This window comes from Perognathus longimembris, chromosome 11, assembly GCF_023159225.1.
Source record: "Perognathus longimembris pacificus isolate PPM17 chromosome 11, ASM2315922v1, whole genome shotgun sequence".
Lineage (NCBI taxonomy): Eukaryota > Metazoa > Chordata > Mammalia > Rodentia > Heteromyidae > Perognathus > Perognathus longimembris.
In genome coordinates, this window is record NC_063171.1 from 10,305,989 (window position 1) to 10,377,359 (window position 71,371).

Consider the following 71,371-nt stretch of genomic DNA (forward strand, 5'->3'; position numbering starts at 1 on the left):
ACACTGTGCACATAGGTTTTACAGCATGCAAAAATGAATTTCAGCAGTAGACTCTTTTGGAATTCCAATAATAAATGACTTTTTTTTTGCCCAATATTTTAGAACCACGTGGTCGGTTAGAAAAACAATTTTGCTAGCAAACAACAATTTTCAGATTATCAAATGAAGAAACCATATTTTGATAAACGCCAGTGGGATGCCATGTTGAGGGGGGTGGCAGGACACAAACACACTAACAGAGAACACGTGGCATGGCATAATGGCGTCTGAGCTGATGCCTGTTAAACCCAACATTCACCACGTGGTCAATGCTAGAGAAAAGAACTTAGATATCTTTGCTGACAAAGCACATTGGTGGTCAAGCCTCAGTTTTAGAGGTCTGTGAAAAGAGGCAGCTTTGTGAGCAAGGCACACAATGATGGTACGGCTTGGGAATTTTATAAAGTAAGCAAGTAAGCAGGAAGATGATAGAGAGAGGGAGAAAAAGGAAGAGAAAGAGAGGAAAAGAGAAAGAGAGAGCCTGAATATAAGTGACTTCTAACCATTTACCATTGCAGTGGCAAAAACTGTATCTGAGCGAGTATTTCGAGCAGGCCTCATTGCACTGTCAAGAGGCGTGCTAGCAGAGTCTTCATTGCAGTGGCAAAAACTGTATCTGAGTGAGTATTTCGAGCAGGCCTCATTGTCAAGAGGCGTGCTAGCAGTGTCCCGGCTCGGGTGTGACTGTGATGCACAACCCAAAAAGCACGGGAGGGAGGCGCCTGGTGAGTGAATGAGCTTACCGCAGAAGCGGCGGACGGAGCGGCAGAGAACCCGAGCAGCAGCAGTTTCACTTACCAGGGTAGACAAGTGGTGTGGAGGTGGATGTGGAGGCCAGCAATGATATTAGTGAAAAGTGCCGCGTGGTGACTCGCAGCAGTTCGGTTCGCAGAAAAAGGGCCCTCAGGACTGGGGAAACTCCCAGAAAAATAAGAAAAATATGAGGGGAATTCCGCCTGTCCTGACTCTTAAGCCCTTCCCGAGTCGCGGCACCATATATGTTAGGTTTTTAAAGTAGGTAACCGGTAAAGGAGAACGCCACGCGGTATTCAGGCAGGAAAGAAAGTTTATTACCAAACTGCTGGCCTGTGGCCAAGATGATCCATGGCCGGAGAGAAGGGAGAGAGAGAGAGACCCCCACCCAGCCCTGCTTTATTTAGGGCAGGGGCAAGGGGTGTGGCCAGGTGGATTAGGATGTGACCTCAGGGAAAGGGGAGGTAACTGCCTCCAGGTCTGCTGGTTACCCAGGTAACTGGGTGGAGACTTAATGAGGTGGGGGCATCTGCATGTAGCCCTCAGGGAGAGGACCTAACATCTTTAACCTATTGAAGTTTGGAACTATCTCCCACCCTTTCCTTGTCTTCTCCAGGCTGCTACAGATTGAGGTTTCCAAGAGCCATTCAAAAAATACTTTTCTGCCTGACTTTCTAGTCTCAGATGCAAAGACTAGAAAGTTAGGGAGATTCCCCTGGTCCCTCAAACATATTCTTCAAAAGTGGCTTTTTCCCCCAACAATTTTAAGATAATAAATTGCATGACAGATTTGGGCAAATTATGAAAAGACTTTAGGAGCAGCCTGATCTACATAAAAAGATAGTTAAAAATAAAGGAAGCATATTAAACAATAATTTAACAGTAATCTCCTGTCTGTGATTATCTCCGCATGGTCCTCCGTGATGGCCGATACCTATGCTTTCAATCTCCTTGCACTGAATTTAAATTATCCTTCCTGTTGACCTATGAACTTCAAACATACTTCATGATCTGGTCTAAGATTCTGTTCCATTTTCTTCCCCTACAACATTCAAAAGAAAAGAGGACATTGAACAATGTCTGTAATTGTGAAACCATGTTCACTGCCTGCCACTTGAAAGGCCAGTGACTCAGGACAAGTTGGGGAAAGAAAAAGATGCACCATTTCACCAAGGAAGACCATCTTGTCTCAGAGGTGCAAGTACAAGGCTTGTATAGGGACTTGTGGTGAAGGTGTGTCAGATAAGATAGTTACAAATTTCCAGTTATCTGCTTTTTTGACACACACATAACTTGCTACATATATGTGTGTCACTAGATATGGTGGATTCTGTAATTCTGGAGAAAGGCTCAAGGTTTGTGCCTTTAAAGTTACTTTTCCTAGGATTTTTTAATTTTATGGTTAATTTGGGGGAAAGAAAGAAGCATCTTTTCCTCAGAGAACTGGAGCAGTGCTTTTCCCTAGAAGCCCAGGGGATAGATAAAAGCAGTTTTCTTGGGAGGGGTGAAGAGATGAAAGTTGTCTGGAGGACAGTCTTTGAACAATAGATGGCTTCTTCAGTCAGAGGTGTCCTTTATGGCAAAACTAGTTAGAGACTAGCTTTGTATTTCCCAGCTGACTTAAAAAATTAATGATTAAAAAAAAATCAATGAAAAGCAAGTGAAGCTAGAATGATTATTTCGTGTTTTTCCTTAGTAACATTATCAAGGCTTCCCTCCACATCCCCGGTGGCCACTTTAAGTCCGATACTGCACCATAGACTCATTTTATTATTGGTTATTTAAAAATAAAAAGTTCATCAAAGACAGATTTTAATCACAATACTATTTTGTACGGAAGTAACTGGCCATTTCAAAGACAGAATGTAGAAATGTGAGCGGTGAGAAGAACTAAACACTTATTTCAGCGGGGCTCTATGAACAGGTTTAAATCAACAAAAATCATCTCTACAAAATCGCGCAGCAGAGGTCTTTCGAGTGCAACCTCTGAAGTAGAGAACTACAATTCCCAGAAGGCTTAGCGAGAGTGGAAAAAACTCTCAAGTTCCGGTTTTTCCCTTCATTGTTTTTCTGGACGGCGACGTTCAGGCGCGATAAATTTAGCGACAAGGAAGACTCAAGACTGATGAATGGGGAAATGGGATGAGATTAGCGTCACAGCGTGCGCGTTGGCGTCACTTCCGGTGGGTGGAGCGTAGCGATCCCGCGCAAATTGAAAGGACTTGTCGTTTTGGTGTGTAGCTACCGCTGAGTTAACCGGGCTCCACTATTCTGGCCTGGGTTCTCTGGCCCAAGTGAGTGAGGGAAGTCGCGAGCGGTTTTTAGGGGTTCTTCTCCATTGTGTGGAGAAAGGCCTTTCCGTAAAGGAAGGGTGTGGAGTCTAAAGGGGCTTCCCGGTGGTCCCCGCCGGGTTCTGCTCTCCGTCGCTTGTCCCTCTGCGCGGGATCTAGGGTCTTTGGGGGAGGGAGGGCGAGTGTGTGGCGCGATCCTCCCGGCCCTGCGGAAGACTTCAGCCCCTGGGTTCCGAGCGGCACGTGGTTCCGCGGGAACCGGTGCCCTGGCCCGGGCTGCGCTACGGGGGGCGCGCGGCGGTGCGGCCACCTGGGTGCCCGGTTCATCCCGCTTTCCTGCGGAAGCCGGCGGCTGCTACCTGCGGTCTCCTCGCTGGTAGGCCGTGACGACTGTGCGTTTTCGTTCATGCAGGCCAGAGGAAACACGGCGTCTGGAACCCGCGCGCAGCCCTAGCGTCTCGCCCTACGGGAAAGTCGCTGCCGGTGATCCTGAGCTCTTCCGTGCCTTATGGCGCTCACTCATTCTTACTGGGATAAAGAGGAGATCGTTACTCGAGAATATTTACTTGACCTAGAAGAAATTTACCTAAGTTTCACGAAATATACAGTATATCCATTTTCCTCCGCGTGAACAAAAACTCTTGTTAGGCATATTATCGCAAAGGTAGTCCACTCATCGGGTTTCTCAAACTGCCTTGAGGATCACGTGCATCCGAAGTGCCTGCGTGTTTAAAGTCCAGCCACTCGCACACCTCCAGAACTACTGACTCATTGGGAGTTGAAAATCTGGTAACTGCTGGACCCGAGCCGTCAGTGCTTCCTGTTGTGTCCCCAGGGTAAGGCGGCTGGCCTCCTCTGAACCTGTGCTTTCCAAGCGTTTTTCTTCAAACTTTGCACCGCAACGTAGTTTCACAGTTCTATGGGATCTATTTTCGAAATGCCCTTAAGCACTATGGCTGCTTATTAGCAGAATATGCATTACTTGGATGGCAATAAATTTTCAGTCCTCAAACAGTAAAAGTCCATTCCTGTGATTGCTTATTTCATTGTCAGTTGAAATACTTGCTTTTCTACAGGTTTTTGAGGTTATTCCTGCATGACATTGCATGGTGGCATTGTGATGCAATAATTTTATTATTATTAAGGTATTGTCCAGAGGGGCTTCCATTTCATAGGTTAAGGAATGAGTACATTTTTTTTTAATGTCACCCCTTCTTTTACTTTCCGCCGTTTTCCCATGCCCCCATCCCTGCCTATAAGTTACATAGGTGATTTTCCACATAGTGTACTGAACATCATGATTACATTTTACATTTGATCACCTTTCCTCCCTCCCTTTCTGCACTCCCCTCCCCCCCCATAGATGTTGGGTGTTTTTTAAATTTATGCCTTGTGGAGGAAAAGGGACACTAATTTTTGTCTTATCCCCTGTGTGCCTAAGTCTGTGTTAAGAGCTTGGAACATACATTATGATTCTAAGTGAAAGTACTTTGGACCAATGATTACACTTTCAATTTCTGGCACTGAGTCTCTCAAAAGTATAATAAAACCATATTGCTGAAAACATACTTTAAGCAACTATTAGGTGGCATGAGAGGTAATATTAGTGATTAAAATCTAGGCTATGGAAACTGACACTGATATTAGACTAAATAATAATTTCTGTGTAGGAATTTAAACTATTTGCCTTAACGCTTTTCAGTAAATACATTTTGCTTTAAATATTGCTGTTTTTCCTTTCATATGATGTAGTTAGTTTGGCACTATGGGGATACAAGGATTGCTACAGTTCATCAAAGAAGCTTCTGAACCTGTCCATGTGCGGAAGTATAAAGGGCAGGTAGTAGCTGTGGATACCTATTGCTGGCTTCACAAAGGAGCTATTGCATGTGCTGAGAAGCTAGCCAAAGGTGAACCTACTGATAGGTAAGTGTGGATGTGATCGTTCTTTGGGAATTAAGAATGACTTTTTTCCAGAAATGGATTATTCTCATTCAGTTCTAGATGTTACTAAAAAATGAGAGTGTATGCTTAGGATATTGCTACACTTCTTTCTGTGATACAGGACTTTTGTTGTTCATAATAAGCCAGAATATCAGGACACTGATGGAGAAAGGCAAATAATTATCAACTATCTCTCCCTTCTTCCCATCCTCCCTCCTTCCATCCCTCCCTCCCTTTGTTTTTGCACAACTTCTTGAACTTAAGGCCTGAGCATAGTCCCTTAGGTTTTTTGTTTTTTTTTGGCCAGTCCTGGGCCTTGGACTCAGGGCCTGAGCACTGTCCCTGGCTTCTTCCCGCTCAAGGCTAGCACTCTGCCACTTGAGCCACAGCGCTGCTTCTGGCCGTTTTCTGTATATGTGGTGCTGGGGAATCGAACCTAGGGCCTCGTGTATCCGAGGCAGGCACTCTTGCCACTAGGCTATATCCCCAGCCCCCCTTAGTTTTTTACTTAAGGGTGGTACTCTATCATTTGAGCCACAGTTCTACTTCTGGCTTTTTGCTACTTAGTTGGAGATGTGTCTCAAACTTTCCTGTTGTGTAGTTTGAAGCATGATCCTCAGATCATGGCCTCCTGAATAGGTAAGTTTGTAGCCATGAACCTCTGGTTTCCATAATCAACTTTATTCTTCACCTACGATAAAAGCTTTTTAATGATGGTTTGAAAAATCCATGGTGAGTTTTGGGTACAGACAACACACTGCTAAATGTTTACCAAAATGAGGCACAACAATAGTATATTCTGACATCTTTCAACTTATAGCCAAAACTAGGAGGCCATGTTGACATCAATCCTCAACCTTGTGACCTCATTTGAAACAGGTTCACTGGCTTAATGTCCTCCATTGTTAAAGTAGCAATGTTAAGCAAGAATAATTTCTAGACAAATTCAGAGATTTAGCCAACATTATGACTTATTTCCTTTCACAATATGTGATTTATTTCTTGGAGGAATAACTCACAGATCTTACTATTATTTACTAAAACATAAGACCTACTAAATTATGTAAATCCTGCTTGTTTCCAGAAAAAAGTCTAGTCATTGACTTACAAACCTCTGGGGCCTTTGAGGCCTGTCAAGTTAACAAAGCCACAAGTAAACTGTAACAATACTATTTGTAGCATCTTCAACTCTAGCTACTGAAATGTGGGGAACAGGAGATGCTGAGAAAGGATTTCATGCATGCTGAGAAAGGATTTCATGCATACTAAGTATATGCTTGCCTACCTCCCCCCTAAGAAGTCTTTGAAATCTCTTTTGTTTCTACTAGTACTTTGAACAGACTTGCAATTGTAGCAAGACTATAAGTTTTTCATTGTTACTTCTAGTGTTTTTTGAATATTTCTTCCTGAAATTTGTCTTTAGTTTTTTTGTGTGTGTAATTCTGATTTTTGACTGATTAGAAGAGTTGTTAAAAATGCAGGTAATATCCTTCATTATTAGAAAGGTAAGAAATGCAATCCACAGGACTTTCCCTATAGTAGGTGCTTGGTAAATGTTAATTGAACTAAAAAACAAAGAGTTTCTATCACTTGTGCCATACTTCTGGGCCTTTTTTGCATTTGTTCTTTTCAGGGTAGAGTCTTGCTTTATGCCCAAGCTGACCGGGGCTGCCATCCCTCTACTTGTACCACCCTCATCCCTGGAGATGGCAAACACATGCCACTATGGCCAGTTGTTGGTGGAAATGGAGTCTTATAAACTTTGGTGCCTATGCCTCAAACTGAGATTGCCTTCACCTCCACCTCCCAAGTAACTGGGATTATAGGCTTTAACCACCACATCCAGCTAGACATATTCTTTGTGTAGACTATATATTAGACAATGTTAGTGTGCCACTGTTAGATTTCTTGGCTATGATAGGGTATTTTTTGAAAAATCAAGTGTTTATTATTCTTTCAGGTTTCCAGTAGACTTGAAACAATAAGAAATATCAGAATCAGAAAGGTTTTAAATCCTTCTATTTCACAGATGCAGAAGTCAAGGCTTGGAAGATCATGATGGGTGGATTTGAACCCAGGTCTAAGTTAAAATTTCCATTTCCTGTGAAAAAGTTTGTTTTAAAATCCTTTTCTTTCTTTTTTTTTTTTTTTTTTTGCTAGTCCTGGGGCTTGGACTCAGGACCTGAGCACTGTCCCTGGCTTCTTTTTGCTCAAGGCTAGCACTCTACCACTTGAGCCACAGTGCCACAGTGCCACTTCTGGCTTTTTCTATATATGTGGTGCTGAGGAATTGAACCCAGGGCTTCTTGTATGTGAGGCAAGTACTCTACCTCTAGGCTATATTCCCAGCCCTATAAAATCCTTTTCTTTTCCAAATTGTCTCATTTGTTCTTAAAGTATTAAGATACAAAGCCCTTAAATTCATTTTTCTTGTTTCTTTTTCCATATAGGTACGTAGGATTTTGTATGAAATTTGTAAATATGCTACTATGTCATGGGATCAAGCCTATTCTTATATTTGATGGATGTACTTTACCTTCTAAAAAGGAAGTGGAGAGGACTAGAAGAGAGTAAGTTGTTTCGATGCTTAACATCTAACTGCATTGTGCTAAGGTCAGATACTATAGGCCATATGATACCAAGTTTTTAAAGTCTTAACTTTTTGAAGTTTGCTTATAGTCTATTACATGAATGGATTTACTTCTTAAGTGTTTGACTTGTGTTGTGTTATTATATTCTTTAAAATATATTAGTTTCTGCATTTTATTTTGACATTATGTGTTGTGGATAGTAGCATACGCAGGCACACACACATGTGTATGTCATCAGTCACTTGCATTATGTGTTGTTGCGGACAGTAGCATAGGCATGACCACACATGTGTATGTCATCAGTCACTTGTTTTTGTCTAGAATCCCATAGGATCTGGGTTAATATTTCCAAGGATCTGGTATATATTCATTTTCAAACAAATCAAATGTCTTCATTCTAAAAAAAAGTGCACTAACTACAGTTTTGTTCAAAGTTTTTTTTAGTCTGTAATTTCTTAAGATACTAAAGAGAGACATTCTTCCCTTGCAGAAGGCGACAAGCCAATCTTCTCAAGGGAAAGCAGCTTCTTCGTGAGGGGAAAGTGTCAGAAGCCCGGGAATGTTTCACCCGTGCCATCAATATCACACACTCTATGGCCCACAAAGTAATCAAAGTAAGCAAAAGAAAAAGAAAACTGCAAAAAATGGTTAAGTTCACATCGCTGTTTATTAATGGAAGGGCAAGAAAATCAAGAGAGGAAAACTGATCTAGCCCTAACCTTAAATAGAGGTCAGGGAGAAAGGAATGGTGTCATTTAAGAAGAAGAGTCCAACAGTTTCCGGAGCCAAAATTCTTAAAGAATAAGTGAGGCTCTTTTGAAGTGAGGAACATGTATAAATAAACACCTGCATGTTGTTCCTTAGAGAATGAAAAGACAGATTCTCAAAGGTTTTTACTCCTCCTAATCTGTTCCTGCTTCAGTGCTTCTTTCCTCATTATGCTGAATCTTAGTGTCACTTGTCTACTGTCCCAGTCCTGAATTTCCCTGTTCTAAGTGTGTTCATTGTGATTAGTAGAAATGTAGTTATAAAGGGGGTGAGGCTCAGCTTTTTCTAGCATTCAGTCCTGCCATCCAGTTTATGACATAAAATGAGAACTGAGGTGGCTTTTTATTTTGTCAGTTCTGGAGCTTGAACTTGGCCTGGGCACTGTCCTTGAGATTTTTTTTTCCTCAAGGCCAGCACTCTACCACCTTGAGCCACAGCTCCACTTCTGGTTTTTGGATGCTTAATTGGAGATGAGTCTCACAGATTTTCCTGTTCCTGGAGCTGGCTTGGAAACTGTGATCCTCAGAATTCAACCTGAGCAGCTAGGATTACAGGCATGAGTCTCCAGTGTCTGGCTATGAGGACGTTGCTAGGCAAGAAAAGAACAGGAGGAAAACAGCAGATTGTATGTGGTCATGAAAACTATTAGTAGCCTCATCTTCATGCCTATTGCCTTTCCTTAACTTCCTCAAGGAGTTCTTTGGGACTTGGGTGCAGATACCCAGAATTTGGAACAGGAAATTTGTGTTCCAGCTTCCTGATAAGGGACTGACTGTTGTTCCAAAAGTATTTCTCCCACTTTAGAATAGAGATTAAAGTCTATAATATTATGACTTCAGTTAGATATACTTATCGCTCTTACTGGGGAAAATATGTAAAACTCCAAATCAGTGTCTTATATACCAGAACCATCCTTAAAATGGCATTTTTTAATGATTTGAACTACTTATATTTGTAGCTCATAGGCATTTTCCCATTTTGGAGTATGTAGCAATTTATCTTCCTTACATTTATTGATTGATTTTTTTTTTTAAATAAGATTTTACTTAGTAGCATTGTGGTTAGTGTGAACTATACCACAACCAAAAATAGGAAACCTCTGCTTCAGAGGATAGCATGTACATATTAAGGCTAGTTGTAAAATGAGTCTGCTGCAGATCTTGTTTAGTGCTATGAATTCACTGTGGTCTCTCTCACAGGCTGCCCGGTCTCAGGGAGTTGACTGCCTGGTGGCTCCCTATGAAGCAGATGCTCAGTTGGCCTATCTTAACAAAGCTGGAATTGTACAAGCTGTCATTACAGAAGACTCTGATCTTTTAGCATTTGGCTGTAAGAAGGTATTTAACTGCAACTACTACATCCTAATTTTTTTTTTTCTTTCAGTATTGAAGTTTGGACTCAGGAACTTGTACTTGCCAGGCAGGTGCTCTACTACTGTGCCACACCTGTACCTTTACATACTACTTTTCTATGTGGATAGAAGTTATGTTAAATTATATGGACATGCTCCATGCCTACAATCTCAGCACTTGGCAGAAGGATAGTGAGTTCCAGGCTAGCCTGGGCTACATGGCAAAACTGTCTTAACCAAAATTTGAGCAAGTGACATTGTCCAAAAAGAATATGTACTCCTGGCTTACATAACTGTAATAACCCTTCTGCATATCACATTTATAATAACAATTTTTAAAAATTTTAAAAGCAAAACTTTTAAGTAGTAAAGCAAGAAGCTGAAATTTTTCCTGTAGTATATTATTTAGTAGCTTCAATTTGTATCTATTATGGTGTTCATTTGCCCCCATTGCAGTGTTCATTGTTATGTGAAATAGAAAGATTTAGAGCTTCAGTGATCCAGCTACTTTATTAGAGTAAGTTTTTAAGCCCTTTCCCTTTCTTTTCTTCCTTCCTTTCATTTGTTTCTCTCCCTCCCTCCCTCCCTCCCTCCCTTCCTCCTTCCCTTCCATTTCCTGTGAAAAAGTTTGTTTTAAAACTTTTGTTCTTTCATTCTTTCCATTTCCATTAAAAAGTTTATTTTGAAACCCTCACACCCTTCTCTCTTTCTGCTGTGATGCAACCCATGGCCTTACATACACATCTGAGGAAAGAGCTCAACCACTGAGCTATATCCTTAGTCCCTAAATATTTTAGTAGTACACTTACCAATTTCACTTTTTAAAATGATGGTATATACCTTTTACTTTTCAATTAAGTCAGACAAATTAATGGATTTATTTACTAGTGGAATGTTATATCGATATTTAGGTTCTTTGTAAAATTGTAATGGAGCTGAGCCCCAGTAGTTGACACCTTTAACCCTAGCCACTTTTCTTTCTCTCTCTTTTTTTTTTTTAAATGTTTTTAAACCAGCTCTGGCAAATTTTATTAAAGAAAAATTATTCACTTTTGTCCAGTTTGTTCTGGCATGCTTCTTATGATATCAAAATCATCTGGTTTAGTGATAGCCAGTGTGCATACTCTGTAGTATTTCCTTCATGCTGTGCCCAGTTCAATATTATTACCACTGTAGTGATGGACACCAGTTTTGGCCAGCATAGCATAGGTTTCTATTTCAGATTTCCTCAAGGCTGGGCAGTTGTTAGTGAGGATAGCCCATTTCCCTTTGCCCAGTCTGATCATCTTCAGGGTCTGCTGGTAACCTAGCATATAGTTTCCACTTTTTATAACAAGCTGGAATCTAGAGTTGATCAACTCTAGAGACTTTTTTATCTTCTTGGTAGACACCATCTTCCTGTCGTAGGTGCAAGAAGTCTTCTAACAGAAAGCATCTGACAAGATGGCCAGATAGAAAGAAAGAATCCTAGCTGCTAAGAGGCTGAGATCCAGAGGGTTAAGGTTCAAAGCCAGTCTGGGCAGAAAAGTTTCTACTTTCTATCTCCAAAACAATCAACAACAAGTAGGACTGGGTGTGTGATTTAGATGATAGTGCACCATTGAAGCAAACAAGCTAAGCATATATAAAATTATAGTATGAACTTTGATTAATAGCTATAATATTCATAGTATCCATATCTTCATAGCTGACTACAAGGATCCATATCAAGAGGTTAATATGGAGGCTAGGAATGTGGCTTAGTGGTAGAGTGCTTGCCTAGCATGCATGAAGCCCTGGGTTTGATTCCTCAGTACATAAACAGAAAAAAACTGCAAGTGGCACTATAGCTAAATGGTAGAATGCTAGCAAAAGAAGCTCAGAGATAGTGCCTAGGCCCTGAGTTCAAGCCCCAGGACTGGCAAACAAAAGAGAGAAAGATAGGTTTAATATGTAGTAATTGATTTGATAAGTGACATGACAGTCTCTGCTTTTTTCTTGATTTTCTATGTATGTTGATGTTTATGCCATAAACATATATTAATTTATTAATGAGGAAAGGTTAATCACCTTAAAATGTCCAAGAAGATATGGAAAAGTGCTTTTTGTATGTGTTACTATTTATCATCATGACAACTCTGCAATAAAGGTAGAAAGGTGGATGAAAGTCTTTTTTTTCCTACTCAGGACACTCAGATCCTGGCTGTATCCTTGTAAGTCTACCTCTATGCTTCAGTTTATTTACTTGTAGTTTTCACAGTCATCAAGCTGCCTGTCTACACCTCCTATATCTCAGTGCTAGGTGTAGAATGAGAAAATTTTCTTAGGATTATTGAAGTTGATTAGATAATGATGCAGCAAAGCGATCTTTCTAAACATTGCCCTATTTCTCCTCCTTTTGAAGGTGATTTTGAAAATGGACCAGTTTGGAAATGGCCTAGAGATTGATCAGGCTCGGCTAGGAATGTGCAGACAACTTGGAGATATATTCACTGAAGAGAAATTCCGTTACATGTGTATTCTTTCAGGCTGTGACTACCTCTCATCTCTGCGTGGAATTGGATTGACAAAGGCATGCAAAGTACTAAGACTGGCTAATAATCCAGATATTGTAAAGGTAAGAGTGACTTACCAGGGCTACAGATTTCTGAAGCATTCAATTGTTTAGAAGATAAAGCTTAATATTCTGTTATGTCAACAGCTTGTGTTATGCTATTGATAGGAAAACAGTGCCTCAAATGCTAGAACTTTGCTTTTAACAACCAACAAATGTTGGAAAGACAAATTTTTTCAGCAACTGACAAATTCATAGTAATTTTTAAAATGAAGACTAGACTTAAAAGACCTGGGGTAAGATAAATGCTAAGCTCAGAAGAATCTTGTGATTTTGTCCTATTGTTGGGTAGTAGTAGTTCTCAAAATTTTTGGTCTAGGAATCCTTATGACCTTAAAAGCTTGTTGTAAAAATTTTTTTATGGGGGCTGGGGATATGGCCCTGAGTTTGATTCCCCAGCACCACATATACAGAAAATGGCCAGAAGTGGCGCTGTGGCTCAAGTGGCAGAGTGCTAGCCTTGAGCAAATAAAAAAAAGAAGCCAGGGACAGTGCTCAGGCCCTGAGTCCAAGGCCCAGGACTGGCCAAAAAAAAAAAAATTTTTTTTTATGTATGTTACAGGTATTGATATTCACTGACTTAGAAATTAAAGTTTAATTTATTTAAACATAAGGATAAATACATTATATATTAACATAAATTATATGCCTGCATGAAAAGTAACCATCTTTTTCAAAACTTAAAATTTACCAGAGGAAAGAGTTGTACATTTACTGCACATCTAACATAGATTGATAAAAGACTGCAGGATTCTCCTATGTATTTCCATTCAATCTCATTTGATATCAGGTAGGACAGATCCACTAGGGGACTCAAACATTGCTATGCAGTTTCTCCAATACCTTTACCTTACAAAAAAAAAAGATAGTAAGGCTTATTCTCTATCTCCCTTGATAGTTCTCTTACAGTCTTTCAAGTTACAGAGGAGAAGCTTCATATTATATTTTCAAGAGTACAGGGTACTCAGCATGAGTTTTCAGTCATAACTATAGTGAATAACAGAACTGTAGGTGGTAGACAAAGGCCCAGGAGGAAGTAAAGAAACATGGCTCACTAGCCTGTGGTCTCCAGCACTTCCCTTTGTCTGTGAATTTGATACAGTTATGTGTTGCTTAATAATGGGGATACATTCAAGAAATGTGTCAGGCAGTTCTGTCACTGTAGGAACATTATTGGTGTGTTTACATGGATTATGATGGCTATCACTGTGCAGTACAGGCGCTGGGCCCTGTTTGTAGAGGCACTGTGTTGCTGATCAAAACATGGTTGTGCATTCAATGACTGCATAACGTTCCAAGTGGTAGAGTGCTAGCCCTGAGCAAAAAGAAGCTGAGTCCTTGAGTTCAAGCCCCAGGACTGGCAAAAAAAAAAAAAAAAAAAAAAAAAGGATGCATGAGTAACAGAAATTAGAATTAGAATGTTGACTTTTCAAAACAAGGTCTAAGCCAAATGTAGTGGCTCATGCCTATGCTACTCAGAAAGCAGAGATTGGGAAGAGAGTAGTTTGAGGGATGTCAGGGTAAAAAGTTAGTGAGATCCCCTCAAAGCCAGTAAAGCTGGGTGTGATAGTTGGAATTTGTAATCCCAGCTGTGTGGAAAGCATAAGTGGGAGGATATAGACTAGGTTAGGCCATGTCAAAATATGAGATACTGTTTAAAAAAGAAAGCAAAAATGGATGAGGTTTAATTCAGGTTTAGTTCAAGTTGTAGAGCATTTGCCTAGCAAGTGCTAAGTCCTGAATTAAAAATCCAGTACTACCAAAAAACAAAAACCAAGGGTTTTTTTTGTATTTGTTTTGAAATATCATATTTATTTTTTATTTTCTGGATTAGTAAACCTTGAGGATGAATTATATGTTTTCCTATTATAGTTAGAAACAAACGTGTGATTGAATTTGGGGTCTTTTGGGTTAACAGAAAAACCAAAAATATGAGAATTTAAAGTGCTTGCTATTATATGGTTGGTTGTTTGCTGATAGCGGTTTTTTGGTTGTGTCTTCATGTATGTGTATGTATATGTATATGTATGCCTGTGAAGGTCCTGGGACTTAAACACAGGACCTGGACACTGTCCCCAAGTTGTTTCTTCGTTTTTGTTTCTTTTGCTTATTTTGCTCAAGGCTAGCACTCTACCACTTGAGTTGCATCTCCATTTCTGGAGGTGAGAGGTAAGAGTCTCATGAACTTTCCTAGCAAACTGGCCTCAAACACTGATCCCCAGATCTCAGTTTCCTGAGACGCTAAGATTACAAACATCAGCCACCAGGGCCTAGCTGATGAAAAGAATTTTTTTATGTTGATAAAAGCAATTGATTTTTATGGTCTCTGCTCATTCTACTTTAATGTGAGACTGTCAGTCTTGGGGTTGATACATCCTTATTCTTTAATTGCTGATGAAATATTTTATATCAATTATTAGGTTATCAAGAAAATTGGCCACTATCTCAAGATGAATATAACAGTACCAGAGGACTACATTGAAGGATTTATTCGAGCCAACAATACTTTCCTTTATCAGCTAGTTTTTGATCCTGTCCAAAGGAAACTTGTCCCTCTGAATGCCTATGAAGATGACATTGATCCCAAAACACTAACTTATGCTGGGAAGTATCCTTTGTGAACCACCATGGTTGAATTTCATGCTTCTTTGTTCATTAGTAGTAGTAGTAGCAGCAGTAGTAGCAGCAGCAGCAGCAGTGGTAACAGAGTCATTATAGTTCTAGGGAGACTTTTAATAAAACTTGCAAATTATTTTTTGCTTTCTCTATAATAATAAAGATCCTATAATTGCTCATTTAAATTACCTTGCTAGTGCAAATTTAGATTAGGATTTATGTAAACCTGTAGCTCACTTGCGGAGTTTGTAATGACTTAGATTAACTTGACAAGCACAAGCACTAGGTCATTTGCTTATGGCACACATTCCAGAGGTGGCATGGAAGCTGAATTCATCAAGGAGGAGTGTTCTGGGTAGTTGAGTGCACTGGGGAAGAGGGCCTTCCCAAGGCCACTGGCCACCATCACAAAGATGGAACCATTAGTTACTTAGGTTGTTGCCAGGAATTACTTCCTGTCTCCCTTTGAAAAGAAGAAAGTGGTGATTTGGGGCTTAATGTCAGAAGTTGGCCATCTGCAAGGTCACAGAGACAGCAAACTATGCCTGTCATTTACAGTAATGCTTATGTAAGTAAGATTTATTTTAAGTCCTCAACTTCTTAAGGTTTCTCTGACAATAGAAAATATTTCCTATTATAGTACAGTATCATTTGGTTGTCAACAAAGACATTTTTCCTTAATCTTAACCAACCTAGGTATGTGGATGATTGTATAGCTCTTCAAATAGCACTTGGAAATAAAGATGTAAATACTTTTGAACAGATTGATGACTACAATCCAGACATTACTACGGTAACATTTTCAGGACTGCTATATACAAGCATTTTTCAGTTATATCTTGTGAACGGTGGTTTAAAGCAAATCTTTGTTTACTAAGTATTTTTTGAGCTTTCCATGTCTATGTTCTGTGCAAGCATACAGTGAAAACAGCCTGATCTTAGAGAAATTATATCTCTGAGGATATTGATACACCAATTACTATCAACCCTTTAGATTTCAGCATTTTATATGGCTATACCAAGCATCTGATGCTGTTTTTCTTTTCTTTTTCTTTTTTTCTTTTTTTGCCAGTCTTGGGCTTGGACTCAGGGCCTGAGCACTGTCCCTGGCTTCTTTTTGCTCAAGGCTAGCACTCTGCCACTTGAGCCACAGCGCCACTTCTGGCCATTTTCTATATATGTGGTGCTGGGGAATCGAACCCAGGGCTTCATGTATATGAGGCAAGCACTCTTGCCACTAGGCCATATTCCCAGCCCCTGATGCTGTTTTTCTTTATCTCACTTCATTTAGGCTTGGTGACATTGGACATTGTTGAAAGTCCAAACCTCAAAGAACTACTCTGGAATAAAAACTTACAAACTTCTTTACTGATTCCTAACAGGAAATATTTAGTGAGCATTCTGGACATGTATCTTTGAACCCTTTTCTGTTTTCTAAATGTTTTATAGTTATATGTGTTCCTTAAGATTCTGTCTCTTATTGGTCTCTTGCATATTTCTGTTCATCTTTTCTGTTCACATTTCTTTTTTTAAATTAAATTTTATTGACAAGGTGTTGTGCAAAGGGGGTACAGTTACATAATAAGGCAGTGAATACATTTCTTTTGATATCTTACACTCTCATTTTTCTTTCCCTAGATCAGGTAGGCATATATACAATATACAGTGTAACAAAATCATTTACAGTACACGTAGGGTAGGGTACGCCACAGGAAATTCACCTAGAACTTTAAGATAACGTTAACAGTAGAATCCTCCTGTGTCCTTCTATTGGAGTTGTTTTTGCTTATCCTCGTCTTATATGATCATGTGTACATAGCTGTTTAGCTATTGTGATCCACTGATAGGTTTATTATAGACCTTTTCATGTTTAGTTGTTTGGTTTTAGATCCATAATGTTAAGTTGCTGACCCAAACAAGTGGAAATACCATTTGCAAAGAAGTTTGTTGTTTTGCAGACCTGGTCTTTACTGTCCTCCTCCCTCCTTAACAGTCATATAGCAAGGAAACCATGCCCCTTTGTTCTCTGTGTTCTAGGCTTGTCTCACTCAACAATATTTGTTCAAGTTCTGACCATTTCTCTGCGAATACCAATATTTTATCATTTCTAATCGCTATGTAGTATTCCATGGTGTATAGGTATCACTGTTCACATTTCTTTCTCCTATGAGTTTTTAGGACCTTAATTATCCCATTAAGCAGAGATCTTGTATGCCTCTCTCGCTGTCTTTACCCTGTGGGGTCTCCTGCCTGTGGAACAGCCTTGTAGTTCTCGATTTTCTTGGGTTTCCACATCAGTAGTTCCTTTAACATGAAATCTACATATACATGAAGCCAAATATGTCAGATGTCTGTCATTTTTCTTTTTGTACAATAATTACACATAACATTGTATCTTTTTTTTTGTAATTGTTAATTTTTTTATTCTCCCCAGTAGAATACTGTCTTTATTAAGGTGAGATCGCTGATCTTCACTGTTGTGTTGTATTTGTCACATTAATTTATTGAATCAGTGTCAGATGTATCTCTTATTTTCTCAGACTAGGAAACTTGGATATGAAATTCTTATTTCACTTTGATTGCTAAGGCTTGTTGCTCTTTTTACTTGTCTTTTTGGTTGATATTTTGTTTTCTCATAACTTACAGTTTAGTCTAAGTCTTTGCTCACTAGTTCATGCCTTTACTAAGCATTTATTCTGCATTATAGGTCACAGTCAACTCACCTAACACCTGTAAAGTACTCATTTCTTGGAGGAAAATGATGTGGTTATGTAGAGAGAAATGTGTTAGATGATGTAATAGAGAAGTAGTGCAGGATCTATGGTCACAAAAGGCATACAGCTAACTCTAGCCAAGAAGAGAATGCTTCAGGATTATTAAGGAAAATCATTTTTGAGCATGTAGTACATCTCAAGTGGTTAGCAACTTAAACATAGCAACTCATTTATACTTAAACAAGGCCCTGTTGTCAGTACTGTTCTAATTTTACAAATGAAGGTCAGGTAACTGGTTCTGGTCACACAGTTCATAAATAGGGGGGTTTGGTTCTAAGTCAAGCTCTCTACTATTCATTCAAAGAGAAACCAGTGTGTCTAGGATTAATAGGAATTTTCAAGCTTAGTGATTTCAGGCTGGAGAAAACAGCAAATGCTAATATGCTAAGGAATTTTTTTTTTTAATGTTCATTGTAGCTGGGCAGAGAATGTCATAAGTTCATAAAGGAACCAAAGCTCTTGAGCCTGAAGAAGATACCCACTGATAAACATAACCAGTTGAGTATTAAAAAATCATTATTGTCAAGTGAAATCAGCCTGCTCAGAAATGCTCAAATTTTAGAGGTTCATTTTTCTGGGCCACATATCTTCTAATGTTTCTCTTAGAAGATTTATTTTATTAGACATGAACCAAGAAGCCAAGTGCCAGTGACTCATGCCTATAATCTTAGCTACTCAAGAGGCTAAGATTTGAGGATCACAGTCCAAAGCCAGCTAGGTCAGGAAAGTCCATAAGAGTCATATCCAGACTTAACTACCAAAAAAAGCTGAAATTGGAGCTCTGCCTCAAATGGTAGAAGGCCTTGAGCAAAAGAGTTCAGGAGCTCAGGGACAAAACCCAAGCCCTGAGTTTAAGCACGAGACTGGCATCAAAAGGAAGGAAGGAAGAAACCCAACAAGGTGGCTTGACTTTTATTACATGACAAACAAATACAGGAACATGACAGGTTTCATAGGAAACTAGGTTTAGTAAAGTCAAAAATCACCATACAGATACTTCAAGAATTTTTTGGAGTAACTTAAATAAACTTGTGTAACTTTTGTTGATATAAAGGAAAATTAGTTGATTATTCTTCAAGTAACCTTTTTCTTTATTTTTTTTAGGCTTCCCATTGCAGAAGTAATAGTTGGGATGAGAAAGCATGTCCAAAGTTACCTGCTGGCAATAGCATTTGGCATAGGAATTATTGCCCTAGACTTGAGCCAAGTAATACTTCAGATGCTACGCAGTTGAAAGAAAAGCCAAGTACCTTGGGAATTAAACAAGTGATTAGTACCAAAGGATTAAATCTACCAAGGAAGTCATCTATAGTGAAAAGACCACGAAGTGGTAGGTATTACATTATTGGTCATATTTAAATCATTGACAAGCCCAAAGTCACTGAGACATTCCACCAGAAGTTTTAGCTCTTAGATGTAGCTCTTTGAAATTTTTGTTTATTTCATTTGTTTTGGGCAAGGCTTTGTGCTTAAAGGCAGGCATACTACCACTTGAGTTATGCCTCCAGCTTTTTTTCTCTTTTGAGACAGGGTCTCTTTAGCTGAGGCTGGCCTCAAACTTGTCTCTGCCTCCTGAGTAGCTATGATTATAGGAGGATGTCACTGTGCTTAACTGCTAATATCCAATTTGTATTACTTTTTTTTTCTCCTCTTGTCAGTGGTGGGGCTTGATCTCTAGGCCTGGGTGCTGTTCTTGAGCTCTTTTGCTCAAGGCTAGTGCTTTACTACTTTGACCAACAGCTCTACTTCCTGTTTTTTTAGTGGTTAATTGGAGATAGTCTCATGGGGATTTTTCTGCCCAGGTTATCTTCCAACCACAATGCTCAGATCTCAGCCTCTTGAATAAGTAGGTAGTACAAGTGTGAGCCAGCGGTGCTAGGCCTTTGCATTGATTTAAAAAAAAATTTTTTTTGTATTAGCATGCATAATTTGTACAAGGAACATTTCATTATGACCTTTCAATCATACTCACTTAATTTACCCTTAATTCTCCTTACCCTTAAATTAAACTCAATTTATTTGTATATGTGGTAAGGGAAGGAATCATGGCCTCTTCCCATGTACTTGTTCCAGTACTGTTAGTTAAAATGTGATTACTTTAGCATAGTTGTGGGAACTCAGTTGACCACATAAATGTGGGTCTTTTTGAACTCTATTATTCTGTCCTTCCTTCCTTCCTTCCTTCCTTCCTTCCTTCCTTCCTTCCTTCCTTCCTTCCTTCCTTCCTTCCTTCCTTTCTTCCTTCCTTCCCTCCCTCCTTCCCTCCCTCCCTCTCTCTTTCTCTCTTTCTTTCTTTCTTTCTTTCTTTCTTTCTTTCTTTCTTTCTTTCTTTTTCTTGTTTATACTTTACATCAAACACACTCTTGATAACTATAGCTTTATAGTCCTTGAAATCAGGTAGTTTAAGTCCTCTGAGATTATTTTGGCTATCCCCTGAAATTATTTTGGCTATTCGTGATTCCATGTAAGTTTTAAAATTAGCTTCCTAGTTCCTCTCTCTCTCTCTCTCTCTCTCTCTCTCTCTCTCTCTCTCTCTCTCTCTCTCTCTCCCCCTCCCTCCCTCCCTCCCTTCCCCCTCTCCCCCCTCTCTCTTCCTCTCTCTTCCTCTCTCTCCCTCCCTCCCTCCCTACATCCCTCCCTCTCTCCCTCCCTTCCTCCCCCTCTTCCTCTCTCCCTTCTTCCCTCTCTCCCTCCCTCTCTCTCTCCCTCTCCCTTTTTTTCTGTTGGTTGTAGGGCTTTAACTCTGGGCCTGGGCACTGTTCCTGAGCTCTTCAGTTCAAGGCTAGTGCTCTACCACTTGAGCCACAGTGCCACTTCCTGGATTTTTCTGAGCAATTTATTGGAGATAAGAGCCTCATGGACTTTCTTGCCCAGGCTGGCTTTGAAGTGCGATCCTCAGATCTCAGCCTCCTGAGTAGCTAGGATTACAGGCATGAGCCACCAGTGCCCAGCTTCTTAGTTTCTTTAAAAAGGAAAGAGTGTGATGGGGTGATGGAGAGACAGTAGAGACCAGGTCTGTGAAACCAAAAACTGCTTGTCAAATGGTATTTCCCACAGGATTGGGTCAGCGACCCAACATTATGTAACTAAAACCAAACAACTACTCAACATATAAAGGTCAAAAATTGACCTCTAGGGCTGGGGATATAGCCTAGTGGCAAGAGTGCCTGCCTCGGATACACGAGGCCCTAGGTTCGATTCCCCAGCACCACATATGCAGAAAACGGCCAGAAGCGGCGCTGTGACTCAAGTGGCAGAGTGCTAGCCTTGAGCGGGAAGAAGCCAGGGACAGTGCTCAGGCCCTGAGTCCAAGGCCCAGGACTGGCCAAAAAAAAAAAAAAAAAAAAAAAAAAAAAATTGACCTCTCCGTGGAATACAGTAGCTCAAAAACTATGTATGTATGTTCATATAAGACTACTGTCGACATATTGTCTAATTCGACATTACATTTAAAGCCCTAGGCGAATTTTCTTTGGTGTAGGCCATGTGGCTACTGTATATTTTCTTGGTACATTGTGTATTGTATATATGTCTACCTGACCTAGGGAAGGGAAAGAAAACAGGGTGTAAGATATCACAAGAAATGTACACACTGCCCTACTATGTAACTGTACCCTTTTTGCACAACACCTTGTAAAAAAAAAATGTGTTTAATTAATAAATTACAAAAAAAAGGGGAAAGGGTGTGGGGTTCTAGCTGGATCTATAGATCTATTTGTAGAAAGCTGGCATCTTAGCAATACTGAGCATTTTTATCTGTTTCACTCTTCAGTGCTGTTATTCTCAGTTTACAGATCTTATACATCTGTTGTCAAACTTACTCTTTAAAAAAGTTATTACTATAAAGGTGATGTACTGAGGGGTTACAGTTACATAAATTAAGTAGAGTACATTTGCTTTTGGACAATGTCACCCTCCCCTTACACTCTCCCATTTTTTCTCTCTCATCCTCACCCATAGTTATATAGTTCATTTTCAACATAATGCCCAGTGAGTTCCACTGCTGCATTTGATCACCCTTTGTCCCTCCATTTCTGTGCCTCCCCTGGCAATCCCAAAGACATATAAATGAACAATAGAACTCAACAAAAAAGAAAACAAAAAGAAAAACAATCCTCGTTTCCATTTCCTGTAATTCATTTCAGTAAATATTATTTTGTATGGTCAGATGCACATAAGCATTACATGTTCATATGTATCCAATTTTCATGCCTTCTAAAGTATTTTTATTTTGATTTCCAACTTTGTATTTGTATTATACTGAAGTATAGTTGATTTTTATATGTAAATCTTAACATTTTGCTACCTTGCTGAAATTTACGTCAGTTCTGGTATTTCTTATATAGTCTGTGGGAATTTCCAGTAGATGGTCATGTCACCTATGAATAATTCTCCTTTTCCAGTTAAGATTGTTTATTGCATTTTCTTCAGTACAACTTCCAATAAAATGTTGAATAGAATGCTGACAGTGGAGCACTAGGGACTAAGAAGATTACTGTCTCTTTTATTCTCTTGTTTCTTTCCCTCAGCTCTCTATGTTGAATGAAACTAACAAAAACAAAACAAAGGCCTTTGCAACATTTTAGTATTTACTTTAAAAAAAATTGAACTAGTATACAAAGGAGTAACAATTCAACATGTCAGATTATGAGTACAGTGCATTGTGATCAATGTCATCCCTTCTGTTTGTCTTCCCCATCTTTCCCAACAAAACTTAAATTTTTAAACTGGGTATAGGCTGCACATATTTGCTCCAAATGTTTTGTTTTATTATGAATGTAAATATTTTTTGTGACGGTATTTCTAAACCTTTCTATTGGTTTACATGAAACAGAAGGGTACTTCCTGTTTTACAAAGTATGTAATTTTATATAACAGAACATACAAAAATTCTTGGTATACCAGATACCCTCTAATTCCTTCATTTTCTTCATCTACCATTAAGACAGGTTATTTGTTTTATGTAGCAGGCTCATCAGTAAGTTCCGTCAAACTAAGTTGTCTTTCTTATAACTACCATTTAGCAATGGACATGCATGCTTACACAGTGCACACTCACAAAACCTCAAAGTACTGGCGTAATTTCAGTATTTTTAGATATCACAGATATTTAGAAATAGCAATTATGACCCTACTAAATTTCTCTTCCAAGCTCAATGATGTTCTTTATCTGTTGAGTCTGTGCATTATGGATTAATACAGTTTTTTAATGATTGTATAACTGTTACAGTGAGTGTTGTTGTTTGCTATAGAATACAGTAAATATTCCCAGGTATAATGTTCTTTCTGTCCATCATCTGGACATTGTTTTATCTCTGCAAACTAAGAGTGCATTAGCATTAGTTTGTAATTGAATTCTTCAGTTTGATATTAATGTAGTAGGTATGGTTATATTTTAAACTTAGCAGTGGTTGGTCATCCCTATTGTGGTAATCTTTATTTTAGTCTTTTGTTTGGCCTGTTTATTTTTTTAAATCTTTGTGTTCTTTTTTTGTATACAGGTCATTTGAAAGTTAGAAAAATTTGTCTCCCAGTGTCTTTTAATGTTTTGTTTCCTTGGGTTGCTTGTATAATGTTTAACTAATTAGGAAAAAGAAAAGGAATCTAGAGCTGACTTCTCTTCATGCTAACAGCAGTAGTGTGGTAGGCTGTCCAACTTGCTGCAGATCCAGGTAGCTAATGTGCGATTAGTACAGCTTTATGTTATATAAATCTACTAGGATGGTATGAGAGACACTGAGGTATTTGCTGAATTCAAATTATACCCAAAAAAATTCTCTAGACAGCTCACTAACAACCTTACTATAACAATGTGAGATTAGTCTTGTATGGCTACTTCTTGGCAAACTTTGCTGGGGATCCTAGAATATGTGGTGTTCTGGGGGTTTTCTTCCGAAGGATTCTGAGCTTCCTGCATAATAAGTAGATTAAGCTTTTGCTAGGGATGAAAATGTTTATCTATTTATAACTTTTTGGTTATCTAACTTTTCAGTGCTGGGGGCATGGCTGAAGAGGTGCAGTGCCTACCTAGCAAGTGCAAGGTCCTGAATTAAAGGAAGATAAGGATGGTAGGAAGGAGAGGGAGGGACGGGGTGGGGGGAGGGAGGGAAGAAGGAAGGAAGGAAGGATTTTTTAAAAGTTGAAGAAGCTGGGTATTGGTGGCTCATGCTTGTAATGCTAGCTACTTATGAGGCTGCGATCTGAGAATGGTGGTTCAAAGCCAGCCCATGCAGGAAAGACTCTTATTTTCAATTAACCACTAGAAAACCGTAAGTGGTACTGTTTCTCAAGTGGTAGAGGGCTAGCCTTGAGTTGAAGAGCTCAGGGACAGTGCTCAGGCCCAGAGTTCAAGCCCCACAACCGACAACGCCCATCCCCACCCCCACCCCCCAAAAAAGAAATTGTAACATCCATGAAATGAGTACATAGCTGCTGGTTTTCTGGATCATTTTTAAAAAATCAGTCATATTTATAATGTAAATTGCTCCTCAATATTTGCATCTAGTATTTGAAATAGTATATAGCTAAGCAATTGTTTATGCCCTGAAATTTCAGTTGAGGTGATTTTATGTAAAATTATAGGTATTTGAATAAGTGTTAACTAATGCATAAAATTATAGAAAATAGCCAAGGGATTTGCTTTTAAATCTTCATGTCCCTATCTATGAAGCATTGGGGTTTTTTGGTTTGGGATTTAGGTTGTTTGTTTTTGCCAGTCCTGGGACTTGAACTCAAGGCGTGGGCACTGTCCCTGAACCTCTCTGTACTCAAGATTAGCACTCTACCACTTGAGCCACGGCACCTCTTCTGGCCTTTTCCGTTTATGTGGTACTAAAGAATCGAACCCAGGGCTTCATGCATGCTAGGCAAGCACTCTATTCCCAGCCTGTTTGGTTTTTAAAGTATTGTCTTAGGGTATTGTTGAGGTAGAAGAGCAACTGTCTAGCATGCTCTAGATTTTATACCTAGCACTACAGAAAAATAAAACTGCTCATATGACAGCCAAATAGAGACTGTGATGTTGAAACCTAATTTCCCACTGCAGGTGAAATAAAGATTTACAAGTAATTTTGTTTTTATTTAGAAGAGCTGTCAGAAGATGATCTGTTGAACCAGTATTCTCTTTCATTTATAAAGAAGAAGAAAAGTAGTTGTGGAAATAATAAATTATTGAACTCTTCTAAAATGCTTGTGCCTGAACTGGGAGATGGAACCACTCTAATGGAAAGCTTAAGCACACCACCTAAGACAAGGAACAAATTTGCAACATTTTTACAAAGAAAAAATGAAGAAAGTGGTGCAGTTGTAGTTCCAGGGACTAGAAGCAGGTATCGTTATATCTTCAGCATGTTCTTTCTCTGTTGTATTATATACTTTATTACTGTTTATTTTCTTCTGAATTAACATTGACTCGAAGTATAAAGGTGATAGGATCTATCAGAACAGACAGTTCCTGACATGTTGGTTTGACTTAGCATTTTTCCGTTTTGTGATGGGGTGAAAGTGGTGATGCACTTAGTGACAGTTTTACCTCCAGTTCTGAAGTTTGGTCTTCTCTCAGGTCTGTGATAGATGAATGTGATTCTCTCTCATGCTGGGCATCAGCAGCAAGCCACAGTTCTCAGCCACGCAATCATGAGGGGAAACAACTGATTCTGTTCAGTAGGCTAGATGTACTAAATGTACTTTCAGCTTCACAGCATTTTCGATTTATGCTGGGTTTATGAAACTTAGGCCCATTATAAGTTGGGAGATTTCTATATTGTCTTAATTCTGACCTAAATATATTGCTGTTCCTTTCCAATTAGTTCTTCAGTGTCTCCATATTGAATCACAATAGGACCAGAATCCATTTGGTTACACTTCACACATTACAGAAATTTGTTATTTGGGGAATCTCCCCCCCCCCTTTTTTTTTTTTTTTTTTTGGCTGTTTCTACTTTGGTAGTTTCTTGGGGACCTGTATGCCATTTTGTTCTTGAGAAGCTTATAGTCCAGTTGGGGGGGGAGATATATATAGATATAGATATGATTTCACACACATACAGTGTGGTAAGTACAGTGATTAAGGCATGTAAGCTTTAAAATATTGTTATTAAAAAGGTGTTATGTACAGGGGTTATAGTTAAGTGAGATAAAGGCTACATTTCTTTTTGGACAATGTCACCCCTTCCCTCACATCCTTCCAGTTTTTCACTCCCATTCCCATTTTTTATGGCATCGAGGCAGTGGATGGATAGAACAAGGGAGAGGAATGAATATTGGTAGTTCCTGTTTAGGTTTAAATGAATTATCAGTGAAGTAAAGACTGGAACCACATGCCTTCACAGTAGACTCAAACAGTTTGAGAAAAGCTATAGCTTGTTTCTCTTACTAGTATAATGCAGGCTGGAGTAAGATAGAATGAGTGAGGAGAAATAGACAGGACAGTTGCCTGCCATGCTAAAGTAACAGCCTTCTAGTGTTGGTGGGAAATATTTAGAGGGTTTTAATCAGAGGGTATAACCCAATGCCACCTTTAGGTAAACTTCTCAGTACCTGATGAAGACAGAATTTGAGAGAATCAAAGATCAGATTGTATTCACTATCTTATTATATAACTACCCCCCTTTGTATATCACCTTGACAATAAAATTTAATTTTTAAAAAAAGATCAGATTGGTTGAGCTGTTGTCATAGTTTCTGTGAAGAATGATGAGATTTTAAAGTCAGTATAGCTTGGGGACTAGGAATGTAGCTAAGCCCTAGATCCAGGCAGTCTGTATTTCAGTTCTGTTTTCTTTGTTCATGAGATGTTTGACATGAATAAATCGGTTTCTGGGAGGCTTATTTTCTACTTTTAAAAAAGGAGGGCTCGGGCTGGGAATATGGCCTAGTGGTAAAGTCCTCGCCTCATATACATGAAACCCTGGGTTCGATTCCCCAATCACCATATATATATAGAAAAAGTCAGAAGTGGCGCTGTGGCTCAAGAGGCAGATTGCTAGCCTGAACAAAAAGAAGCCAGGGACAGTGCTCAGGCCCTGAGTTCAAGCTCCAGGACTGGCAACAAAAAAACAAAAAGCAAAAAACAAACAAACAAAAAAAGGAGGGCTCTCACAAAGTATGATGGTCCACACACTTAGGAAACTAAGAATTAGGGGCTGGGGATATGGCCTAGTGGCAAGAGAGCTTGCCTCGTATACATGAGGCCCTGGGTTCGATTCCCCAGCACCACATATACAGAAAACGGCCAGAAGTGGCGCTGTGGCTCAAGTGGCAGAGTGCTAGCCTTGAGCAAAAGGAAGCTAGGGACAGTGCTCAGGCCCTGAGTCCAAGGCCCAGGACTGGCCAAAAAAAAAAAAAAAGGAAACTAAGAATTAATGATCAAAGCCAGCCTGACCTAAGTAGTGGGACTCTGTCTCAAAATAGAAAAAACAAAAGAAAAAACAAAAGAAAAAGTGTTCAATACAGGCAGTTTCTCTATTTTTTAATTAAACTTTGGGACATTGGAATGGGCTGGGGGAGATTATTAGATAGAAAATATTACTATTCATTAATTATGAAACCTACAAAAATGAAAACAGGTCATGGTGGTAGACTCCTGCAATCTTAGTCACATCAGAAGTGAAAATTGGTGGTTAATTGGAGATAAGATTTTTATGGGCTTTCCTGCCCAGGCTGGCTCTGATCCTTGATCCTCAGACCTCAGGCTTCATCAGGATTATAGTCATGAGCCATCAATGCCCAGCAACTTCAAATTTGAGAGAATTAAATTAGTTATTGTAAGTACGTTGCCCAAGACAGCTGATCAACAATACCATGAATACTCTTATTGGTAGTACTGGCTCAGTCCTTGTTCAGTCTTATCTCCAGTTAACCAGCAAGAAGCTGCAAGTAGAAGTGTGGCTTGGGTGGTAGAATATGTTGCATCAAATAGCTCAGGGATAGCACCCAGGCTCTAAGTTCAAGGCCCAGTACCAACACAAAAACAAATTCAAACTTTGATTAAAATTCAAGATCTACATTGCCTTTACTTATAAAATTAGTTTTCTGTGAGATGTTTTTTAAAGGAACTGGCTGTCATTCTACTTTGAATCATTGTGAGGTCCTTTTAAACCTTAAAATACTTGTAATAATCCATTCTTCCCATTTCTTGTTAGGTTTTTCTGCAATTCTATGGATTCTGCTGCTTTTGCATCAAAGACAGTCAACACTCAGTCTATAAATGACACCGCTGTCACCAATAATGCTGCTAATCTTGGTGATTCAGACTGTCCAGACCTAGAAGACGAGAAGTTGGTTGACACAAATGTCACGCATAATTTAAGTGACCAGATTTCTGATGATGTGACTATGTTTGTCCATGAAGAGTCTCAGTCTACCCAAACCAGCAAATTCATGAGGACCATTTCACCACCCACTCTGGGAAGACTAAGAAGTTGTTTTAGTTGGTCTGGAAGTCTTGGAGAGTTTTCAAGATCTCCAGGCCCCTCTGCAGGCACAGCATTGCAGCAATCTCAAAGGAAGAGTGATTCCCCTCCGTGCCTGCCTGAGAACAGTGCCACGTCTGTTCTATCTCAGCCAAAGAGTAATGAGTCAGGTGATGAGCCTCAGCCTTCCCAGGAAACAGCCTGGTCTTCACAGTCCCAGGAAAGCACAATGTCATCCCTACATAGTGTAAATGCATCAAATCTTTCTCAGCCTTCTAGTAAGGATTCTGATTCAGAGGTTAGTCATATCATAAACCTTTGTTTTTAATCCCATATGGAAAAGAAAATAACATGTTAATCAGACAACTGAAAAAAAGAATTACCTACAACTTTGCATTTTAAATCTCATTTGATAGAAAGTTCATATTTCATTCCTTGAAGTTCTTTGTATCTGTCATGCCTTCTACATCTAGACATTGAAACACAGTTCTATGCTTCCTTTGACCTCTTGAGTAAATAGCATAGTTAACACCTAAGCAGAATGATAAACTATGAGTGAAGAGTTATTTTAAATTTATTCTTTAGACTGTTACTTTTTTTGTATGTGCCAAGAACAAGAGCATGCTCTCTGGGCTCTTTTGCACATGGCTGGTGCTCTACCACTTGAACTACTTACTTCCAGCTTTTTCCTGGCTATTTAAAGACAAGACTTACAAAGAAATGGCCCTCTTGAGGTGTTGGTATATCTATGTTATATTTTAGTACTTCAGGAAAAATGTATTTTTTTATTTCTGCTAAATTTCTTCAGATGACCGTTTGTTTTTACTTTGTTTTCATTTACTAAAAGCACCATAATTCCTTGTTCTGTATAAAATATGTTTTATTCTAGGTTCAATGTTTATTTCTTAGACTAAAATTTTAGAAGTCTAAATCTGTATTGTTCTTAAGACCCAATGAAATTTTTTTAATGACATAATGACATTACAGCCTAGAATCTTAGTTTGAGAACTAGGCTTATCAGTATACTCTGGTATACTCTGTTTTATCCTCACCAAGTATAATTACTAAGTTGTGAGAACAATTAGATCCATGATAATACATAACATTTTGACATCTGATAATCCAAAAATTGGAAAGCATGCAATAAATCAATATCCCTTGAAAGTGCATACTTAAGTTCTCAAATGAAATGAATTTACTAGATTCAAACTGAAGAAAAAGCCCAGGCTGAAATCTTGTGACCTGTTTTTGTGTTTGTAGGAGGCCAGGCCAAACTTTGGCTGCCTGGAGCTTTTGGCTTTCTTTTCCTTTTCTTCACTATGGCTTAAGTTGTTTCATAGTGCACCACTAGTGGAGGATTCTCACAAGTCTGCTGAGCTTCTTTGGTGTATTCTTTCCCTTTTTTCCAACACACTTCTTCCTGTTGTGCCTATTTCCTAAGCTTTCAGCCAGGTTATACCAAGCCTTGTCAGTTCATGTTCTGTGTAGATAGAACACTATACATTTTGTCTTCTGAGCTAAATAATCCTCTTCTATCTTACTATGAGGCAAAAACATTTATTGAATCACTTCCTGCCACCTACAGTAAATTCCTCTTTGGATGGCTGCTAATCTCAAAGAATTCAAGCAACTCTTACTGTTAATATAAAATCAGTATGATCTTTCTTTGATCCTTCTTTGATTCTCAGAATGTTTCTAATAGCCACAGTGCCATTGGGATTTTGTTCTTTGTTTTGTTTTACTGTGTTTAATGAGGCTTTATTTTGAAAGCTAATTTTCATCATATGCTTCCAAAGAAAATGCTTTAATATTGGAGCCTTCAGTTGGTAGTTCACTGAAAGATACCAAACATAGATTCTAGTGGGAGGTGTAAGTAATCTTACTCATAACCTTATTGTAAGAAATAGTTTAGCAAATGTGACTTAGTGTTAGAGCTCTTGCCTAGCATGCATAAAGCCCTGGGTTCATTTCCTCAGTACCATATAAACAGAAAAGGTAGAGCTGTAACTCAAGTGGTAGAATGCTAGCCTTGAGCAAAAGAAGCTCAGGGACAGTGCCCAGACCCTGAGTTCAAGCCCCAGGACTGGCCAAAAAAAAAAGAGAGAGAGAGAGAAAGAAAAGAAAAATAGTTTAGCATAGCTGTCATGGTAGTGCATGCCTACAATCCCAGCACTTGTATAGGATGAAACAGAATGAGTGTAAATTCATAAATTTGAAGCAAAATTAGGCTATACAGTAAAGACCCTGTTTCAAAAAAGGAAAATTTATCCCAGAGTAACCACTACTTTTAGCAATAAACATGACAATATTAGTGTCTGTACAAGTTAGTGGGATCTTATGTTGAGTCCTTAAGTATTAAAATGGATAGAATCCCAAGGAAAATACTTGTTCCTCTTTAAAACATGCTGAAATACTTTCATTCATTGATCTTTTGAGAGAACCTTCCGTCTATAGGAAAGTCATGAAATTATGGGTGGGGAGCAAGTTATCCCTGTAGGTAAGTGTTCATTGCCATAATGCTTGAGAAAAGACACCCTTTTTCTCTTTAATATAGACCATGTCACATAATGAAAGGAGATGTGGAGCTGTACTGGTTCAGTTTTGTGCTTAGGAATCTATGAGAATATCCTCTTTTCCATATTAGATTCATATCCATTTAATTAGTTCTATCCCTTGTCTGTTATATTGTGTATTGTTTATTTATTTAATGTATTTTCTCACTTCACTTATTTTCCATTTTGTTAAGTATTAGTTGTTAAAAATATATTGTAAAATTTTATTTTTGTGTTTGATCTGGGAATCTAGGAATCTGATTATAATATTCAGTCACTGGATAGTCAAGGTAACCAGACCTTCAAGCAACATTTATCTCATTTTTCAAAGAAGGATATACCTCTAAGGAAGAAGGTAAAACTTACTATTTCTTAATTTCAGATGGAAAAATATGAGCATGCCTGTATTCAGAATTTTTTAAAGAAGTCTACCTTCAAACTTTCTAGGACAATATTGTGTTTCTACTGTAGATGTTGTATCCTATTTTCTTATACTATATAAAAGATATCTTTCAATATATTTATATAGTTACTACAATAAGTATATACTATATCATTGTATGGGTTATATAATTGTATGGGTTATATAATCCCCTTTATTATCACTTATCTTTTGATCCTGGGGATTGAACTCAGGTACTGGACACTGTACATGAGCTTTTATGCTTGTCCACTCTAACACTTGACAAATCTACTTCCAGCATTTTGGTGATTAATTGGAGATAAGAATCTCACAGACTTTCCTGTTCAAGCTGGCTTTGAACCATGGTGCTCAGCTCTTAGCCTCCTGAGTAGCTAGGTTTACAGGTGTGAGCCACCAGAACCTAAATAATTTCTTCTAAAAACATTTTTGTTATGATAAACAGAATTGCAACCAAGATGTTGTAGGTATGTATTTAAATGCTGTTTTGAAAATTAATTTGTAAAGTTGAATGTCCCAAGGTATTTGTGATTGAAAGCTTTGACAAGAATTGTCAAAAGACCTTTTAGGAACTGTGAACTAATTGGGCACTGGTGGCTTGTGTTTATAATGCTATTTAGGAGGCTGAAATCTGATAATCATGATTTGAAGCCAGCTCCAACAGTAAAGTCCAATTAACCACCAAAACCAAAACAAAGGCACAAGTAGAGCTATGGCTCACGTGGTAGAGAGCTAGCCTTAGGCAAGGAAGCTCAGCCTCTGGACTGGTACCAAAAAAAATAATAACTGTGAACCTATGATCGGTTTTTGCTGGTTTAACTTTTTCATTCTCAGCCATAGTAATCAGTTGGAAAAATTTGTTTTATATACCTCTTTGTCTCACTATCCTAAAAAACAGCAACAAAGCTTCAATGTCTCCATACTGTTCACATGACAGAAATGAACTTTTGAGTGGGAAAATGCCACTAGGGGTTGAAGTAAATTATGCCATACTTATACAGTGGTCGAACAGACAACTACTAATTCAGAATAAATTCAATTGTACGTTGCAATGAAAAAATTCTCCAACAAGTACCATTTAAGTAGAATGAAGGAAAACAAACTAATAAATGTGTTTTGCTTCAGGTTTCTGTAGAAATGCCTAATGCAGGCACTGGAAGTGATAACAGTAGCTGTTTTTCTCTGGGAAGACAGGCAAAAAGAAAGTGAATAAGGCTCACCTTTCTTCTTTCACTTCTAAACTTTATGTTAAGCCATGTACATTGTTTGCTGTTAGATTATTTCTTTTTTTTTCATTTGAGATATTTCTTTAGTGATCATTTCTTTAATAGACATAAGTATTTTTATACATTGCTTATGGGGTACTTTTTGTTTCTATTGTATAGAGAATGCTTTGAAATTAATTAAAGGTAATGTTAAAATGGGAATGTAGGGTTAGATGTAACTCATACCTGTAATTCTAGCACTCAGAAGGCTCAGGCATATAGATCATGAGCCTCAACCAGCCTGGCTTATGTAGCAAGAAAACAACAAAAATGGGCCTTTAATCCTCAGGTTCCTTGGCTACATAAGTCCAGTTCTGTGGACTGTCTTTCTGCAACCAAGATCAAGCCTCTAGTACCAGCCCGAGTCAGTGGACTGAGCAAGAAGCCAGCAAGCATCCAGAAGAGAAACCATCATAACTCCGAGAACAAGCCAGGATTGCAGATAAAAATCAGCGAACTCTGGAAAAATTTTGGATTTAAAAAGTAAGTTTTCTTTTTCCTTATTCTGATTCGAATATACTTCTGTATAATTATTTCCAACCTATATTTCACAGTTCTTTGTGATTTCATAGACTTTAGAGTCTGTTAAGCAATTGCTTTTCTAGATCTAGAGTGTTTCAACTCCTTTCGTCTTATATCTCAGAACTGTAATGGGAATAAAGTTTTATCCAGAGATTCAGAGGGAAATCAGTGAATTTATATGATGAATTTACCAGATTTGCTATTTTAGGCAGGCATTTTTACCACATGAATCAGTACCTCTCAAGCCCTTACCATTTTAAAAAGTAGATACTTTACATAATACATTTTTTAACCACAGGAACTCCTTATACTAGATTTCAATTTATAGATTTTTTTAGCTTTTAAAAATTATATATTATCTTTAAATATAGTTCCACATCAGCTTATGAGTATAATACATCTTAGTATCACTATTTGTAGCTTTTTAAATATTGAAATAGTTCATAATATGTAAGAGAATATATGCAATTTGTAAAGCACACAATAATAACATGCACATCTGTAAACATTGCACCTGATGTAAGAAACAATCCATTCTTGTACTCAATAGAGCAAATCTGGTAAAGCTTACATAGAACATTTTTTGCGGGGGGAGGGAGCCCATCCTGGGGCTTGAACTCAGGGTCTGCGCACTGTCCCTAGCTATTTTTGCTCAAGGCTAGCACTCTACAATTTGAGTCACAATGCCACTTCCAGCCTTTTCTGTTTATGTGTTGCTGAGGAATCGAACCCAGGGCTTCATGCATGCAAGGTAAGCACTGTACCGCTAAGCCACATTCCCAGCCCTTACATAGAACTTAAAATTAAAGTTTACTCATCAGAAATAGTGTCATAGCCAGGTGCTGATGGCTCACACCTGTAATCCTAGCTATTCGGAGGCTGAGATCTGAGGATCACAGTTCAAAGCCAGCCAGAAAGTCTATGAGACTCTTATCTCCAATTAACCACCAGAAAACCAGAAGTGACACTGTGGCTCAAAGTGGTAGAGCACTTGCCTTGAGCACAAAGAGTCTCACAGACAGCATCCAGGTCCTGAGTTCAAGCCTCATAAAGGGAAAAAAAAAATAGTCCATGTTGCATTACAATCCACTGATGTATTTCATGCATCTTCCTTTCGTGGAGGATTTTATAACATAAATAGGTCATTTGAAAAATACTGGGGCACCAGGATACTTGTCTTCTAGACAACTTAGTTTATTTTTTGTAATACAAGGAGGAAATCACAATCAGTCATTGTTAAGTATTGGAGAGCTACCTATAACAAGTTTTCTAAACTTTTCTATCTAAACTTTTTTCTAAAGTTTTCTAAAAATTCAGTTTTTACTTGAAAGGTTAGACATGCTCATTGGCAATAAGTGCTCTTTTCAGTTGCAATAACAGGCTCTGGTTTCTTTTTGACCTGCATGTCAAACATACTTAATTAGTGATAACCTCCTATTTAGAACTGCAACAATGCTTTATATATGCTTCCTTCGCTTTTTTGTCACAAAATATAAAGACTTGGGCTAAATGACTGAGATTTTGTTTAGTTACCAGTTTTTACTGGTTCATCAATTTTTTTTTTTTTGTTTCATTTTCCTCACAAGACTTTCACTGTTGCCCACACTGGGTCTAAACTCCCAGGTTCAAGCAGTTTTCTTTCCTTTCATTTTTTTGGTTGTCTTAAATATTAGAGGGGAAAATCTACTTGGAGATGGTAAAAGTCTAAACACACTCTCTAATGTTATCCAGTATAAGAAAAATTGCTCTATAATCTTTTTATCCTCAAGGAAATTACTCATCACTATATAATATTAACATACTGAGGTTTGAACTCAGGGCCTTGCTTTTGGATACTCTACCACTTGAGCCATGGCCCCCGACCTTTTTTTACTTTTGTTATGTTTCAGATACGTCTTATAAGACAAGAGACAGATTCAGATCTTGATGCTCCTACCTAAACCTTGTTTTTGTTATCAGTGGATGGAGGTAGTGGCAAAAATAAGCTGTACTGCGGTATTTATAGTTTAGTGGCCCCAGCTTTTTATTCTCCCTGGTGGTTCTGGGCTTTAGAACAGAATCTCACTTTTTCTGGACAGGTATTCTACCTGTGGAGCCATATTCCCAACTGTCCTGATTCACAGTAGGTTATTGGCTTCATTTACAGTAGGTTACTGGCAGGTTTTACTTAATATTTATTGCTTTACCATCATCAGTAGTACCAATGTCAGCAGAGTAGATGCGGCAGATAAAGTCTATTACAAACTCACTCTTTATTTATATCTGTGCTTAGCCCTAGTTGAGAAGGGCTCTAGGGAGTTACTCTCCTGGACTGTGTCCTAGCTAGTACTTACTTAGATGTAATATTATTTCACCTGTTAGTATTCAATACTCAAAAAGTTATTATTTTATATTTTGCAGAGACTCTGAAAAGCTTCCTTCTTCTAAGAAGCCCCTGTCTCCAGTCAGGGATAACATACAACTCACTCCAGAAGCAGAAGAGGATATATTTAACAAACCTGAATGTGCACATGTTCAGAGAGCAATATTCCAATAGTGTGGCTGCTAGGCCTCTGGTGCCTACCTGAAAATCATCTGTTTGAATTCCCTACCTGAAAATGGGGCACTTGCCAGTCTAGAAGATTTACTCTTAGATCAATTTCAATTTTAAAGTATACAGAAAACATGTTGTATATTACTTATGTAATTGTTTCTTTTTCTCAGCATTTTATATTTTCATAAGAAGCTAAATAGAAGAAAGTTCTGGTGTTTTCTTTTTTGGTTGTCTTAACATCAGAGGGAAAAATCCATTTGGAAGTGGCAAAAATGTAAAGATATTCTGTAATGTTATCCAGTATAAGAAACATCACAGTTCTGTAATCTTTTTATTCTCAAGGTAATCCCACCATTTCTCTTGACTTTCATTTTTATTTTGTTTCTGTTTTAGCCTCAAGTGAAAGGAACTACTTTTTACATCACTGATACTCAGACTTACCAATAGCCTATTTTCCTTCCAACTTTTTTGGAGTATTCTTTAGTGTTTATTTAAAATGAGTGCCCTAAGTACTATGTGAGATATGGAAGCTCCACTGTATGTGAATGGACTCTAGGAAGAAATGGTCAGATATCAAAGAAAGAGCCAGCTACACAGGGAAAGTTTGAAATGTCAGGAACTACAAGAATTATGGGTGTGTTTGCAATACAGAGGATAAAGCACAAAGATTTAGGATGGTTAATTAGAAAAAAAATTTGAAGGCATGAAAATTAAAGAGATCCAATCTGGTGAAAAGAAAAAGATAATTTAAAGAACAAGAGCCTATTTGAGTTTCATGTGAATGTTTCCTGCTACAGAACAGTTTAAGAGTGTGATTCAGATATTTGCAGATATTTATTTTTTTCACTTAGAAGGCTTCTTAAAAGTCAGAAGTCAGGGCTGGGAAGATGGCCTAGTGGTAAAGCACTCGCCTCATATACATGAAACCCTGGGTTTGATTCCTCAGCACCACTTATATAGAAAAGGCCAGAAGTGGTGCTGTGGCTCAAGTGGCAGAGTGCTAGCCTTGAGCAAAAAGAAGACAGGGGCAGTGCTCAGGCCCTGAGTCTAAGCCCCAGGACTGGCAAGAAACAAAACAAAAGGTCAGAAATCATAAATACTCAATGATAAACAGAATAGAAGGCAGGACATCAGCTAAGGAGACTACTGGATGAGGCTAAGTCATCCAGCAACAACAGGGCCATGAGATGTTTGGGTAAAGCAGAAGGTGGAGACAAATGTTTCTGAAAACTCACTAGCAATTCCCATGCAGGCCAAGCCTAGAACAGATTCTGAAATGGAAGAAGCTTTAATGACTGTAATGGTGGGTAAGTGCAAGAGACCCAGAAGGGTGTGAAGGACAGAAGCCAAACAGTCCCTGTGAGTATGACCTGTGGAAACTCATCTAAGTTTCCCAAGATGCCTTTCCAGAATGGAATCTCTTCTGAAGAGTAACTGCTGGGAGGGAGGCAGACTAATCAAGAGACAGTTAATGGAATACAAAGTAATCCTAGGAGTTTGAGCAGTTTTAAACATCTAAGAAGAACTTTAAGTTAGAAATTTTTCATGATCATTCCTTCCAAATGTTTAAGAAAACTAATTTACTTTAAAATTAAAGACAGAATTTTAGATCAATCTATACAGGGTGTTTTTGTTTAAAAAAAAATCTTTACAGATGATGAGAGTCTTGTTCCTGAGTAATTTTGATTTACTGAAACCTATTAATAAGCATAAGAAATTGACTAGTTGACCACTATTATATATCTTGGAAATAGAACAGGGAAGCAATCTTTCTTCCTGTCTTTGTACTGTGAACAACTATTGCATTACAAAGTGGAAGATGAAGGGGAAAACCTCTTTGTTCTAATAAGGAGTCAAGATGAAGTAAAATCATTTTGCTATTAAGCATCATGGAGACACTACCATATTTCCTGTGCTTCCCAGAGGAAGTAGAGAGTGTTCTGCTTGAGGAAGTAGAGATTATTTGAATTGTACTTCTGGGTTCTGCTCCCTGCAAGTAGTGGGAGACACAAGGACAATGGAGTACATAGGAGTGAAGCCACAAGTGCAGGTAGCAAAATCAAGACTCAGAAGCCACAAGATTAATGCACTGTTATCTTTTAACTGTTTGCTGTAAAGGAAGGGTGTGAAGGGAAGCTCTGCATTTGACAAACTAAAGGTAGACAAAAGTAAAGCTAGAACTGGGCACTGGTGGCTCGTGCCTGTACTCGTAAGCTACTCTGGAGGCTGAATGAAGATCTCAGTTCAGATCCAGCCTGGGCAGGATAGGATGTTCCATGAGACTGTCTCGAACTAACAACCAAAAAGCTGGAAGTAGAGCTATGGCTCAAATTGGTAGAGTACCAGTCGAGTGAAAAAGCTAAGGGACAGGCTCTGAGTTCAAGCCCCATTACCAGCATAAATAAATAGATAATTTAGGAATGTTCACTGGAATCAAATAGCTATGTAAGGAAATGGTAACTAGAAGTCAGAAATGTTTACTCCAGGAGGGGAGTTGTGTTGATGGGATGATTGCTGCTGAATAATAGTTCATTGCAGTATTCTAGTATTGCCATATAATGCAAGATCCTAGCTTTGTAAGAACTTACATGTCATGTGGTTTTCTGTTTTTCTTAAGCATTTTTAAAAACTTGTACTACATCAAGCCTAAGACATGGTTGTAAGAGGCATCATTTTACGTGCCGTTGAAATAAAAATCCATTAAATTGGCATTCCACTAACACATTTTCAAAAGTGTTTAAATATAGATGTTAGGACAGACAAAATGCAGTAGATGGCAGATGTATCCCTCGTGACCCAAATGAAGTATGTTCACCACCTGCACCACCCTCCTCAGACTTGGAGCTTATTCTGCACAATTGGCACCAGACAGCTTTTGGCCTTAAGAATGGAAGGACAGCTGAGGATAGTCCCTGCTAGAAAGGGAGAAAAATGCAATAAACTACTCACTCCCAGTCTCTCATTTAGCTCAGCTCTCATTTTCTTATTGTTGAGATTCTGATTATACTTATGTTAAGACTGTTGAAACTTCATCTGACTCTTTGATGATCAGTGTTTGTGTATTTCCTTTGACTTGTCTTCAAGTTTACTGATTCCTATTGCTAGGGATAAAATCTTCAGGGACATTTCTTACCTCTAGTGTCTGGCTTTGTCTGATAAACAGTCTGTGTCTTTTCCACTAGGCTGTTAACTTACTAACCACAGTTATTTGTGTATGGTTCAGTTTTTATTGTTAATGTGAGAGTAAATCTCCCCATTTTCTGGAGAACTGGAGCCCTGAATTGTGTCCTCCCATCCCCCACTGGTCACAGAAGATCTACCCCGCAGTGTATTCCCTGGCTGTCTGAGGCTAGAGAGGTTATAGATGGAACTGTATCATGCCAGGAGAAAGTAACTGGGCTATGAAAGAAACATACCGAAAACTAGTCACTTGTGGCCTGAAGGGAATCCTACTCACTCTCCCTCCAGTACTCAACTTATTGCATTAAGAGGTGGCCTAGTGATTACATGCAGACTTGAGGGTTGGTACCGTTAAAGGTTTGTATTTGGGCTGGTAATGTGGCTTAGTGGTAGAGTACTTGCCTACTAGCATGCATGAAGCCCTTGGTTCGATTCCTCAACACCACATACACAAAAAGCTGGAAGTGGCGCTGTGGCTCAAGTGTTAAGAGTGTAACCTTGAGCAAAAAGAAGCCGAGGAGAGTACTCAGGCCCTGAGTGTTCAATTAATAAATAAATTAAATTAAAAAAAAAAGAATTGCTTTGAATGAGGGAAGGGATAACATTGTCCACAAAGAATTGTACTCATTACTTATATAACTGTAATCCTCTACAGTGTCTTTGTAATCACAATAATAGTAAATTAAAAAGAAGAGAAATGCTTGAGCAGTTGAAGTTTAGCCTGATGCCTGAAAGCTGAGGAAGAACCAACCAGATCCTTTTGGAGTCTGATGTTGGTGGTGCTGCTAAGCAATCTCCTGACTCAGGATGCTGAGGTTGGAGAATTTTGACTTAGAAACCACTTTGGGCTACATAGAGATACCACATCCCAAGAAACAAAGTGAAGATCCTTCTGGAAAAGGTAAACAGACTCAAGGAGAGCTCCACACATGCTCCTGCCTGGGGCACGCTGCTCTCCTGGTGTGTGACACTCATACAGTCGGGCTCTGATTCCTGAGTGGAATCTAAACCTTAAAACAGTTTATGAAAGCAAAGATGCTAGGAGGAGGAGGAAAAGAGGTGAAGAGGGGTGAATGTGATCAAAGTACCTCAGATACATGCATGAAAACAGAATAAGAAAACCATTCATTTTGTTTTAAAGGGGAGAAGAAAGTAGTGGGGGGGGGCGGTTAATTTGATCAAAGTACATTATACACATCCATGGAAGTATGACAATGAAGTCTTTTTTTTTTTTTTTGCCAGTCCTGTCCCTGGATTCTTTTTGCCCAAGGCTAGCACTCTGCCACTTGAGCCACAACACCACTTCTGGCCATTTTCTACATATGTGGTGCTGGGGAATCGAACTCAGGGCTTCATATATATGAGGCAAGCAATCTTGCCACTAAGGCCATATTCCCAGCCCCTTGAAAAATCTTTTTGGAATGAACACTTTTTTATTAGATATAACTCCTAGACTTCCTATCTCCCATAAAGCTTCTTTGGCTTTTCACCTCACCATTGAGTCCAAATTCATAATTCTTCAAATCTGACATGTTGTGATTCTCACGCAGTACTGGTGGCATCTCTACATTATTTTCATTGCATTTCCAAATACCTCCCATACTTTTCTTCTATCACCTTCATCATTGACCTCAACTGAATGCCTGACTCCACTGCCTTGTCGGTGTGGTCCTCGTGTACACTATCAAACTTCCTGACCAGCTGGGAATACCAGCACCCTCCCCCTTCCTCCTGGCTTAGTCCCACTGGCTCAGCAAAGCTCAGGTGTTACTATGATACATACCTGGCTGCCAGGTGTGAACTTGTCCTGCTGACCAGCAAACATCCCACTTTCCTCTCTCCCAAGTGACTCACATGCCTTTTCTTCTTTTTAGCAGAAAACATTACTCCTCTTCCACTGAGATTAAAAATAGTGTCATTTACATTTGTGGCCCGGGTAAGAGAAATTTCTATGTAGAAGAAAAACAGATTAGGGTAGGTTTGAGAAACAGGAATTCTAAATAGCAAAAAATGGACAGTTCCCCCCAATATTGTGGCAAAGGATTCCTAAGTGATCAGTGAGGGATAAACCAAACTTGAGTCACCTGCCAATCTATTGCTCTGGTCTCCCCAACTTCATGGAGGAGGTCCTGGGGTTAGGAGGAAATGGTGGGGAAATGTCTAAAAATGAGGAGGGATTTTCTCTAAACTGAGAGCAGTGGTGTGGCTCACTGACTTGTGCAGGAAGGACTCTCAGATGGATTTGGAACTGTCCCATAGGCATGATTGTCAGATTACCAAGAACTGGGTCTGAAACAATTGCCTCCCCTTTCCCCATTCCTTTTGCCTGTTTGAGGACTGTGGTGGGCAGTCTCAAACATGAAGCCAGATGTAGTACGGATTTTTAGTGGAGGGACAATCAAAATAGATTTAGTCATTACCCATCATTCAGCTTCTGCTCAGTACTTCTGGGAGAAGTGTAAGGGGGAAGAAAGGCAGGCTTTGTGGGGATACCTTCCACCTGGGACTGGAGGCCTTTGACCCAGTATCATTTTTGCAGTACTTTAAAATACTGAATATTCCTTATTGCTAAATTGGTGGCAAGTCATAGATTGTTGTTTTAAGCATGGTGAGCAATGATTTGTCTTCTTTCCAATTCTGGGGTTGCTTCTCATGTGTGACCTCCTTGACAAGCTCTTAGGAATAATGAATGACCTGAGAAGGGAAAGAGGGTTCTATCATCAATGTCTAGATGCTGCACCTGTTACTTATAGGTTCACAGACATTTTCAAGCAGTTGTGTGTGATATTTTAATAATTAATTATTAGTTTTTTTCTTTTTTGTTATTACAAAGTGATGTATAGAAGGATTATTACTGTTACATAAAGTCAGGTAATGAGTATATTTCTCTCTCACACTTTCTTCCTTTTTTTTTTTTTGCCAGTCCTGGGGCTTGAACTCAGAGTCTGGCACTGTCCCTGAGTTTTTGCTCAAGCCTAGCATTCATAAATTTCTTTTTGGCAATGCCATCCCTCCCTTCACTCTCTCTGTCCCAGGTTTTCCCTCCTGTCCTCACCCACAAGTTGTACAGTTCATTTTCAGCATAATGTCTAGTGAAGAGTTAAAGTAAACCCCATTTTCAGGCAGCCCCCATTTTGTTATCTGTTTAAACTATGAGTAACCCAGGCCACCAATTATCCCAGCTAGCAGGACAAGCTTATTAGGGCCCCGCCAGTCAGGAAGCTCCTTGCTTAACTCTAACTGCCTGGGAATGCTTAACTCTAACTGCCCCGGAATGCTTTGAGCACTGAGCCAATCAGATTTGTACCCGTATCCTAATCTTGCTTGAATACCTGAGTGCTGTAACTTTGGTTTTAGCCTTTATAAGCTCTGTGAAATCTCAGCTCAGGGCCTTCCTCCTAACCTCCGCTATGTCGATGGGTAGGACGAGGCCGGAGTTGCAGGTCACCTGAATAAAGCCTTGCTTTTGCATTTCGGAATGTCTGGCTCTCAGTGGTCTTCTTGGTGATCTTCTCACAACTTGGGCATAACAGTTGGGGGCTCATCCAGGATGGCCCCAGAAACCCCCGAGACCCCAGACTCTGAAGGTAAGAAAACAGCGCTGTTGATTTGTCTTGTCCGGTCATTTGTCTGTTTGTTTTGCTTCCTCCTTAAGGATGGCCGTTCTGACTCGTATTTCTTGAAGGGGTTGTCAAAGCGGACGCGCTTACACGGCAATCCTGGAGGGACTGGGGAACACCCCAGACTCTCCACCCTTGAAGACGGACCCCTGGAACCCCGCCTTGAACTTGGGTCCACTCCTTCTGCACCCTTGCAGGAGGTTGTGGGCCAACTTGGGGGATCTCCAACTCATAGCTTTCCTTTTTCTTTTTCTCAGGCCTGTGTGTTTTCCTCCTTTTGTATTAATGGTTTTGTTTTTTGTAGCCTTTTGGACTGAACATCTGATCAGAGCTATGGATAACGTTCTATCTTGGGGACCTCCATATAGCCCCCTAGACTTGATCCTAGCTCACTGGAGGGAGGTTAAGGAGATAGCTCAGAACCAAGGTGTGGCCCTTAAGAAGGAAAAGTGGATCACCTTGTGCAAGTCAGAATGGCCTACCTTTCAGGGAATTAATTGGCCACCGAGGGGAGCTTTGACATAGGTAAGATCAGGACTTTACAACGCCTAATCTACACCCCTCATTTGGGCCATTCAGACAAGAGAGAAACCAAGAAGGAAGAGAAGAAATTGTACCCACCTGTCCTCCAGGGAGGAAACTTGGAGGAGGAAATGTTAACTCTACAAGAGGAGGGCTCTGAGGAGAATGTTTCAGTTGTGCCCTCTGCTCTGGAGGGTCCTGCCCAGTCAACTCGCTGGCGCTGGCAGCCCAGGACACGGAGGTGTCGGCCCTGACTCGCAGCCACTGACAGGGGCAGACACGGGGCCAGCCCAAGCCACCCACAGGCGGCGGGGAATGACCCCATTGTGCAGCGCTGTAGTCTCTGTGTTGTTTGTGAGTCTGACAGTCTCTTTTGTGTCAAACCTGCATAGCTCATTGGAAAGTTGTACAGGAGACAGACAGTTCACAATCATAATCAGAGTGTGAGTGTCCACAAAAAGAACTCTGGAGGACCCCCACCCAGCCTTCTTAAGCAGAAAATTATTTGGTGTGCTAAAATGTTTTACTAAGACTAAAATGTTTTACTAAGACTATCAAGTCCTGGAAAATGAGGCTGGAGAATGCTAAAATCATTTGTTAAAGGTTTTGTCTTAAAATTTGGGTGTTGCAGGAATAAGATTGACAAAAACACCTCTTGCCACTGGAAAAGGTACAGCCGATGTTTATTTTGCGTGCTTTAAGATCTTTTGAATATGTGTGTGTGTGTACATGTGTGAGTGTGAACATGTTCAAGACTGTAGTATGATGCAAAATTAAGTTTAAATTCAAATGTTCATCAAGTTCGGGCATTACCAAATGTTTTAAAAGAGTAGTGTATTGTTTTTTTTTTTAAACAGGAACTAAAGTTAAAAAAGGATTTCTCGGGCTGGGAATATGGCCTAGTGGCAAGAGTGCTTGCCTCCTACACATGAAGTTCTCGGTTCGATTTTCGATTCCCCAGCACCACATATATGGAAAATGGCCAGAGGGGGCGCTGTGGCTCAGGTGGCAGAGTGCTAGCCTTGAGCGGGAAGAAGCCAGGGATGGTGCTCAGGACCTGAGTCCAAGGCCCAGGACTGGCCAAAAAAAAAAAAAAAAAAGGATTTCTCAGGGTTCTTTAATTAGCAGTATAAAAAAAAAAAAGTGGGTTTCTTAATAAATTAAGACTTGATTTAACAAAGGGCAAGCTGGCGTGAATTCATCAAGCCCTATGGAGTCAGGATGGAGCCAATAGAGGGCTTTCTTTTTTCTTTGTTTTCAGGTGAACATTGGAAACCTTGTGGTAAAAATGAATGATTTGACTGGAATTTCTAAAACTGCTGCTTGAGAGGTACTAAGAATTGGAAAAGTTTTTTAAATGGTTGAAAAGTTTATTTATCTGATGTGATTCGATTCCTGTGCTATTTTTGTAATTGGGCTTTTAAAGGATATATATTAAACTAATGGGGGGTAGGAGTAAACTCTCATTAACTCTTTGTATGTAGGAAGAAATGGCAAAATGGGCCAATGTTTCTCACTAATTTATTGGAAAGCTTAATGGATAAGTATTTCTAATTCTGTAATTGTAATTTTTTTTTTTTTTTTTGGCCAGTCCTGGGGCTTGGACTCAGGGCCTGAGCACTGTCCCTGGCTTCTTTTTGCTCAAGGCTAGCACTCTGCCACTTGAGCCACAGAGCCACTTCTGGCCATTTTCTGTATATGTGGTGCTGGGGAATCGAACCCAGGGCCTCATGTATATGAGGCAGACACTCTTGCCACTAGGCCATATCCCCAGCCCCTGTAATTGTAATTCTTGCATTAAGGAAAAATTGTCATTTGAGTTCAAAGGTCTTCATGCCATGCGGTAACTGGGACTGAAGAAAAAAAAGAAAAAAGGCTCTTTTAAAACAAGCAGTCTGGAGGCAAAGGGCGGCACCTGGTTTCAGAATGCCTGTAAGCTTTAGAGTTTTTCCAATGCAGATAAAAGCCAAAGTGTTAGTATTAAAGCAGAGGTTAGTAAAAAGGTTTTGGAAATCAAGACTACATTTATAAGAAATTTGGAAGAAAAATTGTCCTAAATGTTGGTTGCAAAGTGAGAAAAGGAGAATTATGGCTACCAAAATGTTTAATTGCCATTCCAGTTTCTTTGTAGGTTTTTTACAACAGTTTCCAGAAGGCCCTCAGAGAAGGACAGGTGATTCCTATGTTTGTCAAGATGTAGCATTGGCCCTTAATAAGTTCCAGGTAAGAGCATGCTTAAAAACTACTTCTGTGTGGACCACCTTATTGCTTTTAATTGGAGTAAAGTGGCCTATTGTAAGACTCACTGATCTGAAATCTGCAGTTCAAAGCCAGCCCGGGCAGAGAAAGGTCCCTGTGAGAGTCTTCATCTCTAGTTGGCCAGCAGAAGTGCTGGGAACAGAGTCGTGCGTCGCTTTGAGGCTCAAAGTGGTAGGGTGCTAGTCTTGAGCTGGAGAGCTGAGGGACAGCACTCAGGCCCTGAGTCCAAGTCCAGTGAAAAGTCACTCCTGGGACAAAAGTGATGGAGCATCCAGAGGCAGTAAGCCACTGCTTGGATGGCAGAGATGGTGTCAGATCCTAGAGTCACTCCTGTTTGGCCTTTCAAAAGTTAATCAAAGCCGGGAAGTCCTAGAAGAATAGTTTGTAAGCATGCCTTTTATTGCCCATGTCTGTCTACTGGGCAGGAACTTGCCAGTCATCTGTGATAGTGGGCAGTAAGGGTAAGTTTGTCAAATGAGAGGATAGTTTAAAATCCCAACCCCCCGCATCTACTCAAAGCTCTGACTGGCAGTGAGAATTTTAAGCTGATACATCTGTTCAGGAAAGAAAGCTTGTAGACCTGAGATTGTGTCCTTACTGAGATCTGTTAAAGGCCTGCAAAGGTAATGTAGGCATTTTTTAAGTCATCAGAGATCAGTTTCCCAGCCAGTCAGGAAAAAGCTTTTACAAACTAGAATGTTAAAAGGCTATACTGCGGTAGCCTAAAAAGAAGTCTCTATAGTTAAGTTAAATGTTGAATGTAATTTCCAGTTTGGAGGAAAGCTCCTAATGGACATCTGATCCTGCAGCCCCTTGGTAAAGTAGACTAAGGTTATAGGTTCCTGGCTAGGTAAGGTCAATGTCCCTGAGTCAGCTTGAAGAGTTATAGAAGATGGATGATCTTTGCCCATCAGCCCCTCTTTAGGACCAAGGGACCAGAGTTGTTTTTGGGAAGATGAGGCAGGATAAACTAGAGGCATGGAAAACAGGGGTAACAGTATACAGAGACTGCACCTGTGAGAAATGGTTACAGGCCAAGCCTTCTAAAGTTATTGCCCTGGCAAAATGACCCAAGGGCCATTGATTGCCTAAAGCTGTCTTAACTTTCAGTGATTTGCCAGCCTACAAAAGCTAGTGTGCTTAAGAAGAAATCAGGAAAATACTAGGAAATTTGAATAAAGTTAGGTTTTAGATTAACTTAGGTTAAGCTTCTCTAACCAGTCTATGAAGAAAGTTTCAGGTAACCCAGCAGAAGGTGTAACATTCGACTGGAACCACTGGGAGCCACTCCTGCCTCACACTACCATGGCCCCTGCCCATTGCATTTGAGTGAGGATCAAGGAGAGTCTAACAGTCATCTGGAAGAATCTACATCTTCAGATGGGACTCTTATCACATGCAGCTGATTTCTGCTGGAAAGTGCTTTGGATCTGCTAAAACTAAAATTTTGGGGGGACATTCTTGAGTTGACTGGAGTTAACTAGCTCTATTAAGAAAATTGGATATTGTAAGAAATTTTCAAGCAGACTGGCCTGCTGCTAAATTCAAAGCATGCATGACAGGCTGGAGAGTCACTTCCAGGCAATGATTGGAGTGGGAGGTATGTCCAAGAGTATTAAAATGTGTCTAGATGGATTAGGGTATGACCTCAGAGAAGAGAGGTAAATGCCATCAGGTGTGCCAGGTACCAAGGTAACTGGACAGATTAAAACTGCTGGAGGCATCTTCATGGAGCCCTCTTGGGGGTGGATCTTACAGATGCCACTGGCCAACCTTAGGCACTTAGAGGCACTGGAAACTGGAGAAATCCACTCTAAAACAGTAACTCATGATAGTTGGCTCTGGTGTGGCTTCTTAGGAGCAGCAGTCCCATCGGACTGACCCTTGCGCCATCTTTGTTTTCCCCAACAGCCTGTAGATGGAGTCACAATAAATTGCCTTGTTGTAGTTGAGATAAACTGGATTCTACAAACCAGAGGAAAAGAAAATGTAGACAGTTTAAAACTCTAGTAGCGAAGAAGCCACAGGAAATGTAAAGAGGAAAGTTAGTATAGAAAGCCTTGGAGAAAGGGATAGAGAAAACAAAATGGTTTCCTCTGGATAAGAAAGGGATTTAAAAAGTCAATTGTCACAGAATGTTCCAGTAAGTCGCTGATGGTGTGAGGAAGTAGAAGATGGTGTGAGTGGGGATATGTTAAATTTTATAAGACACAGATTATAAAACTGTATAAGGAAAGACTTTAGAAAGAGAATTGGGGAAACAAAAATGTTTCCTTTAGATTACAAGGTTTTGGCATGTTAAAAGTGAGAAAGTCAATCCCTAGAAAGTTTGAGTATGTAACAAATGGTATCAGTATGTCTTAAAATTAGAGCATATGAGTAAAGTTGGTATGCAATCAAATTGGCTATAATATAAATAGGGTCAGAATTGGGGCTTCGGTATGAGGTGCCAGACTTTGAAGTCAGGCCCCACCACGTGAACCCCATTTTAGAATCGAACCCTGAGCCGATCAGATTTGTACCTGTGTTCTAATCTTGCTTGCACAGCTGATTGTTGTAACCTTGTTCTTTGCCTTTATAAGCCCTGTGTAATCACAGCTTGGGGCTCCCTCCTAACCTCCGCTGTGTCGGTGGGTAGGACAAGGCCCGAGTTGGCAGCTCATTAAATAAAGCCTTGCCTTACCTTGCTTTTGCATTTCGGAGTGTCTGAATCTCGGTGGTCTTCTGAGGGTGGTCTTGCGACTTGGCACAACATTTGGGGTTTCGTCCGGGATAGCCCCAGAGACCCCGAGACCCCAGACTCCGAAGGTAAGAAAATAGGGCCATTCATTCTGTGAGTCTGTGTCTGTGTGATTTGTAGTTTTGTTTTCTGTTTAGGCCAGCCGCTTGAATCTGAACCTGTAGGTAGTGAAGGATGAGCTGGAGTGGACATGCTCGTATGGGCAGTCCTGGGGGACTTGGGGGACAAAGCAGTCCTGGGGGACTTGGGGGACACCTCAAGCCCTCCACAGGGGGCTCAGGCTTCCCACTACCACCCTGAACCTGAAGGACTGGACCGAGAGGCCCTTCTAATGGGTGTCCGTCTAGTCCACTATTTGAGGTTGTCTGGTCCGCTCCTACACAGGAACGGGAGAGAGAGAGCCTCAAGACTGTGTGGTCTGTCCCCTCACAGGGGCAGGAGAGACACAGTGAGACTGTGTGGTCTGCCCCCTCACAGGGTCAGGAGAGACACAGTGAGACTGTGTGGTCTGCCCCCTCACAGGGGCAGGAGAGGCACAGTGAGATTGTGTGGTCTGCCTCCTCACAGGGGCAGGAGAGACACAGTCAAACCTGTAAGCCGCGGCTCCCTAAGTCTGTCTGTAAGTGTTGTCTGGGCCTGTGATTATTTTTGTGTGTTTCTTTCTTGCACTGTGCCTGACTGACAAACGGATGATGGGGAACGTTCCTTCCACTCCCCTGGACTTGATCCTAGCTCACTGGAGGGAGGTTAAGGAGATAGCTCAGAACCAAGGTGTGGCCCTTAAGAAGGAAAAGTGGATCACCCTGTGCAAGTCAGAATGACCCACCTTTGAGGGAGCTAATTGAGGGAGCTTTGACATAGGTAAGATCAGGACTTTGCAACACCTAATCTACACCCCTCGTTCGGGCCATCCAGACAAGAGAGAAACCAAGAAGGAAGAGAAGAAATTGTACTCCAGGGAGGAAGCACGGAGGAGGAAATGTTTCCTGCTCCATACTCCCCACCCCAGTTAACTCTACAAGAGGAGGACTCTGAGGAAAATGTTTCAGCTGTGCCCTCCGCTCCGGAGGGTCCTGCCCAGTCAACTCACCGGCGCCAACAGCCCAGGACACGGACACATCAGCCCCAAGTCCAAGTCCTGACCCGCAGCCGCCGACGGGGTGGACGTAGGGCCAGCCCAAGCCACCCACAGGTGGCAGGGAGTGACCTCAACCATGCTGCGCTGTCATCTCTGTGTTTGTAAGTCTAACAGTCTCTTTTGTGTCAAACCTGCATAGCTCATTGGAAAGATGTACAGGCGATGGTTCACAATCAGAGTGTGAGTGTCCACAGAAAGAACTCTGGGGGAACCCGCACCCAGCCTTCTTAAGCAGAATATATATTAAACTAATGGCATAGAAGTAAACTCTCATTAACTCTATGTATGTAGGGAGAAATGGCAAAATGGGCCAATGTTTCTCACTAATATATTGGAAAGCTGAATGGATAAGTATTTCTAATTGTAATTCTTGCATTAAGGAAAAATTGTCATTTGAGTTCAAAGGTCTTCATGCCATGCAGTAACTGGGACTGGAAAAAAAAAAAGAGGCTCTTTTGAAACAAGCAGTCTGTAGGCAAAGGGCAGCACCTGGTTTCAGAATGCCTGTGAGCTTCAGTTTTTCCAATGCAGATAAAAGCTAAAATGTTGTGTTAGTGTTGGGTTAGTAAAAAGGCTTTGGAAATCAAGAATACATTTCTAGATAAGAAATTTGGAAGTAAAATTGTCCTAAATAATTATCGCAAAGTGAGAAAAGGAGAATTATGGCTACCAAAATGTTTAATTGCCATTCTAGCTTCTTTGTAGTTTTTTTTTTTTTGTAACAGTTTCCAGCAGGCCCACAGAGAAGCACAGGTGATTCCTACAAGTTTGTCAAGATCTAATACTGACCCTTAATAAGTTCCAGGTAAGAGAGCATGCTTAAAAACTACTTCTGTGTGGACCACCTTGTTGCTTCTAATTGGAGTAAAGTGGCCTTTTGTAAGACTCACTGATCTGAAATCTGCGGTTCGAAGCCAGCCCGGGCAAAGAAAGGTCCCTGTGAGAGACTTGTCTCTAATCAGCCAGCAGAGTGCTGGGAACAGAGTTGTGTGGAGCTCAAAGTGGTAGGGTGCTAGCCTTGAGCTGGAGAGCTGAGGGACAGCACTCAGGCCCTGAGTCCAAGTCCAGTTGGAAGTCACTCCTCCTGGGACAAAAGTGATGGAGCATCCAGAGGCAGTAAGCCACTGCTTGGATGGCAGAGATGGTGTCAGATCCTAGAGTCACTCCTATTTGGCCTTTCAAAAGTTAATCAAAGCTGGGTAGTCCTAGAAGAATAGTTCATAAGCATGCCTTTCCAATGCCCATGTCTGTCTACTGGGCAGGAACTTGCCAGTCATCTGTGATAGTGGTTAGTAAGGGGAAGTTTGTCAAATGAGAGGATAGATTAAAATCTCAACCCCCCGCATTTACTCAAAGCTCTGACTGGCAGTAAGAATTTTAAGCTGATACATCTGTTTAGGAAAGAAAGCTTGTAGACCTGAGATTGTGTCCTTATCTGTTAAAGACCTGCAAAGGTAATGTAGGCATTTTTTTAGGTCATCAGAGATCAGTTCCCCAGCAGTTGTTTTTGGGAAGCTGAGGGCAGGCTTTGGTTACTACTTTGGGCCCTATTGGCCCATGCCTTATCTCTATATCATCCCCTAGACGTGCAAGCCATTGAAATGGACACAATGGAGCCATGATTGGCTCCCAAGGTACCAAAAAGAAAAAGGGGGAAATGAGGTGCCAGACTTTGAAGTCAGGCCCCACCACGTGAACCCCATTTTAGAATCGAACCCTGAGCCGATCAGATTTGTACCTGTGTTCTAATCTTGCTTGCACAGCTGATTGTTGTAACCTTGTTCTTTGCCTTTATAAGCCCTGTGTAATCACAGCTTGGGGCTCCCTCCTAACCTCCGCTGTGTCGGTGGGTAGGACGAGGTCCGAGTTGGCAGCTCGTTAAATAAAGCCTTGCCTTACCTTGCTTTTGCATTTCGGAGTGTCTGAATCTCGGTGGTCTTCTAGGGGGTGGTCTTGCGACTTGGCACAACAGGTGTAAAACTATGTTTATCTGTACCTGCATCTGCAGGGCTAAGGGACTTGTGTGATGTCATCTAAATGTTATTCCTAACTTGCAATCGCATTTGTTATGAGCTTTTATCCCCCCCCCCCGCCCGAGCCCTATAGCAAGTCCACCAAGAGATCTGGCCCAAGCTCAAGGCCCTTTATGAGACTGGACCTCCTCCTGAGCCACACCTGATACCAACTGAGTAAAGTGCCACCGACAACTTATGGTATTGCGGGCACAATACCAATCTATCCCTACCAATTCTCAGTAGAATCAAACTAATAAGCAAGGAGAACCACAATTTGTTCTCAAGTTACGTGTCAGAAGGGGGGAATGAAGAGTTAAAGTAAACCTCGTTTTCAGGCAGCCCCCATTTTGTTGTCTGTTTAAACTATGAGTAACCCAGGCCACCAATTAACCCAGCTAGGAGGACAAACTTATTAGGGCCCTGCCCGTCAGGAAACTCCTTAACTCTGCCTAGGAATGCTTAACTCTAACCGCCCTGGAATGCCTTGAGCCCTGAGCCACTCAGATTTGTACCCATATCCTAATCTTGCTTGAACACCTGAGTGCTGTAACTTTGGTTTTAGCCTTTATAAGCTCTGTGAAATCTCAGCTCAGGGCCTTCCTCCTAACCTCCGCTATGTCGGTGGGTAGGATGAGGCCCGAGTTGCAGGTCGCCTGAATAAAGCCTTGCTTTTGCATTTCGGAACGTCTGGCTCTTGTTGGTCTTCTTGGTGGTCTTCTCACGACTTGGGCATAACACTACTACCACTTGTTCAGCTTTTGTCTTTGCCCCTCCACTTCTGTTCCCTTCCTTGTACTCTATTAAAAAAAATCAGATAATTGAACAAGACAAAAAAGGAAGCAAAAATAACAACAAAGGGAAACACCTCTTTTTTCCAGTACTAAGGCTTTAACTCACACCTTTGACTCTCTATTAGCTTTTCTGCTCAAAGGTAGTGCTCTACCACTTGAGCTACATTGCTACTTTCTGGCTTTTGGGTGACTAAAGATTCTCACAGACTTTTCTGTCTGGGCTGGCTTCAAATGTCAATCTTCAGTTCTCAGCATCCTGAGTATTTAGCTAGGATTGTAAGAGTGAGCTTAGCCAAGACTTTTGGTTTTTTGTTTCCTGCCTTTTGTTTGCTGATCCTAGGGCTTGAGCTCCCAGGCTAAGCACTGTCCTTCAGCTTCTCTACTCAAGGCTAGCTCTCTACCACTTGAACCGTAACTTCAATTCTGGCTTTTTTGGGGGAGCTTAGTTGGAGATATGAGTCTTAATGAACTTTCCTGCCTGGGCTTGCTTTGAACTGTGATTCTCAAATCTCAGCCTCCTGAGTAGCTAGGACTGCAGGTATGAGCCACTGATGCCCAGCAAAAGTTTTAGAGCAAGTATTTGGCCAACATGTTAGTATGTGTGCTTCATTGGGGGGTTGAGGGGTTGGGAGGGTTAGTTGACATATTAGTCTTACTAATTATGAGGCAGTACATCTTAGCCAGAGTACCTCCAAACTAGTTCATTTATTAAGCATTAATTAATGCTATAATTATATTTCCCATAAAGGATTATTATTAGAGTACTATATGATAAAGGATGCTAAGTTTGTCAAGAGAGTAGGCTGTCTTAATTTGGAATCAATATAGGCTTCCTGAAGGAAGTGATAGCTAACAGGATCATTAGAGGATGACTAGGAGTTGGCCAGGTAAAGAAAGGAATAATCCTGTACTGGATGCCCATGACTCAGACCTGTAATCCTAGCTACTCAGGGGGCTGAGATCTGAGACATGCAGTTGGAATCCACTTAGTAAAGTCTTAACTCTTATCTCCAATCAACCACACAAACATGCATTCAGTAAATAGAGCTGTGGCTTAAGTGGTAGAGAGCTAGCCTTGAACATAAAAGCTCAGGGACAGCACCCAGGCACTGAGTTCAAGCCCCAGGACTAGAAAACACACACAAAGCACTAAAGTGCCATAGTGGCAGAACTTAGAATGCAAGTAGCCTACAGGAACACCCAGGAGAGAGGCCAAGATGATGGGTGGGACCTTAATGCCAGGTTAAGGTGTGGAGACTTTATCTCAAATGAGATAATTGCTTCTGCTGGGTCTATCATGATTAGATTTTAGGTTTAGAAAGATTACTCCTAAAACTCCCTTGAACATTTGAAAGGAGGAAAATGAGATGGTCACATTTTTTGCTCTTAATAAAAATCACTCCTGTGTAGGGCATTTATAAGTAGCTTGGGTGGGTACCACTGAAAGGTTTTAAATTTGTGAGAGGAGAAGTGAGTATGTCAAAAGAACCACTCTCAGAAACAACTTCACGAGCATCATTAGCTAACCAACCAAGAAGCCAGTGGAAACAGGATGGAGCCCAGAGGCAAGACCACCACCACATTTTCCATGCGCTTCATGTGCCAGAACTGCGGGCAGCCCCTGAGACTCCGGGAGCCCCCTGAGACTCCAGAAGCAGCCCAGAAGGGTGGCAGTTTGTCCACGGAATCCAGCGATGGTGGAGAGCTCCAGGCCAGCACCTCCAGAAGCTCCCCTGCTGGCGTCGATGGGGAAGTCAGGACAAGTCCTATGCAGTTCACGCTGCTCGGGAATTCTGTCTCCATAAGAACTCTCAGCAGCATCCAGAAGACCATTGTGGACATGTCCGCCATCCTCTCAGGCAGGAAAATTGTGAAGGACCCTCTCTGTGAGGAGTGCACTGACCATCTTTTAGAGCAACTGGACACTCAGCTCTCTCAGGCGGAGCTGGATTGTCAGGCCTACAGACATGTCCTGAAGACTGAGGTGATGGCTGAGGAGGAGAGGAAGGCTCTGGACACCCGGCTGCAGGCAGAGCTGCGGGACCTGGAGCTGGTGGAGGCGAGGCTGACTGAAGACCTGGAGGACAGAGAGGAGGCCTGGGCACAAGCCGCAGCCGATCTCAGGGAGTCCCAGGCAGAGACTGCAGAGCTGCACCAGCGCAACGCGCAGTACCGGAAGGAATACTGCGCGCTGGAGTGGCAACGGCTCGAACTGACAGACCAGCTCATCAGTGTGGAAAACCAGCTGAGGCATGCCCAGGGCCAGCTGCACAAGCTGAGCACAAACAACATCTTCGACCTCACCTTCAAGATCTGGGTGGAGGGCCCCATGGGCGTCATCAATAACTTCAGATTGGGCTACCTCCCCCAGGTCCCCGTGAGCTGGACAGAGATCAATGCTGCTTTGGGACAGACAGCCTTGCTGCTCCTCGCCCTCGCCAATACCATTGGACTCAAGTTTCAGAGATACCAACTCGTTGCCGGTGGAAACCACTCCTATCTGAAGTCGTTGACAGATGACTCTGTCTGGCTGCCGTTGTTCTCTGATGGGAAGCAGAATGTTTTCTTGGAAAACAAATTTGACCGTGCAATGATGGCTTTCCTGGATTGCATGCAACAGTTCAAGGAAGAGGCCGAGAAGAGGAAGGAGGGCTTCTACCTGCCCTACAGCATGTACCCCGAGCTAGGCACCATAGAGGATGCCAGCGGCAGTGGGGAGTGGTACTCCATCCGGACTCACCTCAACACCGTGGAAGAGTGGACAAAGGCCCTCAAGTTCTTGCTTGTCAATTTAAAGTGGAGCCTTTCTTGGGCCTCAGAAAGGTATAGTCAAAAATAGCTTTGTTGTTTTCTGAAATACTGTGAAATGGTCAGATTGTAAAATTAAAGAGCAGAGGATGCTTGTGATTCAAAAGAATTTGTATCAACTAGTAATTTAAAAATATTTCTGAGAGCCCTTGGATTTGAAATCAAGCTCCAGAGGCACTCAAGAAAGGAATTTCCAGTGGAGCTGTGGCTCAAGTGGTAGAACACCAGCTTTGAGCAGAAAATAAAACCAAAAGACATTGTTCCTCTGTCTTCCTTGTGCTTCCTCTCCCCTTCAACTCCCCTAGAGGGGAAGAACTGAGGTTGGAGAGGAGAGGAGAGGGGTGAGCAGGGAGAAAAGCAGAAGTCCAGAATGTTTTGATGAGAATAAAACATTGAGTAGCTCCGGTTAGTTGTGAGACTGAGGGACAGCCAAGGGAGAAGATTCAGACTGAGTTTGCTATTTGCTTTTTATGGTAATGTACAATGTAAGCCCTCTTCAATAAGACACTTTCAATAAATGTATTCTATGATTTCAAGCAACAAGTGTGTCTTATTGGGTTGCATCTTTTAGATTAACTTTGAGGTGAGGAAAAGGATTAGCTAAACACTGATGGATGACATTGATAGATCAATTAAGGAAGGAGTCAGGAGGTTGTCCGTTGCTTGCAAAAGGATGAAGACTGAAAAGGGGCCAGTTAGAGGAATTCAAAATTTCATTTTAAAATCTATTTTCCTTTTGAGGCAGTTCACTGTATTGCTCAGGCTAGTCTAAAACTCCTGGACTCATAGGATCCTCTCATTTCAGCCATCCAAGGAACAGGGACTATAAATAACATGCAAAGGAATTCTTTTTTTCTTTGTGCTGGTACTGGGCTTGACCTGAAATCTTGGGTGCTATTTCTTATCTTTTTTTTTTTTTTTTTTGGCCAGTCCTGGGGCTTGGACTCAGGGCCTGAGCACTGTCCCTGGCTTCTTTTTGCTCAAGGCTAGCACTCTGCCACTTGAGCCACAGTGCCACTTCTGGACATTTTCTGTATATGTGGTGCTGGGGTATCGAACCCAGGGCCTCATGAATATGAGGCAGGCACTCTCTAGCCACTAGGCCATATCCCCAGCCCATATTCCTTATCTTTTTTGATCAACGCTGGTGCTATACCACTTGAGCCACAATTATATTTCTGGCTTATTGATCATTAATCAGAGATAATATGTGTATCTGCCTACACTGGCACTGAACTTGGTCTTTAGACATCCCAGAGGACCATGCGGAGATAGTTAGAGATAGTCCTGGATAAGAGAAGGTTTATAAGGAGGTTTATTAGTGAGGCCAATTAGTGGGAGCAATTTGGTGTGTGCACCTTATCTAGGTGGTAGCTTATATAACTCTGCCGCTAGAGGGGAAGTAGGTTGGTCTGAGTGGTGAGTGGGAGCGGCCAATTATAGCTCTAGGGCGAGAGTTCTGGTATGGGTGGAGCTAGGGGCTAGTGGGAGAGGCTGAGGACCTGAGGTGGGGGAAATACTAACAGAATTACAGGCATGAAAACAAATTATTTCAGCCATATTCACCCTCTGAATGCAAACTATAAAACTCTTGAACAATAATTTTGTAGGCTAGTTTGTACCTAGAAGACTCATTGTTATTTATTATTATTTTTCTTTTTTTTTTTTTTGGCCAGTCCTGGGCCTTGGACTCAGGGCCTGAGCACCATCGCTGGCTTCTTCCTGCTCAAGGCTAGCACTCTGCCACCTGAGCCACAGCGCCCCTTCTGGCCGTTTTCCATATATGTGGTGCTGGGGAATCGAACCAAGAGCTTCATGTGTAGGAGGCAAGCACTCTTGCCACTAGGCCATATTCCCAGCCCCTGTTTTCATTTTTTGTTGGTCCTAAGGGCTTGAACTCAGGGCCTGGGCAGTGTCCCTGACAGGGCTAGTGCTCTACCACTTGAACAGTGCCACTTCTGGCATTTTCTAAGTAGTTTATTGGAGATCAGCTTCTAGCTAACTTTCCTGCCCAGGCTGGCTTCACACTGAAATCTTCAGATCTCAGCTTCCTAAGTAGCTAGGATTACAGGTGGGAGCTACCAGTGTCTGGCTAAGATTCCTCAGTGTGTAAGTATAAATAGAATCATTGCTGTGGAAAACTGAAAAATAGTGATTATTGTTATCATAGGACTTGGCAATTATAGTAGCATGGTGACTTTATATTTAATGACAGTGAATTATTAGTAAACATTAGCCTGAAAAGCATGAAATTTGACAACTTTCATTGAAAAGGAAAAGGCTGTGGAGCATGGTGGGATACATCCATAATCCCATCACTAGAAGAAACTGAAGTAGGTAGATCTCAAGTTCCTGACCAACCTAGATTAAATATACAGACCTTACCTCTGTAAAGACAAGGGAGAGAGAGGCCTGGGTCCACAGCTCAAAGATAGAACAAGGTCTTTTCATGCAGAGGTTCCAGGGTTCAGTTACCAGAATTAAAGAAAGGAGGTAGGCTTCAAGCAGAAGCTTAGCATGCTCTAAATACTCACTGTTGTGGCCAAATGCAGATACCCCAAAGACCACTGAGACAAAGACCAATGCCCTCAGGCTAACGTGCTCACCAGACTCAGCTGAAACACCAGGACCTTGAGAAAGGGGATTGCACACTTTTTTTTTTTCCCCATTCCTGGGCCTTGGACTAAGGGCCTGAGCACTGTCCCTGGCTTCTTTTTGCTCAAGGGTAGGCCTCTGCCACTTGAGCCACAGTGCTACTTCTGGCTTTGTTCTATATATGTGGTGCTGGGGAATCGAACCTGAGGCTTCATGTATACGAGGCAAGCACTCTTGCCACTAGGTCATATCCCCAGCCCAGATTGCACACTTTTTATACAGGTGAGCAAATAACTTTAGGGGCTTCCCATGTTGGCAGCTATCCTATTGGTTGACCTTCAGCAATGCCTGATACATTGGTTAGGGGCCATCTGCACATTTCAAAACAGCAACGGTTTATTCTTGGCTAGGTCAGCTTGCCCCCTAGCTGTTGTTTGGTTGGCTTCTGGATGGGTACATAGTTGTGGTTTTTCCCAGTTGACTGCGCTCTTATCTTCTCAGAGTCAGCTCTAACTCTAACATGGCACTCTGCTGCTTGAGCCACAGCGCCACTTCTGGCTGTTTTCTATATATGTGGTGCTGGGGAATCGAGCCCAGGGCTTCATGTATATGAGTCAAGCACTCTTGCCACTAGGCCATATTCTCAGACCCTCGTTTCTATTTTTGATTGTTATTATGAAGAGAGGGGTTGCAATTACATAATTTAGATAGAATGCATTTCTTTTTGGAAGTGTCACACCTTCAGTTTCTCTCCCAGTTTTTCCTTCCCATCCCCACCCACAAATTGTATGGTTCATTTTCGACAGTGTCTAGTGAGTAGCACTGCAGCCTTTGTTCACCTTTTGTTCCGCCATTTCTTTTCTTTCTTTCTTTCTTTCTTTTTTTTTTTTTGCCAGTCCTGGGCCTTGGACTCAGGGCCTGAGCACTGTCCCTGGCTTCTTTTTGCTCAAGGCTAGCACTTGGCCACTTGAGCCACAGCACCACTTCTGGCTGTTTTCTGTATACGTGGTGCTGGGGAATCGAACCTAGGGCTTCATGTATTCAAGGCAAGCACTCTTGACACTAGGCCATATCCCCAGCCCAATTGTTCTGCCATTTATGTACCCCCTTTGTCCTCCCAAAGACAAATAAAAGACAAGACAAAAATAAAATAAACAGCAATAACAACAAAAAAAGCCATTTGTTTCCATTTCCTGGAGTTCATTTTGATATAATTTTGTTTTTATTTTTTCCCCAGTCCTGGGACTTGAATTCAGGGCCTGGGCACTGTCCCTGAGCTTCTTTATGCTCCAGGCTAGCATTCTACCACTTGAGCCACTGTGCCAGTTCCAGTTTTTCAGTAGTTTATTGGAGATAAGAGTCTCATGGACTTTCCTGCCCAATCTGACTTTGGTCCATGGTCCTCAGATCTCAGCCTCCTGAGGGAGCTAGGGTTATAGGTGTGATCCACTGGCACTCAGCTTAAATATTATTTTACATGATGAGATGTACATTGGCATTGAACCTTTGTGTTCCTTTCCTAAGAATATCCTCCTTTGCTCTCACTATGTGTGAAAGCTTAGAGTCTTGTTCAATTTATCATGTTCTGGTGTGTTTTAGATTGTTTTAGCATACGAGTGAAAAAATGTGCTACTGGTCTCTGAGCTTGGCTTACCTCAATATGATTTGTTCTAGGTCCATCCATTCATCCATTTCTCTTCAAAAACATACTATTCTATTTTTTTTTTTTTTTGCCAGTCCTGGGGCTTGACTTCAGGGCCTGAGTACTGTCCCTGGCTGCTTCTTCTTCTTTTTTTTTTCTCAAGGCTAGCACTCTATCACTTGAGCCACAGTGCCACTTCTGGCTTTTTTATATATGTGGTACCAAGGAATTAAACCCAGGGCTTCATGTATGGCAGGCAAGTACTCTACCACTAGGCCATATTCCCAGATATGTGTATATGTGCCACATTTTTGTTTTTTCCACAACTTGACTATTGTGAACAGTGCTGAAGTTTCATTTTCTTTGATGTTGAGGATTGAAGCCAGGACTTCAAGTATGCTAGGCAAGCATTCTACCACTAAATTACATTGTCAGTCAAAAAATACATGTTTACAAAAATGGTTTCCAATCAAGATTAGGAGAAAGGCAAAATACCAGCTACTGGTATTTTTTCCACACGTGTGCTGATAGTCCTGACAATGCATAGCCAAAAACATGAGCAACTTTGCTAAATGATGAAAGTAGCCCACTGGACACAACAAAATGAGGAATGTGCATAGACACAGAACACACAGAATAAGAAGAAAAGCCATTTCTTGTTTTTTCTTTTTGCTAGTCCTTGGGCTTGAACTCAGGGACTGAGCACTGTTCCTGAGCTTCTTATGCCTAAGGCTAGCACTCTACCACTTGAGCCATAGCACCACAACCCACGATTGGCATTTTCTGTTTGTGGTACTGAGGAATTGAACCCAGGGCTTTATGTGTGCTAGGCAAGCATTCTATGACTACGCTATGTTCCCAGTCCAGGAAAGACATTTCTGAAGCAAGGGGTTGCTCTCTAGACAAGTCCTTGCAGGGAACCATGCTATTATATAAGACATCATTTTGTACTTGAGAAATGATGTGAGGGGTATCTAAGTGGATTAGGTTCTCCTCTCCTAGAAACCTGCTGCAAAACTCTCACATCTCCCTCTTTGCTATTTTTTCTGTTCTCTTTTGCCAGTCCTGGGGCTTGAACTCAGGGCCTGGGCACTGTCCCTGAGCTGCTTTTGTTCAAGGCTAGCACCCTACCACTTGAGCCACAGCACCACTTCTGTCTTTTTTCTATATATGTGGTGCTGAGGAATCAAACCCAGGGCTTCATGCATGTGAGGCAAGCACTCTACCACTAAGCCACATTCCCAGCCCAACTCTGTTATTTTTCTCAGCAAGACACCTACCCTCAGAAAGGTTAGCTGATTTTCCCAGATCACACCATTAGCAAGAAAGGGAAGGAAGATTAAATTTCAGATGTTATAAGATAATATTATGTTGCAGTTTATCCTGTTATTTCATCTTGGAAAGGGAGGACAATTGTCTCCCAAGATGTCTTTCAGAGGTGAGAAGCAGAAACTCACAGGCATTCAGGTGAGTCCCTTCAGAGCTGGTTGCTTACAAGGAAGCCCATAGCTCGCTCTGCTTTCAGAGACTTTACTTCTAAATACACATGTCATCCAGGAGCCCTTGGGCTGGGGTGAGAGGGTATGTACTTCTCCCTCAGTGCTAGCAGTGTATGCCAGTTTCCTAGCAGTTACTTAGCACTAGGTACCTTGGAATTAACACAGTGTACCTGAAGGGGAGACAGTATATTACTCTTGCTGGGTAAACCAACAGGCACAAAATGCAGATGGTTGGTTCAATGATCAGGGATAGATATTGGCTTATTGAATGGGAGCATCCCTGAAAAATGAAGCGGCCTAACTGTCCACCCCCACTTTTGTGCTGGTTCTGAGGCTTGGACTCAGGGCCTGAGCACTGTCCCTGAGCTTTTTTTGCTCAAATGAATGCTCTACCACTTGAACCACAGTGCTACTTCCATCTTTTTTGGTTCTTAATTAGAGAAAAAAAAATTCTTGCAGACTTTCCTGCCCAAGGTGGTTTTGAACTGTAATCCTCAGAGCTCAGCCTCAAGTAGTTAGGATTCCAGGCATGAGCTTCTAGCACCCAACCCCTTTCTCTCTCTTAAATAATGAGGATGTAGCCTCAGGTGCATCATAACAAGTTACAGGTATAGTGGACATTAAGGAGCAAGCATGCCTTGCTCTGTGGCCCAGCCTCTTGCAAATCTACCATCTACTTAAATCTCCCTAGCTGCTATGCAGGTCTGATGAACAGAAAGGACATATATTTCACAAACCATTTGTCCAGGTGTACTTAGGTGAGATCCAACTGGATTGTCCAATTTCTTTTTTTTTTTTTTTTTGGCCAGTCCTGGGGCTTGGACTCAGGGCCTGAGCACTGTCCCTGGCTTCTTTTTGCTCAAGGCTAGCACTCTGCCACTTGAGCCACAGCGCCACTTCTGGACATTTTCTGTATATGTGGTGCTGGGGAATCGAACCCAGGGCCTCATGTATATGAGGCACTCTTGCCACTAGGCCATATCCCCAGCCCCAAAATGTAGGGTTTTTTTTTTTTTTTTTTTTTTTTTTTTTGCCAGTTCTGGGGCTTGGACTCAGGGCCTGAGCACTGTCCCTGGCTTCTTTTTGCTCAAGGCTAGTACTCTGCCACTTGAGCCACAGCGCCACTTCTGGCCATTTTCTGTATATGTGATGCTGGGGAATCGAACCCAGGGCCTCATGTATATGAGGCAAGCACTCTTGCCACTAGGCCATATCCCCAGCCCCTGGATTGTCCAATTTCTAAGCACAAACCCAGACCACACAAAGCCATTCCAGGCCTGGCCCTCCCACCCATTCACCTATTCCCCAATAATCCTGGATAAATAAGATATGTTTTTCACTGTGTGTTAATATCTGATTGGTAATGAGCCTCTGAAGCTTAATTGAAGCCTAAGTACCAAATGAAGCCAAGTATCAAACATGACTTTCCTAAACCACATCTCCATGAATCTCAGCCCTGGAAAACTACCTACTCCTAACAATGCTGAAAAGAAAGGTGTATGGAAATAGCACTGGGTGGCACAAGCAGAAATAAATTCCAGAAGCATCATTCGGTCAAGCTGTGGCACCTATTCCTAACTACCTGCTCATACTTTCTCTGTGTCTGTCTGTCTGTCTGTCTCTGTCTTTCTGTCTGTCTTTGTCTGTCTGTCTGTCTGTCTGTCTCTCTCTCTCTCCATCTCTCTCTCTCCCCCTCTCCCCTTAGGATATAGGGAATGCCATCCACAGCCAGCAGCCTTCCTCTCAGGGTGTGACAGAGATGAGTAGGTCATAAAATAAATAACATGGAAAACAAAAGCAGCAATATTTGTGGAAAGCACGATCACTTGGACAGGGGAGTGGGTCCTTTCATAAAAGCTTTTCTGAGGGGTCAGAGTATCTGGTATGCTTTGTGACCACCCCATTCTCCTGGCCAGTGATCTTTGGGCTGGACGTAAAGAGTGTTTTATTTGGGTCCACAGTTTCAGAGGCTTCAGCCCACAGTTGGTTGCCTTCATTGCCTGTGCTCTGTGGTGAGATGGGTATGCATGGTGAATCCAGCTGCTTACCTTGGACACTGGGAATCAAAAGGGAAAAGAAGGGGCTTAGGTCCCAACATTCCCTTCAAAAGTGTTGTGCCAAGTCGCAAGACCACCCCCAAGAAGACCACCGAGATTCAGACACTCCGAAATGCAAAAGCAAGGCAAGGCTTTATTTAACGAGCTGCCAACTTGGGCCTCGTCCTACCCACCGACACAGCGGAGGTTAGGAGGAAGCCCCGAGCTGTGATTACACAGGGCTTATAAAGGCAAAGAACAAGGTTACAACCATCAGCTGTGCAAGCAAGATTAGAACACAGGTACAAATCTGATTGGCTCAGGGTTCGATTCTAAAATGGGGTTCACGTGGTGGGGCCTGACTTCAAAGTCTGGCACCTCATTTCCCCCTTTTTCTTTTTGGTACCTTGGGAGCCAATCATGGCTCCATTGTGTCCATTTCAATGGCTTGCATGTCTAGGGGATGATATAGAGGTAAGGCATGGGTCAGTAGGGCCAAAAGTAGTATCCGAAAATAACTCTGGTCCCTCGGTTTTAAAGGGGGGCTGATGGGTGAAGATCATCCATCTTCTGTAACTTCTTCAGGCTGACTCAGGAGTGTTGACCTCACCCAGCCAGGAACCTATAACCCTAGTCTACTTTACCAAGGGACTGCAGGATTCACCTCACTTTGGAGTGAGCTGCCAAAATAACATTAACACCAGCCAGGGTAGTAAGGAAAGAAGGCAAAAAGAAAATTATAACAATATTCAGTCTAACTTTCTTTTCTTGAGGCGAAGGCGAAGCGGCCCAGCTGGGTGCTTGGAGACCTCCCATGTTCCATCACGGTAGTTGTCATCCAGGGCAAAGGGGTCAGCTGGCCTGGCGTGGAAGCAATGAACCCAAGTGGCGATGCCGTCCAGGGTCCCCTCCACCGTGGTTAATCTGTTGATTGGGGGCATTGGCAAGCTGACAGGCCTTTAACAGATCTCAATAAGGACAACACAATCTCAGGTCTACAAGCTTTCTTTCCTAAACAGATGTATCAACTTAAAATTCTTACTGCCAGTCAGGGCTTTGAGTAAATGCGGGGGGTGAGATTTTAATCTATCCTCTCATTTAACAAACTTACCCTTACCAACCACTATCACATATGACTGGCAAATTCCTGCCCAGTAGACAGACATGGGCACTGGAAAGGCATGCTCATGAACTATTCTTCTAGGACTTCCCGGCTTTAACTTTTGAAAGGCCAACAGTAGTGACTCTAGGATCTGACACCATCTCTGCCATCCAAGCAGTGGCTTACTGCCTCTGGATACTCCATCACTTTTGTCCCAGGAGGAGTGACTTTCGACTTGGACTCAGGGCCTGAGTGCTGTCCCTCAGCTCTCCAGCTCAAGACTAGCACCGTACCACTTTTGAGCTCCACACTACTCCGTTCCCAGCACTCTGCTGGCTGATTAGAGACAAGTCTCTCACAGGGACCTTTCTTTGCCCGGGCTGGCTTCGAACAGCAGATTCAGATCAATGAGTCTTATAAGGGGCCACTTTACTCCAATTATAAGCAACAAGGTGGTCCACACAGAAGTAGTTTTTAAGCATGCTCTCTTACCTGGAACTTAATTAAGGGTCAGTATTAGATCTTGACAAACTTGTAGGAATCACCTGTGCTTCTCTGTGGGCCTGCTGGAAACTGTTACAAAAAACCTACAAAGAAGCTAGAATGGCAATTAAACATTTTGGTAGCCATAATTCTCCTTTTCTCACTTTGCAATAATTATTTAGGACAATTTTACTTCCAAATTTTCTTATCTAGAAATGTATTCTTGATTTCCAAAGCCTTTTTAACACTAATACAACACTTTAGCTTTTATCTGCATTGGAAAAACTGAAGCTCACAGGCAATCTGAAACCAGGTGCCGCCCTTTGCTTACGGGCTGCTTGTTTCAAAAGAGCCTTTTTTTTTTTCTTCAGTCCCAGTTACTGCATGGCATGAAGACCTTTGAATTTAAACTTAGTTTTGCATCATACTGCAGTCTTGAACATGTTCACACTCACACATGCACACACACATTTTCAAAAGATCTTAAAGCACGCTGAATAAGCATCGGCCATACATTTTAAGACAAAAACCTTTAACAAATGATTTTAGCATTCTCCAGCCTCATTTTCCAGGGCTTGATAGTTTTAGTAAAACATTTTTAGTCTTAGTAAAACATTTTAGCGCACCAAACAATTTTCTGCTTAAGAAGGCTGGGTGGGGGTCCCCCTAGAGTTCTTTCTGTGGACACTCACACTCTGATTGTGAACCATCGCCTGTACATCTTTCCAATGAGCTATGCAGGTTTGACACAAGAGAGACTGTTAGACTTACAAACAACACAGAGATGACAACGCAGCATGGTGAGGTCACTCCCTGCCACCTGTGGGTGGCTTGGGCTGGCCCTACATCCACCCCGTCGGCGGCTCGTTTAGGAGGCCCTCCTGGTCAGTTCCGGCCAAAAACCAAACTGACTCGCGCCCTACAAGTATAAGCAAAAGCAAAACAGACAAACAGACAAAGACAAATTACAGGACACGACAAATGAACAGCGCTGTTTTCTTACCTTCGGAGTCTGGGATCTCGGGGTCTCTGGGGCTATCCCGGACAAAACCCCAAATGTTGTGCCAAGTCGCAAGACCACCCCCAAGAAGACCACCGAGATTCAGACACTCTGAAATGCAAAAGCAAGGCAAGGCTTTATTTAACGAGCTGCCAACTCGGGCCTCATCCTACCCACCGACACAGCGGAGGTTAGGAGGAAGCCCCGAGCTGTGATTACACAGGGCTTATAAAGGCAAAGAACAAGGTTACAACCATCAGCTGTGCAAGCAAGATTAGAACACAGGTACAAATCTGATTGGCTCAGGGTTCGATTCTAAAATGGGGTTCACGTGGTGGGGCCTGACTTCAAAGTCTGGCACCTCAAAGTACGTCCCAGTGACCTAATTCCCCACACCACCTGCTTCTAGTAGTATCACCAGACTTCAACATGGCAGCTTTTGATGGATACTAAGAGCCCAGCTATGACCAAAACCAACTCTACTCACGATCTTCATGAGTCATGGGAGTGGGAAACACGCATCTTAGAGACGACCTGTCCCACAGACAAAACACATAACACTAGATGGCTGACATCACTTTGATTCCCATTAATTCAGTCACCCCACTGAGCCCCACCTCTTTCTCCTCAGACTCCCAAACCCTGCTGTTGTAGGAGGTTTGGAATCCAGGAAGTAGAGACCAAGTAGGTGAGATAAAGGTAACAAAAGTGGGAGGGCGGGCTGGGAATGTGGATTGGCAGTAGAGTGCTTGCCTGGCATGCATGAAGCCCTGGGTTCAATTCCTCAGCACCCCATATATAGAAAAAGCCAGAAGTGGCTCTGTGGCTCAAGTGGTAGAGTTCTAGCCTTGGGAAAAAAGAGGCCAGGGACAATGCTCAGGCTTGAAGTTCAAGCCCCAGCACTGGCAAAAAAAAAAAAAAAAAAAAAAAAAAAAAAAAAATGTAGGAGGGAGACTTGGAATGGGGATCCTGAGGACTCATTCCTTTCTTCTTCAGTGGAATAAATGTGAACACAGTGAAGCCTTCCTTAAAATAACAACCAGTTCCCTTGAATCTAGCAAGCATGACTGGGAAAGAGGCTAGGATCGTCACTTCTGCTTACTAGAGAGCTTACATCATTTACATGTACCACAGGAGTTCACTAGCAAAATGGGGACATTCTAACTGAGTACTGCCAGGACTGAGAAAATGACCTAGTCATAACTCAATATAAAAATAGGTGTGCTCGTACACTATGCAAATGTGTTGGGGAACTGGAAAGCCACCTAGTATCCAGACTCTCACAATTGTATGTGCCTTGGAAAGGTAGTAATTAGCCTCACACTGCTCATGCACTGAGAAATACTAACTTCCTCTCTTCCCACCCTTCCTGAGCTGATATGTCAGCTAGAGCTTACTCTTTCCACTGACCCCAATCCTGCAATGCTGCCATCTAGGGCTGACGCAGTAAGAGGTACTTCAGTAGCTTTTTTGCTGAGGGCCATGACTCCTTACACTCTGTACAAGAATTAACTAAAGACAAGATAAGAGCTAGTCATCCCAGAGTCTATATGGTATTAAGTCCTTAGCCCTGAGTCCATTCCTACTCAATTACCTTGGGAACTCCAGGACCTAAAGGATTTGCTGATAAGCATCTAATGACAAAAGAAAAATTGCTTCTCTTGTTAGTGGTCCCTTATCATCTTCTGATAAAAGGTGAAGCTGACTAAGGCAGAGAACCACCAAAAGCTCAGTGGAGACACCAGGCTACAGTGACTAGTTCAGATGCCCTCAAGGGATGATTCTATAACAACTTCTCCAACTTGGAAAGTGGAGGAGAAAGACTGAGGTGATGGTCAACTAGGTCACAGCTTTGGCTAATCACTGTGCAAACCTCTTTTCCCACCTGTTAGTATTTCCCCTACCTCAGGTCCTCGGCTCCTCCCACTGGCCCCCAGGTCCACCCATACCTGAACTCCCTGCCCTAGAGCTATAATGGGCCACTCCCATTCACCACTTAGACCTACCTATTTCCCCTCTAGCCCAAGAGTTATGTGAACGACCACCTGGATTAAGGTGAGGATGCCAAATTGCTCTCTCTCCCTTGGGAAATATGGCCCCACTAGTAAGCCTTCTTCTCCTGTTCATGACTATCTCCTCATGGTCCCCTGGGATGGCTGGGACAGATTCTTTCACCACACCTGAGTTCCTTGTCCATTTAAACCCATAGCTCAGGTCTGAACCCTAAGACTGATGTTCTGCCTCCCATGACATGCCTTTTGTGCCCTTCACCAAGTCTTTTTTTTTTTTTTTTTTTTGCCAGTCCTGGGCCTTGAACTTAGGGCCTGAGCACTGTCCCTGGCTTCTTTTTGCTCAAGGCTAGCACTCTGCCACTTGAACCACAGCACCACTTCTGGCTGTTTTCTGTATATGTGGTGCTGGGGAATCAAACCCAGGGCCTCATGTATACAAGGCAAGCACTCTTGCCACTAGACCATATCCCCAGCCCCCGTCACCAAGTCTTTTTTTATGTGGTACATAGGTGCAAATGGCCAGGCCAGTCCTGACCTGTGCAACCCATGGAGTTTGCACCTGGGATCTAAAATGTCTTATTTCAACACTAAGGTACAGTTGGTGGAGAGCTGATGGTAATATATACAGCACCTCTTTCCAGCCTGTATCTAGATCACCTGTCTCCTTCAACACTTGGAATTGTACATATCCTTTTTCTGAAAACCCATCTTTTGGATTCTAGGCTACAATAGCCTTCAGATTCTTCTCCTCATTCCCCTGCCTTCCTTACTAGACCCAGCTACCCCTCCTTCCTTCAGCAAAGCTATTTATCCTTCAGGCCACTAAGATAAACTATATTCAAAGTTGTGCATTTGTTATAAGTCTTTACCATAGTTTTTTTTCTTCTGGTATGGATGCAGTGGTTCATACTTGTGATCTCATAATTTGAGACTGTAAGGGATAACCTGAGAACATGAGTGACTAAATATAAGTTTTCGTGTTAAAATTATAACAGCTTCTCAACCCTGGTGATGACTCCATGCTAGAGGGCTGCACCCCCACTCATGAGATTAGTTTCTTGTAGTTTGATATTTAAAAATATAGGGAGCCCTTGTACCTCTGTACCTAGGTAGCAACCATGGTAACAGATGGTAAAAAATGATCATAGTCATAGACTATAGAAATAACCATAATAGTATTAGTAATGCCATGGTAACTGTTGAGTTGGCTTACTTATGATTGAGTACTGGATTGTTTTATTTATTTATTTTTTATTTTTATTTTTTGCCAGTCCTGGGCCTTGAACTCAGGGTCTGAGCACTGTCCCTGGCTTCCTTTTTGCTCAAGGCTAGCACTCTGCCACTTGAGCCACAGTGCCACTTCTGGCACTGTGAAGAATCAAACCTAGGGCTTCATGTATACAAAGCAAGCACTCTTGCCACTAGGCCATATTCCCAGCCCCTGAGTACTGGATTGTTTTAACCCACTCATGCTTGCTTAGTAGTAATGGGAAACATGGAAGCAATTGTTAAAATAAAGTTGGTACTAGGTCAGCCTGACTGCAGAATTCTGCTTCTGTAAATGGCTTGCTTAACCCATTTGTGACTTGCTCTACCCCCTGCATTAATACCCTGCATCAGTGATACGTGACCACCTGCTGTCAGTTCCTGATACCAAGGCCAGTTCCGGTTATCAAAGCCAAAATAGGTAACTGAAGAAATAGGACAAGACTTGCTTGATAAATGCCATCCAATGAAATATCTGCCAAATTGGAAATACCCTGCCCATGTTGTAATTCCAATAAGAACCCTGTCTATCTGAGGGTCAAGGCTCTCAATCCAGATCTGCTGTGTTGGGTCTGTGACGGTTGAGAGTCCAGGCTCAAGCTTGCGATAAAGACTCTCATGCATTTGCATCGGAATTGGCTCCTTGGTGGTTTTTGGGGACATGAAATCTGACTAGCTGGGGCAAAATGTGAGACCTCAATCCCCCATCTCAGCAAAGAAGCTAAGCATGATGATACAGAGTTGTAATTGTAGCTACATAGAAGGCTTCGCTAGAAATATTTCAGACCAATGTTGACCTGGGCCTAAAGCAAAAGACCCTATATCAGAAGTGGTAGAATATTTGCCTGGCAAGCACCAGGCCCTAAATTCCAATTCCTGTATCATCAAAAACACAACAACAACAAAACACAGTTTTTCATCTTTTGCTTCTTTTTTTTTTTTTGGCCAGTCCTGGGGCTTGGACTCAGGGCCTGAGCACTGTCCCTGGCTTCTGCTTGCTCAAGGCTAGCACTCTGCCACTTGAGCCACAGCGCCGCTTCTGGCCGTTTTCTGTATATGTGGTGCTGGGGAATTGAACCCAGGGCCTCATGTATACGAGGCAAGCACTCTTGCCACTAGGCCATATCCCCAGCCCCAGTTTTTCATCTTTTGAAGAGTGAATAGGAACATTCCTACATTGCTATCTGCTACACAGTCTAGGAGTATGCTCTGCCTTGAAGAGGGCCCTAGGGCTGGGAATGTACACTTCTTAATCAGCACAAGGCTCTGGAGTGTTGCTTTACCGCACACACACACACACACACACACACACACACACACACACACACAGAGAGAGAGAGAGAGAGAGAGAGAGAGAGAGAGAGAGAGAGAGAGAGAGAGAGAGAGAGTACTGATCTTTCCAAGACCATTGCTACCCCAGGCCCTTGCTGTGTACAGGTTTGAGCCCCAGTGCCCTTTCCTCTGCTGGCATTTCTCTTCTGCTTGGTCCTTGTTTTGCTGTCTCTGCCCTCTTGGGATGACTTTAACCATTCCAGAGGCATATCTTTAGGCAATAAAGGTTCTCTAATGTGACTAGAACTAGGCTGGCTGTTAGGAAATGGGGTGCTTGGGCCAAGGGAGCCATGAGAACAGACGGGTTTTGTCTCCTTTGGCTGTGACATTCATCCTTCCTGGCTGGTGCTCCTACAGAAATGGGGAAGCAACCTGGGGAAGCTGGGAGAATCTGAACTGAAATCTGTCCCTCTAAAATCAAGGGCCACTGCGGTGCCCATTGAACAGAGGAGCCAAGGTCATCTTGAGAGCAGAGCACTGTCCCTAAAAACTACCTTGCTCTCTCTAAAAACTGCCTTGCTCTCTTGATTCGCCAGGGCTGGTAAAAAAGACAGAGAAGGGCTGGGAATGTGGTTTAGTGGTAGAGTGCTAGCCCTGCGTGTGCGTAGCCCTGGGCTGGATTCCATAGTGCCACATAAACAAAAGAAAAAGAAAAAAGCTGAGAGCATCCACACCCGGAGTTCAAGCCCCAGGACTGGTAAACAACAACAACAAAAGAAAGAGAAGATGCAACACTAAGGGGATTCCAGCTGCTGCAGAGAGGTGCCTCCACCCCATTATCCTCAGTTTAGACACAGCTGTCAAGATGCAAAGAGAGCACCCCAGCTCTGGGAAGAATGTAGATTCTCAAACTTTATTTTCTCCAGCTTTGTTTCTGCTTTCACTCTCACCCCTTTAAAATGCAAATTGAGCCTTAGTGGTAGGGCAGGAGAGAGCTGTGGGACAGAGAGATAATTGGTCATGAATGACTTTCATTTGCTTTTTGCAAAGCACTGACAGCCCCTAGCAATAAAGGCACTATTGCCCTTTGCTTATGCTCTCCCTCTCCTCTCTCTCCTCTCTCATCTCTTCTCTCATCCCTCTCCTCTCTCCTCTCCCTCCCTCCCTCCCTCCCTCCCTCCCTCCCTCCCCCTTCTCTCTGGTGATCCTGGGCTTAAATTTAGGGTCTGGTTACTATGGTTAGGGTTTTTCACTCCAGGCTCTCCCAGCTTTGCCTCCACAGCCAACTTTTTGGTGGTTAATTGGAGATATGCATGTCAGGACTGTAATGTGGAGGTCAGATCTGGCCAGTGCCATCTTTGGCTGTTGAGGGGTATTAGATTGACTCCATCTCAGTTAAAGAGAGCAGAAGCTGACTCCCTCAGAGGCAGGCTCTCCCCTGCCTCTGAGCCTCAGGGTTGGGAGTGTGCCCTGTCTACTCAGAATCCAGAGAAGTTCCCCTTCACTATGATAAATTGTGTAAACTGCTTGAGGCGTGGAAGGTTCAAGGAACGTTCAAGGTTAAACCTGTGCCCTCCCAAGAGTAGGCGTATCCACCTGCATCATGTGAGCCCCACCAAATCTATGCGCCTAACTAGAATGATAGGTTGGTTCAAACAGATACTATGAGACAGACTGTAACTCCATTGGCCACCTGCATGTGACCTGGCATGCTCATAACCTCATTGGCCACCTGTGTGTGGCAGGTTTGACTATGTAATGTTTGTCTATATAACCAGGCCTGGAAGGCCGTATGTGGTCGCAGTTTCAGCTCCTGAGTCTGGGCTGTGACCCTGGCCGGTCAGTTCGCTTTTTTTTTTTTGGCCAGTCCTGGGCCTTGGACTCAGGGCCTGAGCACTGTCCCTGGCTTCTTCCCGCTCAAGGCTAGCACTCCGCCACTTGAGACACAGCGCCGCTTCTGGCCGTT

The 71,371-nt window shown here is 41.6% G+C and overlaps 2 protein-coding genes, 1 non-coding gene and 1 pseudogene across 5 annotated transcripts; 3 read left to right on the forward strand and 1 right to left on the reverse strand.

The window, feature by feature from the left end:
* Positions 1–3,593: 3,593 nt before the first annotated feature.
* Exo1 (exonuclease 1) lies at positions 3,594–35,541 on the forward strand. Of its 3 annotated transcripts, XM_048356897.1 has the most exons (14): positions 3,594–3,919; positions 4,836–5,009; positions 7,478–7,597; positions 8,109–8,232; positions 9,586–9,723; positions 12,121–12,333; positions 14,751–14,938; positions 15,643–15,739; positions 18,825–19,050; positions 24,805–25,048; positions 27,863–28,430; positions 30,938–31,039; positions 32,660–32,853; positions 35,293–35,541. In XM_048356897.1, exons 2-14 carry the CDS (start codon positions 4,849–4,851, stop codon positions 35,426–35,428), a joined length of 2,511 nt encoding a protein of 836 aa, XP_048212854.1. In that variant the 5' UTR covers positions 3,594–3,919; positions 4,836–4,848; the 3' UTR covers positions 35,429–35,541. The 3 variants fall into 3 exon arrangements, with proteins under 3 accessions (XP_048212854.1, XP_048212852.1, XP_048212853.1); XM_048356895.1 differs by lacking the exon at positions 7,478–7,597; XM_048356896.1 differs by lacking the exon at positions 7,478–7,597 and having other exon boundaries at positions 24,808–25,048.
* On the reverse strand, positions 10,748–11,131 carry LOC125359255 (annotated as a pseudogene).
* Positions 27,158–27,276, forward strand: LOC125360283. The gene has a single exon (XR_007212684.1). It is a non-coding gene; the product is annotated as a small nucleolar RNA SNORA36 family (small nucleolar RNA).
* Positions 35,542–53,242: 17,701 nt separating the features above from the next.
* On the forward strand, positions 53,243–54,529 carry Becn2 (beclin 2). Its single transcript, XM_048357742.1, has one exon. It carries the CDS (start codon positions 53,243–53,245, stop codon positions 54,527–54,529), a length of 1,287 nt encoding a protein of 428 aa, XP_048213699.1.
* The last annotated feature ends 16,842 nt before the right edge of the window (positions 54,530–71,371 follow it).

What these genes read in the sequence shown, in the direction of transcription:
- Exo1 (XM_048356897.1), top strand. Translation starts at nt 4,849, where the DNA reads ATGGGGATACAAGGATTGCTACAGTTCATCAAAGAAGCTTCTGAACCT. An exon ending in ACAATCCAGACATTACTACG is followed by an intron (nt 15,740 to 18,824) that starts GTAACATTTTCA and finishes TATTTTTTTTAG; the next exon opens with GCTTCCCATTGCAGAAGTAA. An exon ending in AGTGAAAAGACCACGAAGTG is followed by an intron (nt 19,051 to 24,804) that starts GTAGGTATTACA and finishes GTTTTTATTTAG; the next exon opens with AAGAGCTGTCAGAAGATGAT.
- Becn2 (XM_048357742.1), top strand. Translation starts at nt 53,243, where the DNA reads ATGGAGCCCAGAGGCAAGACCACCACCACATTTTCCATGCGCTTCATG.